This window comes from Ciconia boyciana, chromosome 21 (assembly GCF_034638445.1).
Source record: "Ciconia boyciana chromosome 21, ASM3463844v1, whole genome shotgun sequence".
Lineage (NCBI taxonomy): Eukaryota > Metazoa > Chordata > Aves > Ciconiiformes > Ciconiidae > Ciconia > Ciconia boyciana.
This window is the reverse complement of record NC_132954.1, coordinates 3,420,304-3,479,524: the sequence shown is the minus strand read 5'-3', so window position 1 is coordinate 3,479,524 and position 59,221 is coordinate 3,420,304. Positions and strand designations below refer to the sequence as shown.

The window sequence follows — 59,221 nt, the reverse complement described above, 5'->3', positions numbered from 1 at the left end:
GGAACGTGGGATGACATTTCCCCTGGGGACATGTCCCCTGTGGGACAGATGGACACATAGGGATGCCAAGAGCTCCATCGCGCAGTGTTTGGAGCCAGCCTCCCTCCGGTATCGCTCAGACACCTTTGCTGAACTGGACTGCAAAAAATATTGGTCCAAATCCCCCATCTCGGGCTTGTCCCACACAAATGTGCCCCTTCGCACCCCGGGGACAGCACGTGAGCCGCGGTCCTGTGCGCTGCCGGCGCGGTGCTGCCCGTCCTGCGCTCCTGGCACGCTGCTCGCCGCTGCACAAGGTCACGCTGATGTTTTATTCATCCCCCACAACCCACTATATTCTGTAATTGCAGCCACACGCATTTTGCAAGTATAAATAATTGCCTCGGAGGCTTATTAATGACTTTGGCGTGCTAACGAGCACCGAAGCCTGAAGCGCACTCTCAGGGGTGTCCGACCCTTCCCTGGGCTGCTGGGACCCCCAGAGACCGGGGGGTTAACACCCAAATCTGGGTGCAAACTGCCTTGAGCTCTGCCTGGGGAAAAATTCACACCTCAGCTCAAGATTAAAAAATTAACGATTGGTTAATCCGACACCTCCACCATCCTCCTCCGCTCCTGCCTGTCGGCTCATGCAGGCACGGGAGCAGCACCCTCATCCCCCGTCCACAGTCACCCACAGTCACCGTGACCTTACCTGCATCCCCGTCACATCTCGGCTGCCTCTGAACGGAGCCGCTGGGAGAGGCTGGTGGTGGCAAGGGACGGGCTCGGTGCCACGAGGCTCCGTCCCGCACCTCCTGCAGCCAAAGGTGCATCTCCCGGCTGGCCTTTCCCTGGAAAACCCTCCCGGCTGTCGGTGGAGGTGCTGCCCTGCATGAGACAGCCTTCAGCACCCAGACCCAGCCGGGGAGCTGCTCTGCCCTTAATTAAAGGTCTTTAATCACCAGGAAGGTGATGGATGAGCATCAAGCCACCGTTACATCCCAAGTTGGAGGCTGGTGGATTCAAGACATGCTGGAGCTGGCTGGGGGCTGTTGGTAGACCACGAGGCTCAAGCTGGGGGGGTGCAAACCAAGGCACAGGTCCCAACCCCCCTTCAGAAAGCAGTCTGTGCCGCAGAGACAGTTCACACCTTTATTGCTCTAGCTGGAGGGTTTTTCCCACTCCTCTCCCCCTCATCCCTTCTTTCCTGGGGACACAGTTCCCTCAAGCCAAGTCCACGTGTCACAGAGCGGAGGGACACGGTGACATCCCTCCGGCATCCTGCAACCACCCTATCTGTGTCCTCCCACTGTGTGCACTTAGGTGATGAAGAAGGTGTTTGGGGGTAAAACCTGGCCCCTTCCCACCCCTGGCCCCCAGGACAGTGGCAGAACCCCACATCCATGGGGCAACGTCCCTTCTGCCCCCAAATCTTCCAAGTTCAGCTTTCCCCCAGGGAAGGGCAAAGCTGCCCAGGTCAGACCAGTCTCCCTTTCCAGGGATGTGTCCATGCTCAGTGGACTCCCAGCGCACCCCAAGCAAAGGGCAGGTATTTACAGGGAGGAACTGCTCGAATTCACCGGGGTCTTCCTGAGCAAACCCACCTGTCGCCGGAGCCTGGCTCCCCGGGATGTTCGAGGGAGCCCAGTGCAAGGAAACAGGGAGCCGGGATGCGGGGACCGGTGCCGCCCCGCCACCCCCCCTCCCCACCCCGGCTGCCCGATGTGGCCATCACAGCATCCCGTCTCGCATCGCGTCCCCTCCAGCCGCATCGCCGGGCGCCGTCAGCAGAACTGCAGGAGATGCAGAGCCGGGAGCAGGTGGTGAGCCCTCACCCAGCCCCCCGGCACCGTTTCGGGGGTCTCTGCCACCCACCCTGGGTGGGGAAGGGTTGGGGCACGCGGAGCCCCCCCCGCCGGGCACAGACCTTCCAGCGGTTCCCGCATTCGTTGCACAGCACGAATGTCGTCATGGGCTCGTCGGCGCTGCGCGTCTGGACCTGGGAAGGAGCGGGCGGCCGGGTCAGCGGAGACCCCTCTGGCGTCCCCCAAATCAGGGTCCTCTGGGGACAAGGGGGAGCCCCAGGGGCTTTGCAGGGCTGACCTGGTTGTACGTGCAATTCTTCTTCTTGCACTTGCCGCACTGGAAGAGGTCGGTGACGGTGCCGCCCGTCTTGGCCATCTGGTGCTCCCGGATGGCCTCCTGGGTCATGGCGTTCCTCAGCTCCTTCAGCTCATCGCTGGCCATCTCCTGCCACCAGCATCAGCCCGGCAGGGTCAGCGCTGCCGTGGCTCTGCCCCGGGGCTCGCAGCCAAGCCAGCACAGGGTGCAAGCCACCGTGGTCCATCGCCCTCCCCATCCTCTCCAGGACCAGGACTGATCCTGCTCTCTGTGCTTGCTGGAGGGCTCAGGCCCACCCAGATGAAAAAAATCACCCCAGCCTCAAACTGAAACTCTCGAGGGTCCCTACCTGGCTCCCCGTGGAGGGAGCTGGGCTCCCAGGAGCCTGATTTGGGGACCCCGGTTGAGGAGAAGGAATGGGGACCCTCAAGCCTGACTCCTGCCAGTGTGACATCCCACACCCAGCTCTGCGAAGGGCTGGGGGGCTGCAGGGCTCTGGGGGGACCAGGCAGTGCCCCCTGCTTTCTCCTTGTGCCTGGTGCTCCCCGTGCCCCAGCAAGCACCAGGGTAGGATGGGGAGATGCTGGGACAAGCCCAGTGTGGACACCACCAAGCCAAGACCCAGCCAGCCCTTGGGCACCAAGACAGAGGTCTCACCCCCCCCAGGAGGCAGCATGGACGTGGTCGACAAGAGCTAGCCCCGTGCCCCCCACCCTGCTCCCCACCTCGGCAGTCATGCGGGCGATGAGGCTGGGCAGGATGGCCCCGCACAGCACGTTCCTCCGCAGGCTGGGGTTCTTGGGGTCCTTCAGGTTGCTGATCCTGCTCCGCACCCGGTTGCGATACTTCATGTCCGTGCTTTTCAGCTCCTGGAAGATATGTGGGGGTCCGTCAAGGAATCAAGGGGGCAAGGTGGGGGGATGCCAGCCCCGTGGGCACCCGCTGCTGCTCTGGGCTCGGTGGTGCCGATTGTCACCAGGGCCAGTGCCCGCGTGCACGTGGAGGTGGCCGATCTCAACCGGGCTTTGCTCCCTGGGGGACCACGTGTGGGGGATCTCCCCCTCCTTGGGTGCAGTAGGATGAAGCACAGCTTGGGATGTGGGGAGGAAAACAACTTTGCATTTCCCTGCTGTGACACCCAAAGGCTGTCGGGGCACAGGGACCGTCACCAAGCCCTGTGCTGGGATGTGAGTTCATGGTGCAGACTCAGCCCGCTCTCCTCCTCCCAAGCTGGCCAAAAAGCCGCCGGCTGCCTGCACGGATGCGGGCAGACAGGCTGAGGTGGCAGCTTCGGGGTCCTATGAGGGAAGTGCACCAAAAATCGAAGCGTACCCAGGAGGGGGATCCACCCTGGGGGCAGTCCCGGTCTCAGGGAGCTGCCAGGAGACCCCCCAAGCCTTGAGTTGGGGGTGAATGGAGGTGGCTCCATCCCTGCCAGCGTGCCACAGCCTGGGCACCGCGATGGACCGGGGCCGGCAAGAGAAACGGGCACCCACAGCGGGCTCAGAGGCATTGGCTGGGTTTGGGTTTTATTTCCCCAGGGACGAAGGCAGGTCCCTGAGCAGAGGGGTTTGGGGGGGACGCACAGACCCCCGGACTAAGGCAGGTGCCCGGAGGATGCTCTGCTCAGCATCAGCCTCTAACCGGGCTCTGGGCTCCCTCTGCAGGCAACGGGGACAGCAGAGCCCGTCACCCTCTGTCCTTGTCCCTGCCACCCTCTGTCCTTGTCCCCACCACCCTCCATCCTGTCCCCACCACCACTCTTGGGCCCACGTGTGTGTCCCCCAGCAGATGGAGCCTGGGGGCTCCCAGCTCCCCCAAAGGATATGGTCTTCGATCTCCGATGCCATCTTCTCGCAGTTGACACCGAACTCCTTGTAGTCGTCTAAAGGGCAGAGAGGCCGAGGGGTGAAACCAGCCGGGTCTCACCGGGCACCGAGAAACCCCGAAAAAAAAATCTCCCCTCTCCCCCTCAACTTGTCCCAGGCACCCCATCTCCAAAAAACCAATTTTTTACCCATCTTGAACCTTACAAAGACCCCATCCCCACATCCAACCCCTTATCGGAGACCCTACCAACCTCCTTTTCTTTCATTTTGGGGCTGAACACTGAGCTATGAGCTGCAGCTGCAGTTTGTTTGCAAGTCCAGGGTGAGTTTGCTGTCGCAGGGCTACAGGTGCCCCAGGATGCAGAGCCTTGCTTGTTATTGTAGGGTTGCTCCTATTAGGGCTGTCCCATACGAGAAACAGCCCAGTCTGGGCTCCAGCACCCCCCGGGCTCCAGCACCCCCCAGACCCGCTCACCGTCCATGCGGAGGGCGGCCGTCAGCATCTCGATGCACTTGTCCCGCACCGAGTCCCCCGTGAGGTAGCAGGGGGCCAGGAGGCAGGGGCCGGGCGAGAAGGGGGGGGTGGTGGGGGTCCGCGGCGTCTCCGGTTTGGCCTTGCTGCTGTTGGCTCTGCAGGGGCACACGGGGAGGACAGGCAGGCACCAGGGTCCTGGCACAGCCCCAGGGGACCTGCCGTGGGTCCTGCGGCAGCGGGATGGGTCTCTCCTACCTCTCCTCCTTGCTGTCGCTGGAGTTTCTCCAGGAGCCGGTGGGAGCTGGCGAGGGGCTGGTGCCCACAGAGGCTCTCCTGGGGGTGGCACGGGGGGACAGCGGGGATGACACCAGAGACAGGGCATGCAGGACAGGGGGCAGGGACCGGTGGCAGGACCTCACAGGCACCAGCACATCAATGTGAGCGCTCAGAAGCCAACAGGAATCTCCCCAGAGGAGGATTTGCTCCTCATGGGGAATGTCCCAGTGCCCGTGGCAGGATCAGGGCTCCCAGCCATCTCTACCCACCCCGGACGGGGGTCCCATGGTAAGAGCATCCCCGAAGGGCATCCCCGAAGCATCCCCAGGCTGCCCGGGGACACCCCCTCCCTACCTCTCCCCTGATGGTCTCTTTTGCAGGGAGGAAGAGGAGGAGATGGCCGAGGTGGTGGAGGACCTCGAGTCGGCAGAGTCTCTCCTGGCAGGACGAGCCCCGTGTCAGAGGGCAGCGATAGGGACCAGGCGTGGGTCCAAACCCCCATCCGCAGCCCGGCAAGGGGCTGGGGTCCGACCTCTCCCATCCCCGTCCAGCCCAGGCACCCACCTCTCTTTCTTGCCACCCGGAGGTGACTTCTTCGAGGACGCAGTGGGGCTCTGGCCGTCACTGGAGTCTCTTCACCGCAGAAGCCCAAAGGAAGGGAGAGATGCTCTCAGCGAGCCTGGCCCCAGCACACCCCGCTGTGACCTGGTGAGCCGCATCCTGCCTGCCCATCTGCACACCCCATCCCCAGCCAAGTCACCCCTGAGCCCCACCAGTGCCCAGGCTGCCGGCAAAGCCTCCCCCAGGCTGGCAGAGCCCGGCGCGAGGGTCGGTGTGCCCTTCGGCAGGTACCTCTCCGGGACGGAGTCGGCAGGGTGGCCCCGGGGGGTGGTGGCACGAGAGCCGGACTTGCTGGGCTTCCTAGGGACAGAGAGAGTGGGGCAGGGTCAGACGAGCACCGTCCAAACAGCCCTTGCCCGGGGAATAAATAGCTCCAGAGAAGGAAAAAGGAAAAAAAAAAAAGCCATTTCTCCCTCTGTTCTCCAAAAGCTGCCCTGGTGCTGCCATGGCTGCAGGCAGCTGCCCTTTGGTTCTCCGGCAGTGCTGGTGGCACCCGTGGACAGGCAGAGATGGATAAATCAAACAACTCGTAGGGAGCGAGCAGAGGGTGGGCTTGTATCGGCCCCACTGATGCCTTGGCCACGCGGCTGGTGCCCCCCGACAGCAGGCAGGAGCCCCCACCTCTCCTTGTGCTTCTCCCTGTGCTTCTCAGCCGGGCTCTTGGGATGCTTCGCCCCTTCGTTCGGGCAGCTGGGAAAATCCAGCCCCTTCTCCTTCTTCTCCTTCTCCCCGTCCATGTCCTTCTCCTTCTTCGGGGTGGTGGAGGACTCTGGGGGAAGCATTTGGGTGTCACAGGCACGGCCCAAACCAGCGCGGGGCACCTGGAGAGCTGCATCCCAGGGTGGGGGGATAGCTGGGGGGATGCTCAGCCCTTGTGGGGGGCACACACTGATTTACACCACTCCACCCCAGAGTGAAAACGAGCTCTTGGAAAATCCATCAAGTCCGTGCATCGCCTGGCAGGACTGGGTTACGGTGGCTGCGATGCATGGGAGCCTGCACGTCCCAGCTGGGGACTGATCCCACCCTGACCCCCCCTGGAAAGCATCAGGGGTTTGAGGTGCCAGAATGGCCCGGGAAGGGTTGGGGCTTGGGGGGGTTCCTGCCTCTCCCCGGCATCGCTCACCCAGCAGCCGCTTCCAGTTCTTGATGAGGATTTTGGCCGATGCCACCACCTCTTCGTCCGAGCAGTGTTTCCGCACCGAGTTGACGGCCACCCCAATCCGCGTGGTCTGGGGACGCACAGCAGGGACACGTCCTTAGGGATGTGCCGGCTGGCACGGGGTGGACAGGACAAACCACCCCACGGGATGTCCCCCCTGCCAGCAACTGCTGCCCCCCACCCAGACCCCCTCACCTGCAGCAGCTGGATAGTCATGGTGTAGCCGGTGAGGGACTTGAGCAGATCCAGTGCCCCTTCCTAGAGCGGGGAGAGGCCACGGGGGCCCTTGAGGAGCCAGAGAGAAATGGCGGGGGGGGCACGCCGCGGCAGCCCGCATCCCCCCTTCCCTCTCGCCGGCAGCAGGCAGCGCAGGGCAAGGCCCCCAAGGGGACACAAAGCAGCCCTGGGCAGGTCCCTGGGGAACGCCCGACCCTCCGCAGCGATGCACTCATAGAAAAACCCCCAAACCCAAATCCTCCTGGATCATCCCGGCGCGGGGTCACATCTCCTGGCTGGGAAGCAGGAGCTTCCCTTAAAGCTTGGGAAAACCCCTCCATAAGGAAACCCCGAGCTGCTGGGAGCTGGGGATGGCCAGGGGACACTTGAGTGTCCCCACGCAGGCGTGTGAGGGTCCATGGGACACGCACCTGCGGGGTTTCAGCCTGACCCGTGGGTGCACAGCGGCTGCAGGGCTAAACATAGCTCCGGCACGGAGCCCTCCTCCTCCTCCTCCTCCTCCTCCTTCTCCATAGTATTTTTAGAGCCGCAGAAGCAGACGCCAGCTCGCAGGTATCCCCCCCGCAGGGGACACAGCCCCACACCGGGCTGGACCCTCATCCCACCATGAGGGGCTGGATCAGGCCCTCCCGGTACGATGGGCGCAGGGGACGTCCCCGCGCTGCGGCCGGACCCTGACTGCGTCCCCTTCCCCGAAGCGCAGGCACGGGGGTGTGGAGCAGGGGGGCTGGGCAGGATCGGTCCCTTGGCCCCGGGGTAACTGGGGGGGAGCAGAGCCCCTGTGGCTCCCGTGGGGTCTGATTCGCTTCCAAGCGTTGGCATCCCAAAAAGCCACCGGATCTGGGCGGACGGCACCGCTGCACCCCCTACCCGGGAGCCCGCACCTCGTGGGGGCAAAGGCCGGCGGAAAGAGTCAAATATTAACTTTAAGGGCCGGGCTCAACTCTGCTCGCCACGCGTAACCAGATCACCAGGATCCCCGGATGGACCCTCACCTGCCGCAAAGGGTGGCAGGGCCAGATCCAGGCTCCCCCCGGCACGCCATCGCCAAAGCCCCCCGGGAGCCATCGCCCGGCCCCCTGCCCTCCCTTTGCACGCTTGCACGCGCTCGTGCAACAGGCAGGGCTGGGGCTGGGGGATGTCGTGCCCCCCCCCCGGGGGAGTTTTCCCTTGCACGGAGCTCAGCCCGCGGCACTGGCCCCGGCCCCGATCGGGTGTTGGTGGCCGGGCCGGGGGCCAAGCACCTGTCGCCCACTTTTGCCCACGGTCCCGCGCCACCGAGGGTGCCCGGAGCTGCCGCCCCCGGGAGAGACCCCCCCCCCCACCCCCAGATCCCAACAGCCAGGAGCGACGGGGTGCAGGAGAGCCCCAAAGTGGAGGCAAAATAAAGCACCCCCGGGTGCTGGCTCCGACGTCCCGAGGCTGGGCTGGGGCAGCGCAGGCAGCACCCCAGGGTGCTGGTGGCACCTGTGGGTGCTCAGCACCCCCTGGACCCGCTCAGCCCCTCCGGGACCACCCTCCGGGAGGGGGGTGAAGAGCAAACCCCCCCTTTCCCTCCCTCCCCTGTCCCAAGCCACGCTGCAACGTCCAAACATGCATGCACACGCACGTAAACACGCACATGCGTAGAAACGCACACATGTGCAAATTTGCACGCGTGTGCACGCCCGCCCCGACGGGCTCAGCCGCCTTACCATGCTCTTCCTGGCCACCATCTTATCCAATTTCTTGGCAATCCGGACCAGCTCCTCAGCAGGCCCCATGCCGGCGGCTCGCTGCTTGCCGGGCTTCGGCAGCCGGTGGAGCAAAACCAAGCTGGCAGCAGGCAGAGCTCGGCGCTGCCAGCATGGGGGTTCGGGCAAGGGTGGGAGGGCAGCTGGGTGCAAAGCAGCGGCCGGGGTAGAAAGGAGCAGAGAGGGGAGGAAAAAAAGGGGAAAAGAAAGGGAAGGGAAGGGAGAGAAAGCAGAAAGGAGGTGGGGCTGTCCCGGCCAGTTATAAACTCCTGCCAGGCAGGCGAAATAGCACGGGGGAGGGCTAAATATAGCCAAGCGCGCCGGGCAGGGCCACGACTGCCGGAGCTGGGGGGAGGCGCGTGGCGGGGTGCACCGGGACGCACGCCCGTCCCCACCGGAGGGGAGCCCGGGGGGCCGAGGGGCTGCCTGCCATGGGGCTGGAGCCCGGTGTTGGCAGGGAGAGGGCCTGGGAGGTGGCTTTGCCACCAGGATGGCTCAGGCAGGGATTCCCAAGAGGCCCGGGCGCGATGCAGCGCGGTGCGAGCTCTGCAGGCGCAGGGGTTGCTCTTCCCAAAGCCGGTGTCCTGCAGCAGCGAGTTCCCTGGGGGAACAAGCTGCGATGACAAATGACACCCCAACACCTCCCGTGGCCTTTTAAGCCCGGCAGGCGCTAAGGCTGCACCGGCATTTGCTCTACCGAGCAGCCGGTGCACGGCCTGCCAGCCCGCGGTGGGTGCCAGGAGCCCCCCAAGCACCGGCAGGATGGGCAGCAGCGGGGGGCACCACGGCGGGGATGCAGCCCCCAGGCTCGAGTGGCTCAAGGGGTTGGGAGGGGTGGGTGACGGCAAGCGTGCCACCCCCACTTGTCCCTGCTCCACCACCCAACAGCCGTAGGGCGAGCACCGCGCTCTGTGCCAGGCTGGATCCATCCCGGCACGCAGGGAAGATGCCCGTGCCCCAGCCCAGCCCCACGTGGCACGGGATGGGTGAATGCAACGCCGGGGAGCACAGGAAAGCCAGGGCTCGATGGCAGCTTGGCTGCCCAAAACCCAACCTGGTGCCCCCCCCCAAAGCAGCGCTCCCCCCCACGACACCCCCAAAGCCCAGGGTCACGTCCCCGATGGGCACTGGCAGGTCATGGAGACCCCCACCAGCATCACCCGGGGTGGGGAGTGCCAGCCTCGGGGCAGGGGCTGCAGCCCCCCGACATGCACCCAGGTGCTTACAAAACCGACGGCTTTATTAGAAACCAGAGACAGAAAACATTAAAAAAAAAAAAAAAGACCATTTTTTGAGATGAAACAATTTGACGCACAAATGAGAAGGGGGAGAGGGTAAATTGGGGGGGTATGGAGGCAGGTGGCTCCCGAGGGACACCGGCACGGGAGGACATTGGTCCCAGAAAAAGCTGCAAAATCCCCTCAAAGAGACCCCCGGGGCTGGGGCGGTGATCCAGCACCCACCCCAGGCAGGGGACATGGGGCAGGGGCTCTGCGGGACCACCTGAACCCTCCCTACATCCGGGAACGGCATTTCGCTAGCAGTTTTGGGGAGGCTTTGAAGCATCCCCAAGCCCCACCAGCCCAGGCAGCTCCCAGAGCCTGGGGGGGGGGCGGGGGGGGCAGGATGGGGTCAGAGACCCTCCAGCCCCCCCAGACGAGGGCACTAAGCCCTTTCTTCTTCCCTGCCCATCCCAAATGCTTCACAGCTGGGGTAGAGGAGAAAGTGGGGGGTACAGGGCTGCTCCCCAGCCCCGCTTCCCCCAGGCCGGGGTGGGGGGAGGTCCACGGCCCCCCAGCGGAGGAGGGTGGGGGGCACCAAGCACAGACCCCCATCCCCGAGGCCTTGCAGACAGGGGAGAAGAAAGCCCCGGGGATGGGCAGAGCGCACGGGTGGGATGGGGGAGCAGTGGGAACAGGGGACACCAGGGGCCAACACAGAAACCTCAGCCCACCACTGCAGTGAGCTTGTCCGTTCTCTGCCCTACCCACAGGGCGGGCGGCAGCCCCTCAGCTCCCTGCAGCCGCCATCCATGGACGGTCTTCCCAATGCGGGGGTCTCCAAGCCCCCTCGGAGGGCAGCGTCCAGCCGGGCTGGATGGTCCCATGCCACAGTCCGGGGCACACGTCCCTCGTGGCCCAGTTCTGCCGAGCCCCTGGGGCTGGGGCTGTGCCTGAGCCCTTGCCGGCCGGTGGGGAGCTGCCTTGGGTCCTGGCTGAAGGGACAGGGACAAAAGGGGCCCCCGCCACCCAGTCAGTCTTGCAAGAGGTGGACGAAGCTGGCTGGGAAGACACCAGTGCGGGAGCCATCACCCTCAATGAAGCCAACCTGGGGGTGCAGAGGGGGGGAGGTCAGGGGGGCATGGGAGTCCCATCTCGGGCAGGGGAAAGCTTTTGGGGCTGATACCCCAATTCCCAGAGGGATTTAGAGAGGTAAAGCTGTGTGACATGTCAGTGGGAGCCTCCCCAGCCCTCCTCCATGCACAGATGGGGCGGGGGGCACCCATCCATGCCCCCCGTGAACACCCAGCCTCCTCCAGAAGGGGACTGGCAGGGGGAAGGGACAAGGCTTGGGACCCCAGCACCTGTCCGTGCCACGCTGACACTCACCCAGCTCTGCTCGTCCTCCTCCCGCGTCACCACGATCACCTCTCCCTTGGAGAAGGTCAGCTCCCGCGCTTTGTCCCCCTTGCAGTCGGCCACCGCCTTCACCCGCTTCTGCCTCCCCTTGGCCTGCAAAGGGGTGGGAGAGGGGGTGACAGACTTCCCCAAGGCCACCCCCAAGGCGGGTGCAGGGATGTGACACCCCTGATCCCTCCATCTGCCACCCCAGGATAAGGGGAGCTGGCATGCTTGGGGATGCAGAGGGTGACCCCCCCCCCATCGCAGCCCCTCTCTGAGACCCCCCTGAGTCGTGGCACCTACCGGAGCAAATCTCCTGGGCATGGGCACGGGGGGCACCTTGCTCAGCGCAGGGTCCTCAGGGCCACTGGGGCTCTGGGGGGACACGGCTGACCCCGCTTTGCCCACCATGCCGCTGATGCGCCGGTACGAGCGGGTGCTCTCTGAGCTGCCGGGGACAGCGGGGACAGCGTCACCCCCTCTCTGCTGGTGCCTTCCCCCCGTCCCCCTTCCCGCGAGGTCTCAGTGGGGTCAGGGCTTCCCCATGGGGACCCAAGGGACCCGGGGTCCCACCCACAGCCCCCTGGCTGCTGATGGAGAAGGGCCCTAGCACCCATCCTCCCTCAAACAAGCCCATCCCACCACAATTTCCAAAAAGAGGGAAAAAAATACACTTGGTAACTTGCAGGGGGTCCTGGTCTTGGTGTCACCCCTAAATAATCTGTGTCACTTTCTCCAGGGACAACCCAGCACCCCTGTGATTGCCCTTGTCCCCTCCTGTGCCCCACAACCAGCATTGGGGACTCCAGGTCAGGGTGGGGACCCCTTTGCTCCATGACCCCCAGGGACAATTTGGGGTTCCCCATGCCTGGGGGGGACCCAGCAGGGGTTGAAGCCAACCTGCCAGCACCATGCAATGATCCCCCCACACCCAGTGCACCCCCAGGCTGGGGTGGGGGGGTTGCGTGTCCCTACCCGAACTTGACGGGGGGGATGTCGGGGGCCGTGCTGCCTGGCGGGGGCTGCCCGGGTGGGGGGCTCAGCTCCGGCCCCCGCCGGCTGCTGCTGCTCTCCGTCTCTGAGCGGGTCTCCCAGTACGCTGCCCGCCGGCTCTCGGTGGGGCTGCGGGTGCCGGGGGCCGGGGGGCTGGCAGTGCCGTCCAGGGCACCCACGCTGCCGGTGGAGGGGAGGCTGCGCGGTGCCGGAGCCTCCACCGGCCCGGGGAAGTGCGGCTCCGATGCCTGCCGGGGCAGCTCGGGGCGCTCTGGGGGGACACACGCGATAAGGACAATAATCCTGATGTCGGGGTGAAGGGACAGCCCCACCGTGGGTCACCCCCCCCCCCCGACTCACCGGTAGGGCTGTGGCCGGGTTTGGGGCGGCAGCCGCCCCGCGTGGGGTTTTTGAGGGGCAGCGGCGGGGGGATCTCCTCGCTGTGGGCCCGGCGGGGTGCAGGGCGCGAGGGCACCAGGATGCTCTCGTAGGTCTTGTTGGTGATGTCCATCCCCATGCAGCTCCAGCGGGTCTGGGGGCAGGCGGGCGGGGGGCTGGCAGCCAGCGGCGACGTGCCCTTGAAGGAGCGCTGGAGGGGGCTCACCTGCGGGCAGACGCCTGGCTCCAGGGCTGCCCTGCCACTGCCAGCCCCCCCCCCCCAGGGGCTGCACCCCCCCAGCCCCCTCGCCGGGGACGTGGGGTGTCCCCCTGCACCGTCTGGCGGGTACCTTCTCCTCCAGCTCGTCCTCGCTGTCGTAGGGGAACTCCTGGGGGGGCTCCCAGTCGTAGTCGACGTGGATCTGCAGGGAGAGCTTCCCTGCCTGCGCCTGCTCCAGCTGCCGGACGGGGCAGGTCAGAGGGGTCTCAGGAAGGGGGGGACAGGTCCCAGGAGCCCCCTGCTTCCATGCCAGCCCGCCCCCAGCCCGAGCATCTCCCCCGTCCCACCTACCAGCTCTTCACACTCGACGTGCTTGAGCCTCCTGGCCACGTCCAAAGCCGTCTCGCCCGCTGCGTTCACTGCCCGAGGGACGAAAGGGGCCGGATCCAGGTTACAGCCTTGCTGCTCCGCTCCCACTGGAGACCCTCCAAGCAAAGGGCCCCCCCAAAGCCCCCCTTCCCAGCCCCGTACCCGTCGCGAAGGTGGCTTTGCCCTTCAGGAGCAGCTTGAGGCAGTTGGGCTGGTTGTAGAGCGCACCGTAGTGCAAAGCCGTGTTCCCGTCCTGCGTCACCCGGTCCAGCGTCCCCCTGTGCAAAGCCACCAGCCAGAAAGTCAAGGCTCAAGAGCAGACGAGCATCCGTCCCCGCGCTCGTGCACGCCCCTCCCGTGGGGGAGCAGGCAGGGGAGCAGGCAGGGGAGCTGGCAGGGGACATCGCGAGCACCCGGGGACGCACCCGTTCTGGATGATGAAGTCCACCAGAGGAAGGGATGATCTGTCGGCATGGCGCACGGCCATGTGCAGCGCCAGCTCGCCCAGGTCCTGCCACGAGATGGAGGGGAGAGGACAGCTAAACCTGAGGATGCTCATCTCCCGTGAGATGGAGGGGAGAGGAGAGCTGGACCCAAGGATGCTTCATCTCCTCCAAAAGGCCGGGAAAACCCTGAGTGTGGGCACCCAGAGGGGGAAAATCCATTTACGCTGCCAAGCAGAGCGAGCGCGGTGGCCACGGAGGTGCAGGGCTCACCTGGCCCTCGGGGCTGGCCAGGGGCTTGGCCAGATCGTGCCCCTCGGCGAAGGCCTGGAGCAGGGCCAGGAGGTCGCGGGCACGAATGGCTTCCCAGAGGCGGTGGGGGTCGTCACGGCCGCTTTTCTGCACGTAGCGTCGCTCCATGTACTTGGCCACGATGTACTCCTTGCGGGCAGCCCTGCGGGAAGGGCGGCGTGGCATCGGCTCGGACGGGCACGGAGACCAGACCTTGCCCATCCCTGCCACAGCCAGAGGCACCCTGGGCTCCTGCCTCCTCCTGAAGCCTCGGGATTGGGGGGAAACCTCCAAAAATGTGCAGCTCCCCACCAAAATCCTGGCGATGTCACCAGGATACCCAAATCTCCCATCCCCGGGTTGTCTCAGAGCCGATAGGCAGCAGCACGAGGACAAGGACAGACCACGCACCGTGCACTCCTCCTCCTCCTCCCAGCCCACCCCGAGCCCCCTGGCCAGTGGCTGACTCACATATCGCTGCCAGCCGAGGGCTTGGGGCAGTCCTGCGCGGGCAGCGTGGCCTCCATGATCTCGTTGAAGCGGGTGTTCCCAACGCTGACGGCCAGCTGTGGCGAGAGAGGGACGCGGGGAGACGAGCCCTCCTGGCCACGCTTGCCCTGCCCCAGGCAGATCCCCATCCCCATCCCCATCCCGGAGGCAGGGGGAAGGAATCCACTGGATCCACCCAGGACCTTCCCAGAGCAGCATCTCCCCCGGGGATGATGCTCTTTCATGGCAGGGGAAGTCTGTTTTAAAAGGGAGCAAATCCTAGGGGGCTGCCAGCATCCCCCCACCTTTAGCAAGCGGCTTTGCGGAGCCCCCCCGCTCGCCCAGACCACCGTGCTGGGGGCTGCAAACTGCCGCTGGGGAAACTGAGGCACGTTTGCAAGCACTGGAGCAAACTGGGCATAGATGGGATGGAGGAGGAGGGATGAGCTCTGCATCCCAGGAGGTTTGGGAGCCGCAGAGGGTGATGCCCGGTGGCTGCAAGATCTCCGGGCTCGGGGAGCAGCTTACCAGCAGCTCGGAGGTGCTGAGGACGTCCAGGGTGAGGGACTGGATGCGGGAGTAATGCACGCCCAGCTCCCGATGGATGCCGGAGCACTCGATGCACGTCAGGATGCCCAGGTTGGTGGAGAGCCATGTGGGGTCTGCGGGCGGAGAAGCACGGGGCTCAGCATCACCATCCAGCCCCGCGGGATGCCGCAACCCCCCCCGGGTACCCAACCCGCACCCGCGGGAGGGGGGACACACACACCAAGCCGCGACCCACCTGGTGCCCCGCAGTCACAACACTGCTTGTTTCCCGGCATGTTCTTCACCTCGCTGATGACCAGCTTGGTGAGCTCCTGCACGCCGCCGTCCGGCCCGCCGCCCGCTGCCGCGCCGCTGCCGTTGGGCTCGCCCTTGAAGGCGTTACTCAGGGCTTCGTCCTTGCTGTTCTGCAGCACCGAGACCCACCTGGGCAGGGGGGAGACCCAGTCAGGAGGAGGAGGAGGAGGAGGAGCAGGGTCCAGCACCGCAAGGAGCGCGGACGGGCTGCGGCACTTACACAACACACTCCTGCTCATCCTCCGCTTGGAAGTGATACGTCCTGTTGTCTGCAGGGATGGGGAGAGGGGGGAGAAGGTGAGTGAGGGGATTCAGGGATGCCCAAGACCGCAGGAAGGGGCTGAAACTACACCAAAGGGGCTGCTTTGAAATAAAATTTAAAAAAATCACTGCACGCCACTCATCCATCACCCAAGCCCTGTCGAGACCTCTTTTTGTCTTGAGCTTGCTAGATCTCCTTGGGGAGGTCGGTCCTTCCTCCGTAAAGGCAGCCAGGGAGACGCCCAGAGCCAGATTAAAAGGGCAAAGGGTGCCTAGGTGCCGTGGCAGGGCTGGCGGAGGGCCAGCCGGCTGCTGGGAAAACCTGCTCGGGATGGTCTCCTCCAAAAAGGGAGTTCCCGTTCGCAGCTCAGACGCCTCCGGCTCCAACACACCCACCCCAGCCTCGGCATCCCGCTCCGGGCACTCACGTGTCACCAGGTCAAAGCATTTCTTCTCCTCGGCGTGGGGCCGCACTTGGCAGGTGAGGAGGTTCAGCTTGACGGGGGGACGGTTGATCTGCGGGGTGTGAGGACAAGAGGGAGGTTAAAGGACAGGGAAGGGGTGGGATGGGCATCGCCAAGCGCGTTCTTCCGACGGGACAACCACCCTCCCCAGACAGTCCCTCTGGGGATAACCAGGTGAGCCGGACCCTCTCTGACCCTTCGTAGGACAACAAGGCTCGGAGACGTCCCCGAGCCGCGTCCTGTGTCCCCGCTGCAGTTCTCAGCCTCCACCGCCAGGGGGCAGCACCCCACTCCCAAACCACCCCGGCCCCTTTGGCCTTGTCTGGAACATCAACGCCCAACTCGCTGGCCCAGCCAAACCCACCGTCCCCTCCCATTGACACCTCTCAAACATGGGGGACTCCATTTAGTACGTCCAGTCCCAGCTTGTACTAAATTTTAAGCCAGGCAAATTTGTGACCAGTTTGGGCAAAACGAAACCTGAAATCCAACGGACACCAACACTCAAAGGGTGACCTCAAGGGTAAGGGCTGCAGCCCCCCGCTGCTCCTCACCGTGCTGTGGGAGATGGTCAGACAGCCGTACTTCACGCCGCACTTCCTCTTCTGCCACACTTTGCGGATCCTGAGGAGGAGGAAGAGGAGGAATGAGGACATGTTGCACAGCCCTGATCACCCACATCCATCCGCCTCCCAGACCACCCACGGCAGCCCCTGGCAGAGGCCTGATGGGTTTCTGGATGTGGGGTTGTGCTTCCTGTAACTCACAGAGCACAAAACATCCCACTGAGTGGGCTGGCCACGGGCCGTGCTGGCCAACAGCATCACAGGTCTGGTAGCCCCAGCTCAGCAAAGCACATAATCACCCACTCAAAACCTGGTGCCCATCACCCAGAGGTCCACTGAGAAGGTGAAGACCTCCTCTCTGGGGCTCTGAGGATTTTATTTTTCACCCTAGATGATCCCACCAGGATCCTTTCTCCCTCCACGCCCAAGAAACAAGGAATTTCTTCCTCTCCCGTCGGCCGCACAGCTCACAGCTCTGCACAGTGAACTTGGCGCTGGGCGGCTGTTCCTGGAGACCCACATCCAAGGACACTACACCCACACAGCACCAGCCGCTGTGCCCAGCCAGCCACCCAGGAGAGCATCACAGGAGAAGCACCCTGGGCATCAGAGCCTACTGGGGGCCTTCACATAAGAAATGGGCCGATGACACCAAACCATCGCAGGGGAAGGTCCCCTGCACCACCTCCAACCTCCTCCTTCCCCAGCTGTAGTTGGAGACCCACCAACCCCTGACCACCAGCTCTCAGGTCTCCTCCAGCCTGGGGAAAAATCCCATTCTCCAAGCATTGATGGATGCTTAAGACCAGATGGGACCAACTGCACCCGAAGACCCATCTAACAATGACCAAAAACCTCACCCAAACACTTCCACCTCAGGATGTCCCAGCTCTGGGGCCTCCCATGAGGTGCTCATGGGTGCTCTGGTGCTCTCCCAGCCCACAGCAACACTGGGATGGAGCCGGGAGCTCTCTGGGCAAATAACACTCATCCTCACCCATCGCTCTTCTTGTACAGAAACCCCGACTTCTCCGTCCCATACTGCTTGTTCCCTTGGTGCTGGTGGATGCTGTAACCGCTGCCAGAGTTCTTCCTGCTCAGGTTTTCCTGAGCTCACCGGGGGAAAAAAAAAGCATTTAAAAAGCAAAGTGAGAGGTGCAGAGGTGGCTGCTGCCCCCAGGTGACCTCGTCCTTATGTGGGTGCAGTGCCCATTGGGATGCCAGAGACCCCCACCCCCTCCCAGCTTCTGAGCATCTCCCAGGTCTCCTGCTCTGCTCCCATCGATGTCCCCTTTGGTCCCCAGCTCCCCGTCCCCAAGCTAACCCCAGGGCACTCATCCCTCCTTAGCACGAGCACCCTCCTGACCCTCCTTCCCAGCTCTCCCTGCCCATCCCGGGGTCTCACCTCCTTGCTCTCCAGCTGCAGGATGCTGCGGAGGGAATCACGGGTCTGCATGAGCTGCTTCACCTCCTCCTCTTGCGCTTGGTGGAGCTGGAAAGGGAGGCAGCTGCCCTCACTGCTGCGCTGAATGCGGGTGTTCTCAGGGGCTGGCACAGGGCAGGTGGCATCTCAGGGGACACGTCCAAGCAACGTTGGATGGCAGGCTGGGGGACTTACCGCATGGAGGGACACAGCGAGCTTCTCAATGAAGGGGTAGAGGTTCTGGGCAGCCTTCCAGCCGTCTTGGAAGAAACTGGGCATTTATTTAATGTGATTAAGATGCAGATGGGGAGGATGGAGGAAAAAAAAGAGGTTTTTTTAGAGAAAACATGGCAGGAGACCATAGCAACCCCCCTGGGAAGCTGCTCTTGCTTTATGGTTCCCCTGCTACTGGCACCTGGAGAGACGCCACCAAAGGCCAAGCCCAGCCCATGGGGTCTGGATACCCCAAATATTTGGGGTGTTTGGGATGCAGGATTGGCCTCTTGTTCGATGCAAGCTCATCTCTTTGGGGACCAGCCCTGCTGGAAGCCAGATCCTGGGGGTCTCTGCGTCACAGCCCCAGTCAAGGTCACGTTCTTGGCCAATGCGACTGCCCCCTCCCTGCTTCAGTTTCCCCACTCGAGAGCTGGAGGAGATGACACGACACCCACACGCTGCTACTCCAGCCTCATGGAGTGACGGGAAAGGTGAGGGATTGTTAATCCTTGCTCCAAACACCCTCGTTATGAGCCCCACGGCTAGTGGCGGAGCTGCTCGGCTGAACTCATCCCTGGAAATCTATCCAGAAACCAAATCATCGGATACATCCCGAGCCAACCCCTTTCCCCCAGCCCCCACAGACACGTTTACAGCTCCTCAAGCCAACAAAGCACGTTTCAACTCCCCGGATGCAACCGGAGAGCGATGGGCTCTGCCCAACTCCTTCACCAACAGCCTTATGGAGCTGGGATGGGAGAACGTGCTCCCAGACCCATCTCCCAGGGGTGATGACTGACCCCAGGGATGAGCCTCCCCGACCCAGGCAGGACCTACTTGTGCTGAGCGTGGAAAAACTTGATGAGGCTCTGCAGGAAATCTGGTCCCTGCTTCATCTGAGACTCGCTGGCTTTCAGCAGGTACTGGAGGAGGAGAAGACACCCGGTTAGGTGATGGAGACGAGGACCGGCTGAAAATACCCCAGAGGAAAGAGCAAGAGCCTGCCCAGCCCTCGCTTCCCTTCCCCGTGCGGGGATGGTTAAAATGCTGGCTGGGTTTCAAGAAGCCGAGTCACGATGTTGGATTTGAAAGCAGCTCGCTGGGGACCACCCTCAGAAAACCTGGCTCTGGAAATCCTCCAAGCCCTGAAAAGTTCAAGGACCGAGGCAGGCCCCCGGGGTTTCCAGCCAAGCATGCTTCTCCCGCTGCTCATTACTTCTGGAGTTAATAAATAACCAAAACGCAAGGCAGCTCGCGAAGAGAAAAAAAAAAAAATAGCCCAAATGTTTTTTAAGACATGACCCCTTTGCTCCCAAAAAATCAGATTTCAAGCAGCGAGCGCCTGCGGCACACCGGCCCTGGAGGTCTGCAGTCCTCGTGGAGGTGTCCCGCAGGACGGGGGATTTCAGCTTGATACATCAAACCCATCCATCAGCTGCAGGCAGAAAAGAGCCGGAGCCTTGCTCACCCCGAGCAGAATAAGGGGGGGGAAGAGATTTCCCCTGCGAGCTCCTCTCCAGGCCGGCGCAGCTGCTGGAGGATGGTTTCAAGTGGGAGGCGAGGGGAGGGGAAGGCAGCCCTGAGCTCTGGGGGCTTTCCACGGTGGGGAAGCACCACAGTGGGATAGAGCCCCTGGGATGGAGCCCCCCGGTGCCCCGGGCACTCTGGGCACCCCTGCCCAGCGCGGGGCCACCTGGACTGGGGAGGGTGTTAAATTGCTCCGTGCGAGCTGGAGATGCAAAGACAACGTGGCATCCAACCCGCAGCTCTGGGGTGCCCGGCATCGACTGCGCTCCCTGAACAAAGTCCCAGCTGGAAAAGAGCACGTGTGCCCGGCTCCCGCAGGACCTCCCTGCCCTGCCACCCATGCCCCGGGGTGACGGTGGCAGGGGAGAGTCCCAGCCAGCGCCGGCTGAGACCCACCAGCAAAGGGATGCTCCCAGCACCGCCTGGGTCCGGGTACAGCTACATCCATCCACCCCGCGGCCCCTGGCGATGCGAGACGGCCCACGATGGGGAGATGCAACCGCCCCGCACATCACCCCTGGGGTGAAATTGGATCGTGCCCCCACCCCAGGAAGCAGCAAATACCATTCACCTGTAAACCTACACGCAACGCGCATCCCAGCCCTGGCCAGCCCCCTGGAAGAGCTGCCCCTTCCATCTCCAGGCAGGCTCCCTGGGAAAGCCGCCGCTCTCGTGCACGCTGGCACACACACGCACGGGCGCCCGCTCGCACGCAGCCGCTCTTCGCAGGGTTGCCGGCAGCGGCCCCTCCCCGGCCGGGCTGCAGCTCCCCCGTTTCCATGTGCCGTTATTTATTTCACAGTGGTGCTATTCAAGGCAGTGACTCATCTGGCCGGGTCCCAGCTCCCCGGCCCCGTGCCCAGCCCCGGCCCTGCTGCGGTGGGTGCAGCCTCCTTCCCGCAGCCCCTGTCCTTTGCCGGGGAAGGCATGGGGCTGCATGGGGCTCCAGTGCTGCTGCCTGGCTCTCGGGGATGCGGGAGACCCCTGGGACGACCCACTGGGGACTTGTCCCCCGCTCTGTGTCACTCTCCAGAGGTTTATGGGGCTGCTGGGATGTCTGGAGCTAGGACACCTGGGTCCCCTCCTCGCTGGGGGGTCTGGCATCGGGTCTCCCTCCTTCACCTATTCCCATCTCACCTCCTGAGCACGGACCCCCAGGACCGTCGGGGATCTGGGGCCACTTGTGAGCCCCCCCGACCAAAACCAAGAGCAGTTCTGAGAACAGGGCAAACCGCAAAGCCAACCTCAGGGATGTTATCCAAAAAGCTCACTTTTTGCCCCAAATGCCAGCCTCTGGCTTTACAGAAGAGGGGTAGGAGCGGGGCTGGGAGGATGTGGGTGCAAGCCCCGGGCGCCTCGCTGCAGGGCAACCCACAGGTGCCATTTGAAGCCGCATCCCGCAGGGACCCCACGTTGGGGATGGGGGGGTGCCTGAGCCAGGACCACGCAGGGACCCTATGGGACGGGGACAGCCGAGGGTCCTGCACTGCACCAACGCAGGGCTGCTTTGGTGGTGGGGACGGGGACAGGCTCTGACATCCACACGCAACTCTGAGCAGAGCGGTCCTCCGGTGTCCCCCCCGGGGCTGAAGGGTCCCCGTCCCCGCACCGGCACAGCCCCTACCTCACACATGTGGAGCTGGAAGAGCCGCCGCTCCTTCTGCATGTCCTCGGCCACCTCCGCCGCAGACGGCTCGGCCTGGATGACCCCCGCCAAGCGGGCTCGCTCCTTCTCCTTCTCCATTTTCCCCCTGTGGGATGGGACGGTGGGTTGGGGACAGCCCTGCTTCGAGGGGTGTCCCATGGGGCGGGCTATGGTGGGGATGGGATCAGGAGCAACATCTCCAGCCCCTCTAACTGGGAAAGACTGGACCGGAGCCCACCGAGAGCAAACCGGCACCGATCAGTGCCTGGCTGCAGCCCTGGGACAAAAACACCTTTGTGCGGAGCGGGATTAGGCGGATTTTGCCAGAGGCAGCGGGTTCCTTACACTTTGGTCTCGTAATCCTTCCAGGCCTTTTCGATCTGCTTCTTGGCGTCCTGCGGCAAAAGGAGAGAGGGGAGGGCAGCTGTCAGGGAAGGCGAAAGACCCGGTGGCACCAAAGCAGCATCCCGCGGATGCTGTGCCCTGCTCTGCTCCCTGGGGACAAGGGACATCCCCACTGGGTCTTCACCCCTTGCTCCAGTCCCTTCCAGCCCTCACTGCTGCCTTCCAGCCTCGGACATTTGCTCCTTCCTTCTCCCGGCCATGCGCACAAGCTGAGCCCCTAACGGGGGTCTTGCTGCAGTATGTCCCCAAATGGGTGACCTGCAGCCTCACAGCCGCGGGGACAGTGCTGGAGGGGACTCACCAGGCGGCCGTCCTTCAGCTGCCCCTTCAGCAGGCTGTCCAGGGGGAAGGAGATGATGTTATTCAGGTTTTGCACCTGCAAAGGGTAGAGATGGGGTTACCCCATGGGGGTCCCCACCTCAGGGCAGGTCGAGGAGCCAGAGCCCCAGTTCCTTCCCAGCGCTGGGGTTTTCCCCCCTCCCCAGCTCCATCGCTGCCCTGTGAAGGGTTAAAGAGGCTGGAAGCGGGCTGGATCCAGGCACAGGGCAGGCTGGGGCTTGTCAGAGCTGGCTGCAAGATGTCTGACGCGGGGCCCTTCCCACAAACCACATCACCGTCACGGCTGCCAAAACCAAAGCTGTTCCCCCCATCGCCACCCCGTCCCTGTCCCCGTCCCCCCACGGCACCCGCTGATCCCACCCGCCCCTCCATGGCCCCGTGATGCAAAGAGTCCGCCCCAATGTCAAAGGGGCTTCCCAAAACGTCCCCCTTTCCTGGGGTCTGGGGACAGCAACACGGCCACCGCCGTCCCCACCAGCACCGTGCAGGGGTCCGTGGTGGGGACGGGGGAGCCCGCTCCGGTCCTGGCACGCCTCCGTGCGCCCCGTGGGGCAGCACCCCATTTCAGCACTGTTAGAGCAGCTCCAGCACCCACGCGGGACCTCCCCACTGCACCCAGATTTCTTTTAAAGGCTCCCAAGGGTTTTGGTGCCCGGAGAAACCCAGCTCTAGGGCACGGGACCAGCCCCGAAGGAGGGGGGACAGGGCACCCCCCTTCTGACAGCTCCGGGGGGACTCCAGGAGGGGAAGCCTGGCTTTTCAGACGCAGCTGAGGGTCCCAGCACATAACCCTGCTCCGGGGAGAGCAGGGGGAACACGACAGTGGCAGTGGCTGTTCCTACGCTGGCAGCACATGGGGCGAGAGGCGGGGGACCAGCGCTGCCCTACCCGGGAACCGGTACAACTCCTCTGCCAGGATGGTTCCCGTAGAGCCCCCCGGAGCACGGGGGTCCGGCCGGGCTGGGACAGCGGGGAAGGGGAGGAGTGGGGAGGCCCGGACTGGGGTAACTGGGAGAGGAAGACGCCGAAATCTGAGATTCTTGCTGGGGGAAGGGCAGCAGAAATAAGTCTCCTCCTTAAGCAGAGCCGGGGCCAAAAACACCCTTTGGGGGGGTCGAAAGGGATCGGAGAGGGGACCAGCGGCAGGGGACCGCCAGGGCTTTGCTGGGCGTGCAGGGACCCAGCTCCCCCCGGGAACTGAGTTCTCCACCGGAGCCATTCCCGTGGTGGGGAAGGTGCTGCCGGCTCAGCTCGCAGCCGCCTCTGCCTGCCCGCCCGCTTCCCGCGCGGTGCGGCTCCCCAAGGCCCCGCTGCGCGGCTCGGCGTGGCTTTGATTTACTTCTTGGCAAGCGAGATCAGAGATGCAATTGATGTGAAAAAAAAAAAAAATTAAAAAAATAGAAAGAAAGGGAAAAAAGAAAATAGCAGCCCCAACCGCCCATTGAATCCCAGCGTCGGCGTCCCCGGCGGAGCTGGGTATGAGCTGTAAATCCAGCAACGGGGGTATCGGATGGTCTGGGAGCACCAGGAGCGTGTCCCCGAGCCTGGGATGGGCGCTGGGGATTGCCGGCTGCGGTGGAGGGCAGCTAAATTGCGAGGACGGGTGGCTGCACCGAGTGGTTTTTCCAAATCCAGATGGATCCTGGAGATTTTCCCTGGCTTGGCAATAGATGCAGAGAACAGCCTGAGGTTGCACCGGAGACGCCGTGAACCCAATGATCCCCCCCGGGTGGTAAAAGCTTCCCCCCAGTCAGGGCAGCGTGCCGGGGGAACGCGGGGTGGCTCACCAGGTTCTTGAAGAGCGCGGTGACCTCACGGGTGAAGACGGCCAGGTTGAGGAAGCCGGTGGAGAGCTCGTGGTTGTTCTGGGAGAGGTGGTTGTTGCCGAAGTTCTCCAGGGCTTCACTGTACTGCTCCTCGTTCTCCACGTGGGCTGCGTGGGGAGACACCGGTGAGGGACGTGGGGTGGCCCTGCAGCACCCCGTCCCTGGGAGATGGCCACATCATGAGGTCCCACCAGCACCCATCACCCATCTCCCCATCCCTCCGTAGCAGAGCTGGGCTGATCCTGCTGCAGGACAGCAGCGGTGTGCCCTAAACAACCTCCCTACGGTTCTTGATTTCCCTTTTTAAGCCAGTTTTGGGCACCTTATCATGTTGCCAGGCTGGCTGGTTGGCCAGCACCCACGGCCACCCAACTGTCCGGCTGCATCACCCCATGGACAGATGTGACGAGCGTTGGTGGAGGATGGCACCGTCACAGACCCCACCGGCCTGGTGGCCCAGGGATGCCCATCAGCTCTCGAAGCACAACTCACTGAGCCCGGAGACGTGAATGGCTTTCACATATTTCCTGATCCTCTGGAGTACGGCTTGGTCCCCATCCAGGCTCTGCGAAAGCAAAGAAAGAAAACAAACCGAGCTCGTTAACCCTGCCAAGCACGGCCGCCGCTCCCCCCGGCCCAGCTGGCCCTTGGAAAGGCGGCTGCTCTGCCATGCAGATGTGCGGGGCAGCGGCCAAGCTCCCGGGGCTGGGAGAGGAGCCGGAGGCATCCCAGGGACGCCGGAGCCACAGCATCCAGCCGGTCCCCTGCCAGGCCTGCGGTCCCCGTGGCTTTTGCTACCAGGCAGGGCTTTGGCTGCCCCCGGAGAGGCGGGTTCGAGCAAGAGGGTAGCAGGGGGTGAGAGGCTCGGCCAGCACACCCAGAGCCTCTTTGGATCCGAGCAGCTTCCAGCAACCATGGAAAATGCCTCCCTGGCTCTCGCGGGGGCTGTTTCAACCAAGGAGGGGATGAAGCATCACGTAGCACGAGTACACCAGCCCATCCCCACCACCCCAGCATGCGTCCCCACAGCTCGGGGCCAGGCGCGGTGGCAGAGACCTGCGAGGGTGCCCAGCTCCCCGCAGGGGTCCACGGCAGAGCCAAAAACGGGACCCACCTCCCACCAATGCCTGACAGGGACCTCAATCACATAAATCCCGCAACCGGGGACGCAGCTTTCCGCACGCCCCCCCCCCCAGCTCGTGCAGGGTCCTGGCCATGGCCCCCAGCACCACCGACCTCCCCGCAGCCCCCGCCGGCCACATCCTGCGCTTGCTCAGAGCGGTCCCCATCCCCAGCCTGGTCCCCCCGTTCTCGCTTCATCCCTCCCTACCCGGGCAGCCCCCATTTGCCCCCTCCAAGCATCAGGGCAAACTCAACCCCAACACCAACCCAATGCAGCGCGGCCCACAGAGCATCGTAGCCGAACACATGCCAGCCCCAGCCATCAGGAAAGGGTTAAGGGCGGCTTGGCTGCAGGTACCAGAGGCATGATAACAGGCTGGAAATATTTAGAGGGCGTGAACAGCAAGAAGGGTGAGGGATGAAACCGCGGAGGAATTACAATAAAGAGGCTCTCTCTCTCTCGCTCGGCTCTCGCCGAAGGTTTTCGGGCTGATGTCAAGGCCGATTTCCTGACAGCGGGGTCAGCCTGCCTTCGGCGCCGCTCTCCTCGTTGGACGAGATGCTGCGGACAAACTTTGGCCAAGATGAGCCGGCTGGGAGGGGACCGGGGCCGAGGCAGGAACCAAACCCCCCGCCCAGAGGGGTCTTGCAATGCATCTACAATGTGGAGGGTGTTGGGGTGCCCCAAAGCCCCCCATGCACCCTCCCTGCACCAAATCTGGGTGCCCCAGGCTCTCTGGAGCCACAGGCTGGGGCAGAGGCATCCCCTGCCCCAGGGCGGGGATGCCAGGGCTGGACACTTGGATTCCCCAGGCTCACAAACCTGGCGTAGCCTCGGGAAGGGGAAACTGAGGCAGCATGAGACGCATCACCGCGCAAGTGGGGGAAGAAGCTGCTCCGAGTGCCCAGGACGGGGCAGCCCACCCCGGTCCCAGCTCACAGCTGCAGGAGGGTGAACACAGGGACCGCGGACAACCTGGGGACAGTCACGGGGGCTTTTGGGAAGGTGTCCACAAGCCAGTCGGTGGAGATGGGGCAAGCAGAGCCAAGCACCGGGGTGATAAATGCAGAGGAAACCACTCCACAGTGCTGCCCCGGCTGTGGGCATTGCTGGCATCCCCGATGTACCGGGCCAGCTGCCGGGGACACGGGCCTTGGCTGCACGGGGACAGCCCTCTGGAGCGGGGGGGCAGCGATGTCTGGAGCCCCCCGCAGCACCCATCACCCCTGATGAGGGGTCCCGGTCGGGGGAAGCTGAGGACATGGGCGCAGCGGGGACGGGAGCACGAGGGATTCCCCGTGGGGATGGAGGAAGAGACAGATCCGCACCTGCACTGCGGCCACCCGGGCTCGCAGCCTGGGGGCCCCGAGCAGCCACCGCCACCCCCCGCCCAGCGCCGGCAGGATGCTCAATGGGGGCCATTCTTCTGCCTCCCCCCCACCGCCGGCTCGTGCCGCCCGGCGAAGGAGCCGCCGTGGGTACCAGGGGCTGCGGTGGCAGCGCTGCCGGGCCGGGAGCAGGATGTGGCGCTGCCCTGGGTGCAAAGGGCAGCACGTGGCAGGGACACGATATTATTTACACGGTGACGGGGTGGGCTGGGAGCCCGGCTGCCAACTCTGCCATGGAACGCACCAGCCCGGAGGTGCCCGGTCCCGTGTGACATGCACACAGCACCCAGCCCCAACCACCAAGGGCTGGATCCGACCTTCCAGCCCACTCCAGAGACCTCGGGTTCTGCCTCTGCAGCAGCCCCAAGGACGCTGAAGTCACATGAGCCCCCTGGGAGGGGAGAGCCCTCTTTAATCCCAGGAGGGAAACTGAGGCACGGAACAGCTCCAGCCAACACCAGTATGTTTCCTCGATGGCGAGCACCAGCCTCTGGCCCTTGCCCCGCTCACCCGTGTCGCTCCTGTCCCCCCGATTTGGGATCAGCTCCCAGATGGGTGCATGCGGCCATGCCTCAAAGGCAGCAGTGCCCCGTCTTGGGGACCCGGTGGGACATGGTCACCCCTTCCCACCCAGCAGCAAGGCCGGGAACCCTCGCTCCCTCCTGCTCGCCAAGCCACCGGCCGGGATCTGGGGTGGTAACGGGGAAGCCCAACACTCGGTTTGGTCGCAGAGAGTCTCTCCTGCTCCCCAGCCCCCCCCAAAGCTGCTGCTGTTTATTTCCCTCGCCTGACGCTATCACCCCATCAGGGCTCAGAGGGCGGCGTGGGGCTGGGGCTTGTTTGGTTGGATTTCCCTCTTCCCCTCGCGCTGGAGCACGGGGATGCTGAAGGCCTGGCAGCGGTTCAGCCCCCACGGGGGTTCTCCGCAGCCTCCGGTGGGATGAGGGGGCTCAGCCCCGTGCCCCCCATGGCACGCACGACGGCAGTCACAACTCCCAGCTCTCAGCCATGCTCGCTGGAGCTTTACTAAGCAAACCCCGCAGAGACCCCCGCCATTCCTGAGGGACGCGTCTCCCCCCATCCCCGTCCCCCTTCACCGCAGCCTCTCTGAGCAGCCAAACTAAATTCCTGCTGCTTCCTCCTGGCTGGAGCTGCCTCCCGCTTCCCGGCTGAGAGGAAGATCCACGGCCGCGGCCAGCATGTGCTGGTGGGGACCAAGATGCTCCACAGTGCGTCCCCAGATTTCCAGCCCGGGGACGCCCGTCCCGCTTGCCCGGGGATCCCGGCAGCCCCAGCACCTGGGGCCCCACGCTCCCCGCCAGCCCTGGCTCTCCTTCAAAGCCATTCCTTCGCTAAGAGGAGTTGGCAAAAGCCACGGGACCAGCTGGAAACCGCCTTTATTCCAGGCGGGAGAAGGGGGACGAAGGCACCCCGCCACCTCCGCCCTCCCCGCAAATGCTGCCGGGGATTTCAGGGGGAGGCTAAAAACACTGCCCTGGCTTTAATCGTGGGGGGACCCCCCCAGGGACACCGCAGCGCATCAGGGCTGGCTCCAGCGTAGGAGCTCGATAGTGGCCGGAGCCGTGGGGCTGATGCTCTGCCCGGCCCCGGGGGGACGCCCTGGCCCCGGGTGGCACCTAGAGACAAAACCTTTAAAGGAGAGTTTTGCCCATTTCTGCAAGCCTTGACCCCAAAAAAGCGCACGCCGGGGCTGCTGGGAGGATGCAAAGGGCCACCCTGACCCCAGGGTCCCAAAGCGCCCGCTTAGGGTGACTGGCAGGGCAAGCCAGGCCGTGCGGGCCTCCTCCCGGGGGGCTCGGGGCGAAGGGGGGACCCCAAGAAATAGCAGCCCAAGGAAGGGAGGTGCCCCCCAGGGCGGGCACTGGGTGCTGAACCGGCACCTATGGGTGCCAGGAGCTGCCCCGGCACGGGGTGCGAGGGGGTGTTCCCCGGCGGGGAGCGCAGCCCGACCCCCCCCAGCCCCGCTCACCTCCTCCAGAGCCCCCACCGCCCCCCGGCACTTCTGCATCTTGGAGGCGAAGGCGGCGGCGGCCGGGGAGCTGAGGTCCTCGCCGGTCACGGCCAGGAACTCGGCCACGCTGAGCTGCTCGGGCATGGTGCGGGCGGCGCCGGGAGCGCACCGGGAGCGCACCGGGAGCGCACCGGGAGCTCCCCTGCGGAGCGCCCCGGGGGTGCCGGAGAGGCCCGGCTCAGCACCCCATGCCCAGCACCGGGACCGCCGCGCCGGGGAGTTTCTCCCTCCGCCCGCCCGCTCGCTCGCTCCCTCCCCGCCGCCGTCACGTGGGCGGCCCCGCCCGCCCGCCCGTTAAAGGCGAAACGCTCCGGTGCCCCCTCCCCGAAACCTCCACTCCCCCCGCCCCCCTCCCCCGTGACCCCCACCCCGGACACTGGGAGCTTGGGGGGGGGGGTGGGTCGCGGGGTGCGGCGGCGAGAGGAAGGGAAAACCCCGGGGTCTCGCTGGATCCGCACCCCCGGCATCGCCCCGGCACCCCAGCACCCACCTCGCCCAGGGACGGGCTGGCGAGCACCCAGAGATGGGTGACAACGCACCGGGAGAAAGAGCAGCACCCTTCCACCCCGGCACGATGGGAGATGGAGGGGAGCAGGGGAGGCCGGGAGCGAGGTCTCACCCCAAGCCCAGCTTGGGCACAGAAGTAGCGCAGGGGTGGCTTGGGATTAAACCCAGTGCCCCCAGAGCACTGGTTTAACTGGAGGCCGCCCCCACCCTGCCCTTCCTCGGACCCAGAGGGGGCAATCCCTCTTAGGGCAGGGAGCGATTCCGGAGCCCTCGGCCCTTCCCAGGGGGTTCATCGTCCCAGCGGAGGGGACCTCTGCAGCCACCCGTCCCCTCGCCTCGTCCCGGCCCTCGCAGGTCCCAGGAGCTGGATTTTGGTGCCCCGTTCCCTGGTTATTTGCTCTTCCCGGAGGATGGGGGAGCCCGGACACCCCGCGGGCAGGCACCGAGGCCGGGCACACGCTGAGCACGTCCCGCCATGAGGATGGGGCTGGTGGCAAGAAGGGGACAAAAAGCCTCAGCCGTGCTCTGCGGGGCTGGTTTGCCATGAGAGAGGACGACATGGGTGCAAGGTTGCTTTGCAGATGCCCCCACACCCCTTGCTCCTGCCCCCCGCACCAAGCACCCCTCACCCAGGGTAGATCGGGGGGTGACAGACCCCCCGTCCCCTTTACTGAGCCTGGAGCGGGGCTCAGTAAAACTCAGGTTTGTGCCCAACCAGACAGAGCTGGTCCAAGCCCTGCTCTAATCCCGTGTTACTGGGGCGCTGGGGGGGACAGGGACACGGGAAGAGCCGTTGCAGGCCATAGGGTGAACAGTTGCACTTTCAAGATTCAATCCTTCAGGCACCGGCAAGCAGAGGTGCCACGGTTTGGTCTTGGGGTGCAGTCTGCCCACCCCAATTTGGGGGGGGCAGCACCCACTGAGGTCCCGGGACATCTCCCTCGGCAGGGCTCTGGCAGACACAGGGTTAAGAGGCTGCAGGCCAGGCAGGACGGGAACAGGAGGAATTTGGGGGGTCCCGATGGGTAAGAGCCCCCCCAGCAGACAGGCACCTCCGAGGCCTCCTTTGGGGACACGGGGGAGGGGGACACTGGTCTCAGCAGAGCAGCCATAGGGGCAGCCCAGGGCAGGGGCTCACAGCAGCGTGGGCTGGGCTTGACCCCCCCCCTCCAAACCCTGCAGCCCCCCCGGGCAGGGCCGAGCCCCCCCAGACACCCCGCTTCTCCCCGGTGTACCGCGGGGTCCCTCCAGGCGCGGGGCTGGGGACAGCCCCTTTGCTGGGGTGGCCCTGCCACCTCCTGGCCGGCCTGGGGACTGCGGGGGGGGCGACACGGCCCGAGGACACCCCCCAGCTGCCCCGGGACACGCAGCCCCACGGGGGATGGGGACACGACCGTGGCTGCAGCGCTCTGTGCCCCTCACCCGGCTTACCTGGCCCGGGGCTCTCCTCCTCCTCCTCCTCTTCTTCCTCCACCCCGCCAGACAAGTGATGCAATGCCAACGTGTGCCACGACCCCAGGTACCACCGGCCATCACCAGGGACCACCAGACATCACTGGGTACCACTGACCATCACTGGGGACCACCGGCCATCACCGGGGACCACTGGCCATCACCGGGGACCACCAGACATCACTGGGTACCACTGACCATCGCCAGGGACCACCGGCCATCACCGGGGACCACTGGCCATCACCAGGGACCACCAGACATCACTGGGTACCACTGACCATCACTGGGGACCACCGGCCATCACCGGGGACCACTGGCCATCACCAGGGACCACCAGACATCACTGGGTCCCACTGACCATCACCAGGGACCACTGACCATCACCGGGTACCACCGGCCATCAGCAGGTACCACTGGCCATCACCAGGTTCCCCGGACATCACTGAGTACCACCAACCATCACCGGGGACCACCGGCCATCACCAGGTACCACTGGCCATCACTAGGTACCACTGGCCATCACCGGCTACCACCGGACACCACCGTGCCACCAGCACCGTTGGCATCACCAGGTCACGGCACGACTTGGCAGGGGCGGGTGACCTGGGGCAGCACCCTGGGGAAGGACCCTCCATGGGCACGGCCCCACCAGGGCCTCACTCTGCAGCCTCCAAACCTGCCCTCAAATCCGGGTGCACAAGCCCGTCCCAGCCCCGGAACCCGCAGGGACCCAGCCCCTGGCCCCGGGGCTTTTCCCACGCTCCTGGTTCAAGGGGCTCAAGCTGGGGCACAGGCTCGTCCCGGCCGGATTTGGGCTGGAAATCACTGATCCGCAGCAGGTCAGACCCGTTTCCCACACTCCAGCCACAGCTTCATCTCAACCCCCTTCTCCACCAGCTCCTCCGCAGCAGGCTGGCCAGTTAAAAGGCCCCAAAAGAGGCTTTTTTACACTGAAAACAGCAGCAAAACCAGCCCAACACCTCCCTCCTCCCAAACCACCCCCACGCTTTGCTGCTTACCGGAAAACAACCCCTTATAACTCCAAAGTTTGATTTTATTTCATCCCCTCCCGAGCAGAAAACATCAAGTGCCACAAGTTTTTCCACGCCAAAACACACTCTCACCCACGCCGCCTCCAAGCCAAACCGCAGAACAAACCCAAGGAAGAACAACTTAAATACACTCGCTTAAAAATCAAAATACCAACCCAACCCTCGCGAGCGCCGCGCCGAAAGGGGGGTCCTATATAAATACAGTGCAATAATTACATATATTTCACAATGGCACCATAAAAAGCCGTACCCAGCCCCGTGTGCGGGGGCTCGCCCCACGCTGCTTCCCAAGCCCCTCTCTGCAGGTGACGCTCCAGCCACCGGTTGATAGCATCCCTCCTCCCAGTACACCAGTTTCGATACCCACAGCACCAATAGCTCCGAGAGGCTGGAGGGAGCTGGTACAGACTGGGGGAGAGGGGCTGCAGCCCCCCGGGAAATACGGCTCTCTGTCCTGGCCAGGGATTTGCAGGAGCCGCTGATTTTGGAGGCTGCGGGCGCAGTGCCCACATGTGAGCTTCAGCCTCTCTTCGCCCAAAGGTGACTTCAGCTTTGCTGCCTGATTATTTTTTTTAAGGATATTCCAGCTGCGGCAGGGGGAAACGCCGCTCGAAACCACCCGTCATGACCCTGAAGAACCAGTCTAACTGGGGAGCAACTGGAGTGGTCCCAAAACACGACACTCCCCCAACACAGCCTATTCTGGGCAGGGGTTTCTCTGCCACCCAGGGGTGCCCCTAACCCACCCCGTGCACCCAAAGGCACCCCCAGTCCGCCAGCAGCCCCGGGGCGGTGGGGGGTTATGGCAGGGAGCATCGGCGCTGGCACCCCGTGGTTTTACAGCCAGCGCTGGGAAGGGACCTGGCTGGATCCTTCCCAGGAGCTTACGGCTCCCCGGGGTGCTCCCAGGGCCCAGCGAGGTGACAAACACAGCCCCGCGGTGACAACCAACCCAAGAGAATGAGGAGAAGCCACCCAGGACGGCCGACACGAGCCCCCCACCACCACCCTCAGAAAACCCCACACTCCCCTACCCACCCCACACTTTCCAGCCACCCTGCAGAGACCCCACACACTTGGGACACAAGTGACCGGAGGGGACAAAGGCAACGGGGAGGGGGGTGCTCAGTGCTTCAGCAGGTCCCCCAGGTCATACGCCTCGAAGAGGTCACTGACACCCTCACCCTCCAGCCCCCAGAGATAGTCGTCCTGTTCCAGGGGGGGCGAGAAGGTGACGAAGGGTCCCGAGTCCAGGTGGGAGGGGGCACAAGGCAGCTGGTCCTCCGTCTGCTGCAGGAGGTGCGGGGGCGAGCCCAGGAGCCCGGCCTCCACCTCCAGCAGCGAGCTGGGACCTCCTGGGACGGTGAGAGGCAGAGATGGGGGTGAGGAGGGGGTTCCCGTGCCCCCCCAGCTCTGGAGGACGGCGTGGGGCGGCTGTGGGGCTGGCCCGGGGCTGTTCGGCAGGGAAGGGGGTACGGCGTGGTCCTGTGGGGAGGTGGCGGCGGAGGGGACGCCGTGGTCCTTGGTGGGGCTCTCCTCCACGATCTCCTCCGGGCAGAGGTAGACCTCGATGGGGCCGTTGGTGCTCTTCAGGTAGAGCTGGAGGTTGTCCTGGGGGGGGCAGAGCAAGGCTCAGGGGGGCACCCAGAAGGGCACCCATATCCCACCCCGCTGCCCCCAACCCATGTGGGGTCCGGGCAGGGCATTGCAACCCCTAAAGGACCAGCTCAGGGTCAAACAGCCCCACGGAGACACCCCAAAACCACCCAGGGCCACGCCGGGCTGCACCCTTGGGATGCCCCAGATGAACCCATCAGGGATGGTGCAGATTCAGCAGCACCCACAGCAGCACCTGCACCCCGGCCCCAACCCTGCTGCAAGCGGGCGAACGGCTCCCGGCCCCGCTGCCGGCCCCGCACGCACCTCGCTGAAGTCCGGCACCTCCAGCTGCGTCTCCGGGGGAGCTTTCACGGCGATCACCGTCTGCTCCTGGAAGTTGCTGATGGCACGGAGGTCCTGGTAGGTGACGTACGCCAGCGTGGACGGGGACGAGGTATAGGAAAAAGAGGGGCTGCGAGCGGGACGGCTCAACCCCCCCGTCCCGGCAGCTGCCTCCGAACATCCCCCCCAGCCCTGGGGAAGCCAACTGAAGGAGAAGGAACTCAGACGGGTCCCCAAGACCCTGTCCCCTGTCCCCAAGACCTTGTCCTCCCTCCTCATCTCCCCCAGCAAGGATATCTCTGGTTGGCTTCGTCCTCAGCCAGCTGCCGGAGCTGCAGGGCACAGTCCTGCAGGAGCTGGTCCAGCGTCCTCTCCGTCCTGGCCAGCTCGGCCAGCTCCCCCCGCAGCGCCTGCTGCTTCGCCGTCACCGCCGCGTCCTCAAAGATCCCCGTCCCCCTGCCAGCGGAGATGGCACCTGAGTGACAGCACACCCTACATGTCCCCGAGCCACCTGTCCCCCACCCTGCCCCGTCCCCATGTCCCATCTCCATCCCCCAGGATCACTTACATCCACTGGATGTTGTTCTTGGACTTCTTGCGGATGAGCTGGATGCCCTCCAGCACGTTGGTGATGTCGTAGATGCGACGTTTCTGGACCTCCAGCACCTCGGCCGCCCGGTTGAGATCCACGACGCCGTCGGGCGATTCGCTCAGCAAACGGATGAACTTTTTGGTGAGCAGCCCCAGCGAGGTGTCGTAGCGAGTCTTCTCCCCAGGAGACTTGGGGGCTGTGGGGAAACAAGAGACCCGCCCCCCCCCCCCGTCCTCTCCTTAGCGTGGGACGTGGGATGGAGGTGACACGGGGCTGGACGTGCTGGGGACATTAAACACTGTACGATCCCTAACCTGGTGGAAAAATAACCCAGAAATAACCCCCCCCAGGGAGTTTTCTGCCAGCACAGTGAGTTGAACCGGCTCAAAGAGCTGCCGAGCAGCAGCCAGGAGGGGCTGAGGAGCGGGCGCTGCTCCCACGGTGCCACCTTGGGCCACTTCGGGTGGTGTTAGAGGGGACATCGCAGCAGCTCTAAGAGGGGAGAGAAACGAGGTCTGTCCCCCTCCCAGCTCCCCCCGACCCTGTCTCGCCCAGCACCACTTACTCCTGGGGCTGGGGACCTGCACCAGCGTCCTGCCCTTCCCCTTGGGCGTGCGAAATTCGGGGCCCTCCAGGTCCAGCTTCCTCTTGGCCTGGAGCAGGAGAGAAAACCCCGCGTTGGGGCCGAGCCAGACACCCCCCTGAGCCCCCCAGACCCCCCCTCGGGGCATCGGCCGAGCCCTGGGTGCCACAGCCCAGGGTGGGGGGGATCTTGCAAGAGGCTCATCCGGTTGCAAAACCCCTTCTGGGAAGGGCTCCCACAGCACCCAGCAGGGCGAGGGGCTGCCAGGAGAGCTGGGTGGGGAGGAGATGGGGGGGGTCCCGGCACCCCCCATGGCTTCCTGCCCGCTTCCGCCGCAGAACCCCAGCCCACCCCGGTGCTCCCCTGGCAGCCTCGGGGAACCCACCGGGATTTCCCCTCGCCCCCAGCTCCTGGCACGGCTCCACAGGGCTGAGCCCTGGGAACGCGGCAGCTCGGAGGCCGGATCCTCACCCTCCCACCCTGCCAGCTGGCTCGTTGGGGTGCGGGGTTTCACCCCCCAGCCCCCAGCCACGGTTGGAGGCAGCCGAGGGCACCCAGCTGCCACTGGCACACCTGGGACCAGCCGGGCTCAGCCCTCCCTGGGGACCCGTGGGTGCCCCGGACACGTGCACCCAGCTGGAGAGAAACTGGGGTGAGGTGGGGTGAGGCGGGGTGGGTGCTGGGTCCTGGGAGTGGGGACACCTCCCCGCACATGCTGTCCCCTCGCCAGGGCAAGCAGCTCCTTGAAACGGCCCCCAAGGGACCCCCACCCAGCATCACTGGGGGAGAAGAGACCCAGGGAAGGGGTGGGGGGTGCAGCAGAGCAGATGCAGAGAGAAGCTGGGGGGGTGTCACCAAACCACCCCCCCAATGGCTGCAAATCCCCCAGCATCCCCCCATAGCCCCAAATATGAGCAGGGGGATCTTGGGGGGACAGCAGAAAGCAGCCCCCCAGCCCCATCCCGTCCCCCCCGCAGTACCTGCTCCCAGGCCGGGCTGTCCCACAAGGTCCCCCCCAGCACGTCCCGCATGGTGCCCAGGTCCCCGTGCCGACTCAGCGCGGCTCCGACGGCTGCTCCCTGGGGAGTGCACCCCACTTTGCGGGGAAGGGTTGGGCGTCTCGGTGGTTCCCACCGGAGGGGGCCGGCGGGAGAGGTGCCGGGGGCTGTTTTCCACCCCCCCAGGGAGCCAGGTTGGTCCCGAGCTCCTGTGGGAATCTGTTCCCTCCCTCCCTTTCCCGAGCAGGTTTTTCCCAGCGAACGCGCCTCCATCCCCAGCCCTGCGCCCCCGGATCTGCCCCCGAGCTGCCGGCACCCCAACGGTTAACGCCGAGCACATGGGAAACACCTGCCCCGGATCAGACCCCAACGCATCTGCCAGCACGATTTGGGACGGGGGGGGGGGGACGGGGGGGCATCATCTGGGGGCCCCCTTCTGCTGGCACCCAAACCCTTGCTTCTCTGGCCACCAGTGGCTGTGAGCACCCGTGTGTCCCCCATTGTTGATGGGGGGGGGTCAGCTGCACCCCATCTGCCCAAGCAATGGGGAAACTGAGGCACGGGAGCAACACAGGGCAGGTCCTGGTGTCCCCAGACACCTCCGACCCCTCATGGCCGCCAAGGTGGTCTCCCCTCCCCGTGCACAGGAGGGGACAAAGGGACACCCTCTGCCCCCCCCCCCCCCCCCGTGCAGTTCGGGGTGGGGGGGGCTCGGTGGCCTCGGGCAGGGACACACCAGCGAGGGACAATGGACAAGGGGGTCCCTCCTGTGTCCCAGCTGCTGCCCCCCGCCCGGGCAGGATTAGGCACACGACAGCTGAGCGGGGCACGGCGAGGGGCTCCCAGCACCCTGCCAGGGCTGGGGCGATGGGGGCAGGCACCAAATTCCAAGACCCCCCCAGGGCACTGCGGGACACCCCCCCCCCCACCCATTCGCCAGCCCTCAGCCACTGCTTCCCGCGGTCGGGGGGGACACGCACACCAGCTACACCCCGATATGATGCTGAGGGTGGGAAAGGAGGTTCGACCCCGCCCTGGGTGAGGGCAGCAGCCTTTGGGGGGGGCGGGAGGGGGGGGGGCCGGGCCCCCTGCCAGCTCTGCCTGCCAAGCAGCCCTGGGCCTAGCCCTGGTGCCAGGGGCTACACCCTGTGCCCAGCCCAAGCATCAGAGCAGCCCTCTCCCCCGGGGGGCCGTGGCGGGCTGCTCCTGCCAACGCTTCCTTTCAACAGCACCCGCTGCCTTCTCCGGGCTTGCCCGGGCCCTGCCCGGCCCTTCTGGCCCCCCCCAGGGTGTGGGAACGCAGCGCCCGGGGGTCACGGGGCACCCCGGGATCGTGCCACCGCACCGGGGATGCTGCTCATGCCAAGGGACTGCTGGATCAGGCCCCCCAGATGCACCCCCCTCTGTCTTTGGGATGGCTGAGGGCTAGCGGGGCACAGAGAGGGGGACAGCGGGATGCAGAACCCCCAGATTTGGGGGCTCAGGGGGGCTGAAAGCCCCATTGGGGAGGGAGGGAGGGAGGAAAGGGGAAGGAGGCTGACCCCAGCCCTGGCCCCGGGACGGGGAGACCACCCTGCGCTGGGGAGGAAGGCTGTACCCCCACCCTGGGTACTGGTCCAAGATGCAGCCGGCATCTCCATCCCCTCCGACAGCCTCATCCCAGCACAGACGGAGGGGGAAGGCCTGGCCGGAGACGTTCCCCAGCAGAGAGGAGCTGGAGGCTGCAAAAGCTGGAGCCGGAAAAAGCCCCTCCGAGGGCAACAGGACAGCCACCACCTTCCCACCCCCCCAGCTCCCTGCACCCCAAAAAATCCCCCCTCCTGCCTGTGCAGAAAAACCCTTGATGGGATCAAAGCGGGACGGGACCACGCAGCAGAAACTGGGGTGCTGCCGAGCAGTTCTCCGGCCGGGGAAGGGCTCCAGCCCAGCACCCACAGGAGCTGCCACCCTGCTGCCGCCCCGGGTGCTCTTTGCACGGGCGGCTCAGCCCTGCCAGCTCACACCGAAACCGCGGAGGATTCTGAATGCCCTTGTCCCGGCGTGGAGGAGGCAGGGAGAGCCCGGATCCCAGGGCAGATGTGGCGCTCTCTCCAGGGCTCCTTCACAGCCCTGAGTCCCTATAGAGATCCCATGGCCCCTATAGAGATCCCATATAGCCAGGAGCAAGGCAAATACTCAGGGTGGGATTGACACGGGCTAAAACCGCTCCGAAATATGCATTTTTCATGGGGGAAAACACATTTAACTACTCCAGGACCCTCAAATCAGAGACTAAGGGAAATCTGAGACTTTTTTGGACCATGAGAGACAACCCATCCCACTCTCCGGCGGCTGGACACGGGGTGATGGGCTCCCTCCAGCTGGACCAGTGACCCCTGATCATTTATATGGCACAAATCCCGCAAGCAGGTGGGAGCGGCCGCAATTGCCCTGCTCTGGAATTGGGAGGAAACGCTCATTATCTGATTGCCCTGGATCTGCACACAAAGGTTGTGCCCATAAACAGGGTGGGGGGAGCCCCAGGTGCCGGGGCCGTGAGCGTCACACCGGGGTTGGAAATGGGATCTCCAGTGCCGGGAATGGGATCACGGCATCAGGGAATGGGATGGAGACAGAGGGGAACGCCGCTTGCAAGCCACCAAGGGGGCTGCAGGAGCATTTCATGTCCCCAAGTGTCACACGAGCTCCCCCCCAGACCCCGTTCAGGGGACAGCCACGGGCAGGAGCACCCTGAGCATCTCCTGGCGTGGGTGATGATGATGGTGGTGATGCCAAAAAGGCCGTTACCCCCAAACCTCTTGTCCCCAAGTGTCACTGGGGGACAAGCACTTCATGTCCCCAAGTGTCACATGAGCCCCCCCCAGACCCCGTTTAGGGGACAGCCACAGGCAGGAGCACTCTGAGCATCTCTTGGCATGGGTGATGATGATGATGGTGGTGATGCCAAAGAGGCCGTTAGCCCAAAACCAGCTCCGCAGCGATGCACGGAAACGGGGCTCTGAGTTTGGGGGGTGTTTTTAGGGGAGGGGGCAGCAGCGTGGGTGTCTCCTTAAACAACAGCCCCCGGCAGCGCAGGATGCGGCATCTCACGTGGTTCAGAGACAAAGCGGCCAGGGAGGAGACAGGTGGTCCCAGAGCCCCCCGGGACGGGGCTCGCAACAGCCCCAGCCAGCCCCGCAGCCCTGGCACGAAGCGGGGAGCAAAGACACCCCCTCTCCCCCAGTCGCGGCAATGTCCCCAGCTGGCACCGAGCATCAGGGACTGGGGAGAGGGGGGGAATAAATAAATAAATCAAGCCTTGAAAAAAAGAAATCGAAGTTAGCGGGGTCTGGGATCCCTCCCAGGACCCAGGGAGAACAGAGGCTCACAGTGAGGGCTGGACACGCGCCCGGGCTGGGGCAGGCAGGAATTAAATGCCAGCTGCCAGCGGGGCCGACCAGCCGGGGGCTCGGCGGGGGCCCTCCAGGAGGAGAACCGGGCTGGGCAGAGCTGCCCACGCACCCCGATGCCGGGCACGGGGCCAGCGCCCGACACGGGCCTCAGTTTCCCTGCTTAGGGCAGCGGGCGCTGGGCAGCCCTGACCCCGGGCTCGGTGACAGGGACCCAGCCAGTGCCAGCAACCCTCTCCCCGTGCCAACCTGCACAGCTCCCAGCATCAGGGTCTCTGGTTGAAAGCCTTGGGGTGTCCCATGGAGGAAGAGGATTACTTGAAATTCACACCCTCCGCAAAAAGAAAATTGCATTTTCAAGCCCCGCTGTAACCGCAGGCGGGAACCAAGCTCGGGCAGCGGCGCTGAGCCACTCCTGCCCCGTGTCCCCCCATCTCCCCAGGTGACGGGTCACCCCGGGGGTCACAGCCCCGAAGCGGGGAGAGCCAGCGGGCAGGGACGGTGCCCCCCACCCGCAGCTGGCAGGAGCCCTGCCTGCACCCAGCCCTCCCTTCCTTAAGAGAGCTTTGCAAAGGGCCTCAGCTCGGTGGCCGGGCTTTGAGGCAGGACCCGAACTGTTTGCAAGGCAGAGAGAGAAAAAACAAAAAGGCCGAAAAAGGCTGAAAAGCGGAAGCTGGGAGCCAGCTTTGCGGGCATGCAGGGGCAAAGGGAAGTTGAGAAACGTATGAGCCATTTCACTGTGACTTGATTTCAAACCTTACCCTCCCCCACCCCAAAGAGACACCTGAGGGGGGTGCAGACCCCAATACAAGCTGCAGAATTTGGAAGGGGAGGGTGCCCTCCGTCCTGGGGTCACCCACCCCTTGCTCCCCACCCTACACGGAGCCCCCAGAACCCCCGTCCCACCAAAGCGATGCCCAAGGAGGGGATGGGGTGCAGACACCTTACCGGCAGCCGTCCCACCGAGGCCGAGCGGAGGGTCCTGAGCTGGGGGCCCTGGGGGGTGCCGTACAGACACCCCCCCCGGGGAGCGGGGAGGCTGACAGCCGCCGGCGTGTAGACCTGGGTGAAGCAGCCGGCAGATAACGGGGGGCTGCCCAGGCTGGAAGCCCCCCGCTCAGAGGAGCCCATCACCGACATGACCTTCTTCGGGTGGTGGTGGGGAGGGGGGGGCGGGAGGGCGGTGCCCCCCCTCCCCGGGGCGGGGGACACTCCCCTGGGGAGCCGCAGCATTGCAAAGTCCTTTCCGAGAAGCCCGGGCCGGGGGAGGGGGCAGAAGCACCCCGCAGCAAGGGGAGGGGGGGTCACAATCTCAGCGGCGGCATTTTTGGGGAGCAGGGCGGGGGGGCCGCCGGGCGCTGGCACCCGTCGGTCTCCAAACCCCCCGAAAAACCTGCAGAGAAGCAACGCGGCGCCGGCGCCACCAAAATCGGGCGGAAAAGGCGCCTTTGGCCCCAAAAATCGCCCGCGCTCGGGCCGGATGGGGCCGGGGCAGCCCGGAGCGCGGCCCCGCCTCGGCCCGGTGCCCCCCGCACCCGGCTCCGCTCCTGCCCGATCGTGCCCGGCCCCGATCGCTCCTTTTCTTTTTTTCTTTTTTTTTTTCGGTTGGATTTTTTTTTTTTTTTTTTAAGCGCCAAACGCCGTCCCGCGAAATTCGGATTTCCCGCGGAAAACGCCGCACGCTGATTGGCTGCCGCCGCCGCCGCTCCGCCCCCCTCCTTCCCCCCCGCAGCCAGAGGCGCCGCGGAGGGCGGGGCCTTAAAGGGGCCGCACGGCGGCGGGCGGGCGGGGAGAGGCGGGGCCTGCATGCAAAGCAGGGGGCGTGGCCTCTTTGGCACCACCTGCTCCGGGGAGGGGGGGGCCTGGGCTGGGAGGGGTCCCTGGGGCTGGGCTGGGGACCGGGACTGATTTTTCATCAATTCTTTCTTTATTAAAGGACTCCGCCAACGCGGTGGGTTCCAGCCTGGGGGCTGCGCCCCCCCATCCCCGTTGCCCCCCCATCCCTATCCCCAGCTGCAGCGAGCCGGGGTGCGGGGGGGGTTGCATCTCTTTGGGAGACAAAACATTTTGGGGTCCGCCAGCCAGAGGCTGTCTGGCAGCATCCCCCCCCCGCGGGCAGGGAGCGGGCAGGGGTCGGTGCTGTTTGGGGGTGCAGGGACCTCAGAGGGACTCGGCGTGAGCAGATTTGGCCCCTGGTTCACTCACACCAGTTCACCCAATCCGCCCACCCACTGGCCCCGGTCCCGGCCATCGGCCACCCGCCACGTGTCCCTGGGGGGCACCAGGTCTGCCTGGCAAAGGGGAGGGAGAAAGAGGACGTGACGGGCTCCCCATTCGGCCCACAAGGTATTTCAGGGTGCAGCCGTGGCAGAAAGCACCGAGGCAGTGGCGAATCCCTGGGTGAGGGCAACTCCGAGACTTACTTGGACCAGTAAAAGGCCACCACAGCCACCGAGCTGAGCCACAGCTTAATCCTGCTGAGGCCACCGAGCCACAGCGGTTGGTTTCTCTCCATCACCTGGTTCCTCTCCATCACCTGGCAACTTCATCTCCAGGTCTGGGGTGGGGATGTTCAGGTGCAGAGATGGACTTTCTTGAAAAGAAGCCTCCTGGCAGACAGACAGACAGACAGGCGGACACACACACCAGCACCATGGCCTCTGCTGTGGATGAGGATGGACACCAGACCTCCAGACTCCAACTCAGCTTGGGGGCGACACCCAAAATTTTGCCAGGAGCCTCCAATCCAGGACAGACATTTGCCTCCCACCGTGCAAGGGCTTTGAGGCAGAACAAGAAGCCTGGCAGCAGTAAAGCCACCGCGCGGCTGGGCACCGTGTCCCTCTGCCAGGAGCACGGCTGAGCCTGGCAGCTCAACCCACCCAGACCTTCATCTTCCCCCCTACGGGGAGAAGGCAACTGCTGTCTCCATTTCAGCGCACAAAGACAACGCTGTGCCAGGCAGGGTGGATAAATCGGTGTCGCTTGGCTGCCTTGGGCTGGCTTCAGCTGGGTTACCCTTGGGACGGGGAACGGGGACACTGGGGTACGGGGAGGGCCCAGGTTCTGGGGGCTTGGGCTGGTAGGTTCTGCCCCTACCTCCTCCAGTTTGGACAAAGCGGAGATGGTGTCCCCACACATCATCAGTGTGACCTTGCTGCGGTATGGGCTGTCCAAGAAGGTGATGTAGAAAAGCTTCTGCGGAATCAGCTCGTGCTCTTGTGCCACATTGACCTCGATGGCCCTCACCTCCTCAACTGTGCTGGGAGGCACAGCCAAGGCAGGGGTTAGGACCATCTTTGCCCCCCAGTACCTAATAGCTGCTCAATAAGCCTTCTCCAGGCCTTCCAGCCATGGCTTTCCACCAGCAAAGTCCTCTCCCATGCCAGAAGCCACAGGCTGATATCTCCCTCTGACACCAATGCCTCCAGATGGGTGACAGCCACCAGCTTCCACCGCCCAACCCAAAAGGGACAGCTCTCTCTGGAGACGTTTTGCCGCAGCTGTGTATAAATGGGCTGATTCCACCCCATCCACCCTACGACCAAGCCAGCAAAGAGGAGGGAGGTTTGCAGCAGGTCCTACACGTTGAGCTCCTCACGCAGCTGTTTGTACTCTCTGATGTTCTCCTTGCTGCTTTCCAAGAGGCGTTGGACTTCATGCAAGATCTCCTCGCTCAGCTTGCCCAACTTGCTGTAGGTGAACAGGTTCTGGGAGATGTTCATGGAGATCCCGTCCCCCATCACCTTCGGGCTGAGCTGGGGGTCCGTGTTGGCCACCCCACCATTTAGCTGAAAGGGTTAACACAGCGATGTGGCTATGTCCTCTCTTCCACCAGCTGCACACAAGGACCAACCCTCATCATCAAACAAGCCCAGCCCAGAGTCCAGCACTAAGGAGATGGAAATGCCGGACTTTAAATGCTGATGGTGGGTGCAAAGTGCAGATCTCTGCTACAACCAGCTTCAAACTGCTGGAAAATCTCCACTTCTGGCCTCCTCCCCTCCTCCCATTGATGGTTTTTGTAAGAAACACCCATTTTATCAAAATTCTCCTGGCTTTTGTCTGGGGAGGAAGAATCATGCAGCTCTTCTCCACCCAGGCCATCTCTACAGGGGACCACCAAAATGTGGCCCTTTCAGGGTGGGTTTGACAGATCCTTTCTGACCATCCTCGCCCACAGAGCCAGCCTGCCCTGGGTGCCTGGTCCTGGCTCTCCTCCAGGCTGGGCTCCTGCTCCCTCTGCTCCTCCTTGGTGTGGGTGAACAGGGATTTCCACAGGCTGGGTGTCACCACGGCCACCAGCAGCTTGGCACAGATGAAGGCCTCGCTCGTGATGAAGATGATGAAGTAAATGGCTGCCATCATCTTCAGCGTCTGCCCTTCTTCCCTGTTGGGGACAGGGGACCATCTGGTTGATGGTTGGTGGTGGCCACCTCCCCAACACAAGCCCCGGGGGGAGCCTCTCAGCATCGATGGGAAAGGAGCCCCCCGTGCACCCCACATCCCTCCCAGGGTGGGGAGACACAGCTGAGCCCCAGCCGTCCCCGAGCCCCCACCCCGTGGTGGGCTCACACCCTGCTGCATGCTCACTGGAAGGCCTCGTAGATGTCCAGCCAGCCGTCCAGCGTGATGCTGGTGAAGAGCAAGTACAGGGCCTTCCCCAGGTCACCAAAATGGGCCAGGACAGACTTGCCAAACAGGATGATGCCCAGTGCTGAGAAGATCTGCAATGGAGACAGTGATGGGGGTCCCGGCACCCAACCACACTGGGAGGGGTGCTCAGCATCCTCCAACCCCCAGCACTGGGGCTCCCTGGTGTGAGCAGGGTCCAGCCGAGCTCCTCAGCCTTGGTGCAGGGAGCTCAAAAGCCCCCTCCAGCATCCCAGAGCCTACCGGGGAGGTGGGATGGCCCAGCGTGGTGGGAAAGGACCATCCTGCTGCTGGCTCTGTGCCTGCTGTCCCCACAGTCCCTGAGGTGCCGTGGCCAGTGCTGGACCCTGTTGGCCAAGATGCTTCCCCAGGCCGATGCTCCCAGCCCAGGCGGGCATTTCCCGGCTGCTTACCAGCATGGAGATAAAGAGGATGGACATGATGTTGCAGAGGTCGGGGATGATCTTGAGGATGGCCTGAAGCATCCTGGCCAGCCCCTTGACCAGCCTGCAAGACCTGCAGCAGCCTCATCACCCTGGGGCAAGGCGAGAGCTCCCGTCACCGAGCTGACCATGCCAGGACGCCTTGGTCCCCTCCTGGCCTCTCCCATCAGGGTCTGGGGAGGGTCTGCACTGCCAGGGATGCTCCCCAAATCAGGGCAAAAAACCGAGGGTGAAGAGGAAGCGGTGACGTTGCCTTTCCCAGCGCAGATCCAGCATGTGGGATGGGGGCACCAGACCTTGGCCAAATCAACACAGGGACATCAGAGGCTTTGGGGTACGGCACCCCCTTCCCCCTCTCACCTCAGGATCTTCTGGACATTCAGCTTGGGGATCAGGGGCCCCACCATGAGGCGGACCACGAGGAGGAAGCTGAAGATGTTCCAGCCACCCTGCAGGCAGAGGAGCAGGGGGCTGAGGCTGCACTTGTGGACCCCAAATGAGGGCCCTTCCCCTAATGTTCCTCCCCCAGGAACAGCCACAGGGGAGGGGGTCCTGCAAGGGGTGCGAGTGCCCCATGGCTCTGCCCAGGAGGGCACAACTGGCCTGGTAGCAGGTGATGGGCCACCAGCTGAGCATAGGTGGCCAGCAGCCACGGCAGCCCCAATGCCAAACATCCCTGTGCCTGGGGTGGGAACACCGGAGGAGGTCCCAGTCCTTCCCGGGGGCCACTGGAGGAGGTCTCGGTCCCTCCCGGGGGAGTCATTGGAGCAGGTCCCTGTCCCTCCCGGGGGGACACCAGAGGACGTTCGGGTCCTTGCTGGGAGGACATTGGAGGAGGTCCCGGTCCTTGAGAGGGGGGCACCGGAGGAGGTCCCGATCCTTCCCGGGGGGCACCGGAGGAGGTCCCGATCCTTCCCGGGGGGGCACCGGAGGAGGTCCTAGTCGTTCCCGGGGGGACACAGGAGGAGGTCCCGATCCTTCCCGGGGGGCACCGGAGGAGGTCCCGGCCCCTCCCGGGGGACACCGGAGGCGGTCCCGGTCCTTGCGAGAGGGGGCACCGGAGGAGATCCCGATGCTTCCCCGGGGGGCACCGGAGGAGGTCCTAGTCCTTCCCGGGGGGACACAGGAGGAGGTCCCGATCCTTCCCGGGGGGCACCGGAGGAGGTCCCGGTCCTTGCGAGGGGGAGCACCGGAGGAGGTCCCGATGCTTCCCCGGGGGGCACCGGAGGCGGTCCCGGTCCTTGCGAGGGGGGGCACCGGAGGAGGTCCCGATGCTTCCCCGGGGGGCACCGGAGGAGGTCCTAGTCCTTCCCGGGGGACACAGGAGGAGGTCCCGATCCTTCCCGGGGGCACCGGAGGAGGTCCCTGGCCCCTCCCGGGGGCACCGGAGGCGGTCCCGGTCCTTGAGAGGGGGGCACCGGAGGAGGTCCCGATGCTCCCCCGGGGGGCACCGGAGGAGGTCCTAGTCCTTCCCGGGGGGACACAGGAGGAGGTCCCGATCCTTCCCGGGGGGCACCGGAGGAGGTCCCGGCCCCTCCCGGGGGGCACCGGAGGCGGTCCCGGTCCTTGCGAGGGGGGGCACCGGAGGAGGTCCCGATGCTTCCCCGGGGGGCACCGGAGGAGGTCCTAGTCCTTCCCGGGGGGACACAGGAGGAGGTCCCGATCCTTCCCGGGGGCACCGGAGGAGGTCCCCCTCCCGGGGGCACCGGAGGCGGTCCCGGTCCTTGAGAGGGGGGCACCGGAGGAGGTCCCGATGCTTCCCCGGGGGGCACCGGAGGAGGTCCTAGTCCTTCCCGGGGGGACACAGGAGGAGGTCCCGATCCTTCCCGGGGGGCACCGGAGGAGGTCCCGGCTCCCGGGGGCACCGGAGGCGGTCCCGGTCCTTGCGAGGGGGGGCACCGGAGGAGGTCCCGATGCTTCCCCGGGGGGCACCGGAGGAGGTCCTAGTCCTTCCCGGGGGGACACAGGAGGAGGTCCCGATCCTTCCCGGGGGGCACCGGAGGAGGTCCCGGCCCCTCCCGGGGGGCACCGGAGGCGGTCCCGGTCCTTGCGAGGGGGGGCACCGGAGGAGGTCCCGATGCTTCCCCGGGGGGCACCGGAGGAGGTCCCGGCCCCTCCCGGGGGTGCAGCCCGGCTGCCGGCAGCGCGGCGGGGCCGGCCGTGAGCCAGCCGGGCTCTTCCTCCTCTCCCCTGGAGACGGCAGCAGCGAGCCGCGGCTGCGGGGCCCGCCCCGCCCCGGCCCCCCGGCCCCCCCGGGCCCCCACAGCCGGGGGCGACGAGGGACGGTGGGAAGGAGCGGTGCAGGGAGGGATGGACACAGGGAAGGAGGGATGGAGGGAGGCAGGGATGAAGGGACACTGGAGCGTAAGGACAGAGGGATGGAAGGACGCGGGGACACAGGGACAGGGGGACGGAGGGACACAGGGACAGAGAGATGGAGGGACCCAGGGACACAGGCGGAGGGACAGAGGGATGGAGGGATGCAGGGACGGAGTGATGGAGGGACTCAGGGATGGAAGGATGCAGGGAGCGAGGGACGCAGGGAGGGAAACGGGGGGACGCAGAGATGGAGGGGTGAGGGACTCAGGGATGGAGGAACACAGGGACACAGGGACAGAGAGACGCTGAAGGCCTCCAGCCCGGCTCGCTGCAGCTCCCACCTCCCAGTACAGCCAGAAACCTCTGAGCCAGTTGAGCAGGACCTCAGTGACCAGGGCCACCAGCACAACGTTGGCTATGATACAGCTCAGCCAAACTGGAACTGGAGGGAGAAGAGAAGAAGGCAAGAGGGCCACTGGGCCCCGGGGCAGGACCGAGGGACACGTGGCAATGGCCCACCGGGAAACCAGCTGAGGTTGTCCCATCAGACTCATGTTGGGTGCAAAATACAAAGCCTTGTGGATTCTCTGGTGGCTAGTATGGATGAATTCACCACCCGGACATGAGCATGGTGACCCCCCTTCCCTGGCACGAAGCTCGCGGAGAAGGAGCCACATTGGGGCACCTCTCTGCCATCAAATGGGGCTTCGGGGTTTCATGGACCCATCCCGGAGGCAACAAAAGGGCCGGGCAAAAGGCGAGGGAGCGGGAAGGGGCAGCAGCAAGCAGTGGTGGGCACGGCTGGCACTCACGCTCCAGGACAGCATCGTGGGGTCTGGCTGGCGACCAACACCTCGTTGACGATGATGAACGCGGACAGGGTGAGCTTGACAGCAGGGTGGGCAAGCAAGCGGCTCATCCGCACCTTGGCCGTGTATTCCTTGTGGTCCCAGGAGTCCTGGATGGGGAGGCAGGGTGGGGAGCCCAGATGGGGTGTCCCCGCTGTCCCGGTGGGCTGCAGGTCTGGCACCCATCGCCCACCCCACCCCACCTCGCTGCACACCCTACCTCTCTGAAGTCAATGAGCAGCCACTGCGGCTTCGTGTCCGGCTCCCGCTGGTGGCAGGGAGGGGACAGCCGGTCAGACAGGCACTGGTGGCACCGCATCGGATCCGGCCCCCCCCAGACCCAGTTCCCCCCCCCAACTCCCCCCTCACCCTCCTGTGCAGAGAAGCCATGGCGGGCGCTGGCAGCAGCCCCGGGCACCCGCTGCAGCGTGACCTCACCGTTCCAAGCAGCAGAATGTGTGACATCACGCTTCTGTGCCCTGTGACATCACTGCTTCTCCCCAACAAGGGGGGGGATGGAAGGGCGAAAGGACCAGAGGAGCATTGTGGAGGCAGAGAGGTTAATGGGGACTCAGTTCCCCAAACTGGTCTGGCTCCAGTTTGAAACCAGAGGGACACTGGTGGCTTCAGCACCCCTGCACAGCCAGGGAAAGGTGAGGGGACAAGGGACACGTGCCAGCGCTCCCAGAGCCAGGCTGGGCCAGTAACACCATGGGCCTTCCCCAATTATCCCAGCAGCACCCTTCCTCTGTCCCAGTTTGCTTCCTGGAGCTGCAGCTGCTTCCCTCTATACAGATGGGGAAACTGAGGCACGGGGGAGCTCAGGGACCCAAAGGCCCCAAATTTTTGTGGATGGAGAACCAAGTTTCACTGCCGATTCTGCCCCACAACCAGGATGACCTTCCCTACATCACATCCAGCCCCCAAATGCTCCCCCATCACCCACCCCGTCCTCGCCCATGGCCAGGGCCACCCCCAGGAGAGCCTGTGGGTCGACCACCGTGTCCCCATGGGTGTCAGTGGTTCGGGTCTCTCTGGGTGATCGAGCCCGTCACAAAGCCCCATGCTCCAAATCCCCTCGTTAATTAAAACCCAGCAGTAATGAGCCTTCCTTTCTCTGCGCCAGCCTTTGCCTCCCTGCAGCCCCAACCCCGGCAAATTTTGGGGCTGCGTTCAGGTGCGTGGGGAGCCCCAGTCCTTCCGTGGGACAGAGCCCCGATGTCACCTGTGGGAAAGGGAAGGCGAGGGGCTGGCAGGAGCGTGCAGGGTGGCTGGCAGGACGCTGGGTGGTCTCCAGGGGAGTGGGGAGGGGGCTTTGCTTTCCCCACCTGCAAAATGAGGGGGGACAACCCAGTTTGTTCCTTGTTAAAGGAAGGGGGCAGGAATAGCCCCCCCCAATCCCATAGCACCCCCAGGAGCTCCAGCTAAGGATGAGCCCTCCTGGCCTGGCAATTAGGAGCCTCTGGGGTGGAGGGTGCCAGAGGAACTTTGGAGGGTGGTGGGGGAGGCTGGGGTTTTGTTCACCCTTTCCCCACGCTAGAAATCCCGAGCCTGCCTCAGTTTCCCCACTCAGTGCTGGCATGGGAACTGGAGCAGGGCAAGGCGTGAGCAGGGAGTCGAGGGCGCCGGGAACACCCTGTGCTGGGCAGGATGGGGCCAATGGGCTGCGTGGGACCGGTTTGGGTGCCATCCCCAGCAGAGCCCAAAATACACCGGCAGTCCTGACTCATCCCCACCCACGGAGCCAGGCCAGGCTCCGGCCCCTCGGCACCATCACTGGGGCCAGGAGGAGCTGGAGAGGCCGCGGGGTCCCCCCGGGGAGGGTGGGAGCTTCCAGGGCTGGGAGCAAACCCACGGCGCCTGGGGTGGAGGGCCAAGGTGCTGGGGGGGGCTGCGTGTTTGGGTGTGGGGTGCTGTGCGTGTGCATGCGTGCAGATGCGTGTCCCTCTTGGCTGGGTCGGGGTGTGCATGCATGTGCACGCGTGTGTGCATGTGAGTGTGCATGTGTGTGCATGCGTGTGCATGTGCGCATGTGTGTGTGCGTGCATGTGTGCGTGCGTGTGCCCCTGTTGAAGGGGTGCACGTGTGTGTTGCACCCCCGTTACAGCCCATGTGCATTAGTGCATATACATGTGTGCACACACGTGTCTCGGAGGAGCACACGTGCAGCTGGTGCCTTGTTGTGGGGGTGTGCACACGCGTGTCTGCCAGAGCGTGCATGTGTACACACGTGCGTACCCTCATCGGGGTACGGATGTCTGCATGTGTGCGCGAGCACGTGTGGGCGTGCAAGTGCACGCATGCACACGCAAATGCACGTGTGTACATAAGTGCACGCGCGTCTGCAAGCGCGCGCAGGCACGCGTGTGTCCGGAGGCACGCGTGCGAGCGCACGCAGGCACGCGCACACGCGTGCACCGAAGCGCGTGTGCGCACGCATGCTAAGCGCACGCACGGACCGCAGCCTGCCAGCGCCCACACGTGCACCCGCTCCCACGCGGGAACGCGCCCAGCCGTGCACGCCCGCCCAAGGCCACGCGTGTGAGCGCTGCATCCGTCCCGGCGAGGCGGCGGCCGGCTGGCGGGGAGCCGGGGAGCCGGGGGGGGGCCCAGGCCTTGGCCGGGGCAGGCAGCGGGAGGAGGAGGAGGGAAGTGCGGCTCAGACAGTGCGGCGCCAGCAAACACCTGCAAACAGCTCCGGGCACACAATGGCAAATACAGGTGGGGAACCGCGGCCTCCGTCAGCGCAGCCGATTGCATCAGACTCCCGCTCTTGCCAAGAGGCGAGCGAGCCGGCCTGGCCGGCCACCGGCACAGCGGCTGGGGGATGCTTGGCCTTCACCCCCTTGGGGTTATTTTTTTGGCTCTCCTCATCCTCTTTTTGCACCCACGAAATGTAGTTGGGGAGAGCAAAGCGAAGCCCGGTTTGCTCGGGGCGGGGGGCCGGGGGCATTTCTTGCACTGAATCTGCCCCGCAAGGTAAATCCCAGCCCCGGCGGGGCAACGGCAGCTATTTTTAGTTGTGTTTTTTCCCTTTTTCTTTCTTTCTTTTTTTTTTTTTTTTAAACAGGGTTTCCAAGGAAAGCATCGGCATCACACCACTGCCCAGGCTGGGGGTCCAGGCAAGGTTTGTGCCCCCCCCGGCCATCCCCGGGGCCTGGGAACGGCAGGGCGGCTGTTCCAGGAAAGGCGCTGGGATCCATCCACCATGGGGGAGGAGGCGATAGCCCTGGGAGGCTTCTCGGGAGCCAACGCCAAACCCTCACCCTGCCAAACCCCGGGCTCCCACTGCGGCCCCCAGCCCCGGCCGCAGGAATCCCCTGCCCTGACACCCCAGCAAGGGGATGTGGACAGGGGGCCACCTCCGCTGCCCCAGGCTGGGACCCCCCTTCCACCTCCCCGGTGCTGTTTCCATCCCAAAAGCCCAGCAGGACTAGTTTCTCGCACCCCACCAGTGCCCATCCCCACTGCTCCCAGTAGCAAACTGGGCTCATTAACTGCTCCCATGGGTCCAGGATCTCCACCGCCACCATCCCAGCCGGGGGACCCATGGCCAGTTGGAGTGCTCACGCTGCGGGGAGCCCCATTTTGCAGCTACCGAGACCCATCCTCGTCCTCTGGCTCATTCCCAGGGTGCTTTTCCCACCCATCCCAATTAAGTCCCTTTGGCACATCAGCACTGGCGCAGCTGGAGGACCACAACACCGGGGTGAGCGTGGGGACGCTCGCCCACCGAGCTAAAAGCCAGTGGAGATGGCACAAGCCTATTTTTAGCCATTCCTGTAACATCAACTCGGTTCCCAGAAGCGGTGGTTTCCAGCTGGACACCCTCACCTGCCTCCCGCCGTTCCGGGACAGCCCCGTGTCACCCTGTCCCACCCCATCTGTGGGTGCCAGAGGGTAACCTGTCCTTGGGGAGCCTGGGGACAGCAAGCTGGGAGGAGGGAGGGATGTTCCCAGGAGTTCGTGATCCCGTTGGACCGGCTGTTGCTTTTCGGATGCCCCACGCACTGCTTCTCCCTGTGGGAATGCCCACGGACAAGGGGTGCTTGGTGGGTGCCAGCTGCACCCCGAGCTCACGTTGGCCATTGTGGGGATGGAGGCTGAAGCCCGTGCACGTTTGCATCACCCTGTCCCCAAGACCCCTTCTGCCACCTTCCTCCTCCTCCTCCCATCTTGCGGCCCCTGCCCCAGCTCACCTGGATGCTGCAGCACCCCAGGGACACGCCAATGCCACGGGGCAAGCACCCACGCTGCGCCTGGCCGAACCCACAGCCACAAAGCCGAAGCCCAGCCGAGGGGATGGAGGAAATGGTGCTACAGGTGGGGGATTCGAACCCCGGGGAGAGCAGCCAGGCCTGACCCGACTGCAGGCAGGCCAGCTCCTTCCCCGGGGAGCAGGATTCGGCCCAGCTGCGCTCAGCCACAGGGCTCCGCAGCTGAGCGGGCCAGAGGGCTGCATCTGCTCCGGGGCCCAAGGGAAACCACAGCATGAATCCAAAGGGAGGGAAAGGCATTTCTGCCCCCAATGCCCCTTCCCCAGGGTGCTGCCCCCCCCCCCCCGCCCCCGGGGGGCTGCAGGCCAGATGCCACCTGGGGAACTGCAAGGCTCCCAGCAGTCCCAGTTAGAGCCAGGGCAGCTGCAGCCCAGAAACTCCCCTTCCCCTTGGGGGGGGGATCCTGGGGGAGCAAGCAGCATCACCCCTTCCAGCCCCAGCAGCTCAAAGCCAGCCCCAAGGCACGGGGCAGCCCTTTTTTTTTTCTTCCAAGGCAGGGAGCAGAAACCCCTGGAAAAAGCATCTTTTTCCCCCCTCCCAGGGCTCCAGCTACACCTCCAGATAGTCCCCGGGGCTCGGCCGTGTCTTCACTCCTTCCATATCAGATAAGCCAGAGCAGCACCCAAAATAGCTGGCAGACACCTCTGCCGGGAGACGGCAGCCTAGGGTTAATTCCTCCCATACCTGAGCTGACATTTCAAAGCTATTAAACAATTAATGAGATTCCTACTGTAACCCTAGAAGTTACAATCGACGAGAGGGTTCGGGGGCTCCCACTCCCGGGGTGCTGCTCTCCCACCCATGGGTGCACCCCATCTCCCTCCAGCCCAGGGATGGAGGAAAAACCATTAAAAACGCCTTTTTTTTTCCGTTTTATTATGTAAAAATGGTAACTTTTATAAAAAGTTTATAAAGCAAGTACAAGGCATGTTCGCAGAAATTCACCTTCCTGCACAAAAGGTACAAAACGTTATACTCTAGTATAGAGCTCCACAATACACGAGGCCGCGGCCCCAGAGAGTTTGGTTCATACTCGAGGATGTCCCCCCCCTCCCCAAAACCCCCTCATTTCCCCCCCCTCCCCGCCCCCCATCCCATTCAACACCTTTACAAAAAGGACTCGCTGCTATAATCCAAAAATATACAGACAACCGCCTCTTCATCAGTCTATCGTGAAAAAAGAATCTCATTTGAAGTTCGGGCTCCAAAGTCCTGCTAAAGCCGGGGTGCTGCGCCCCACGCGGGGGGGTGGGGGGGGGGATGCTGGCTGGGGAGGGATGGGGGGGTCGGGACCAGCCCTCCCCGCCGGCCGGGCCCGGGCCCGGGGGAGGCGATGCCGGGGCCGGTAGGTCGCAGACAGCCCGGCGCCACGGAGGAAGCTGCTATTTACCTCCGGCTGATAACGAACCAGGAACCGCCACTCGCTGCCTGTTTGCTAATTGGCACCGGGAGGAGAGAGAAGAAAGGGGGAGGAAGGAGAAAAGGTGGGGGAGAGAAAAAAATAGATATAATTAGTGTTGTGGGAACTCTGGGTTTGGGGAGGGGATTTAGGGGTCGCCCGAAGGGGGGGGGGGGGGGGGGGGCCGGGGTGCATCGGGGCCGGTGTTGGTCCCCCCTGGGGACGGTGATGCTGGGGGGGGGGCTGGGGGACACTCACCTGATGGAGGAGCCGTTAGTGACACAAACTTCTCTCGTCTTTGGAGCAGAGTTCGGAGGCGAGCTCGGCCGCCTGCGGAGAGCGGGGACAGGGCTCAGGGTCACCCCGGGCTGTCCCCAGCCTTCCCCCTCCTCACCGCGCCAGGACCGACCCCCCCAGCCATCCGAGACGGTCCATCGCCCCCAGCCCAACACGTCCCCGTCCCGTCCCCCCCATCCCCCCAGCCCAAAGCAGCCCTTACCTTCAGGGAGAGCAGGGTGGCCTCGGAGGAGGGGTCGCGGCCCTTGGCCCCCTCCTCCAGCACGATCTGGAGGTCGAAGATGTAGTCGATGACATGCTGGAGGATCTCCACCTGGCTCACCTTGCTGCCTTGCGGGATCCCCGGCACCAGCTCCCGCAATTTGGAATAGCAATCGTTCATATCGTAGAGCAAGTTCATGGGCTCCTCCAAGGCCGGGCTCTTGTTGTTGCTCCCCCGGGCGATGGCCAGGCTCTGCTCCGAGAGGCAGCAGACGGCCTCGTAGCAGCTCCGGACGGACCGCACCGGGCTGATGGCTTTCATGGCGGGGCTAGAGGGGATGCAGGGGGAGGGGGGGGGGGGAATGCCTGGGTGCCGCGACAGCGGGGGCTCTGCTAGCACCTCCCAGCACCGGGACCACCAAAGCTGGGACCACCGAGCCCTGGCACCGCCGCCCCTGCCACCCCCGACCCCTCGGACCTGCCCGGCGCTCTGGGGAGGGGACAGCCCCGCGCCGCCCCTTATATCGGCAGCCCCGCGGGGCCCCGCCCCTGCATGCAAATGCGGCGGGAGCCCCACCCTTTTTTATGTAAATGAAGCCTTAAACCCCACCCCTGCATCTAAATGAAGCGACGGACACAACCCCCCCTACACCCCCCCCCCCCCGCAAAGTGACCCGCGGTGGCCCCGCGGGAGGGGGGACACCACCACGCAGGTTCTGACCCCCACCCCACAACCAGACCCCAAAACCACCCCTTGGCGGGGGATTCCCCCCCCAAACCCCATGGACACCCCAACCCCAGCCCCTTCATCCTGCCCCCCCACAGTGAGTCCCCCCTATTTTGAGGCAGGACGATGGGGTTTTTCACACCCCCCCCCGGGTTTTACGGGGCGATCTCGTAAGGAAATTAGTGCCGCCCTGTTCCTCAATCCGCTTCTCATCTGACCTCCAGACTTTCTGGCGTCAGGAATTATCTTGTGACCAGCAGAAAAAAATTAATTGCGGTAAAACTGAGGTTACGATGGAGAAACCAGATTTAGGTCAGCGACTGCGAGAGGCCTGGAGTTGGTTGGGGTTTTTTTTTTTTTTGGAGAGGGGGGAAAAGGAGATTTATAGGCAAGGGGGGTTATTTCAGTAGAAGTAATGGGGGGGGGATGAAGGCAAACCCCCCGAACCATCGCTGCCTCAAAAAGCCCAAAGCCGGAGCAATCTGGGATGGCCGGTGCCCACGGGTGTCACCGCAGTGGGTGGTGGTGGCACATGGAGGGGACATGGAGGGGTCCCGGGGGGGTCCCGCTCCCGCAACACCCAGATTGTGAATCCCTGTTCCAATCAAGGAGCAATTCCCCCCCCCCCCAACTTGTTTTGGGGGAATTTCCAGAATTTCCATGGGCTTTGGTTATGGGGGGGTGAGCGCAGGAAGGGGATGTTACAGCCAAGAGGGTGGGGGGCACCCTGGGACCCTGCTAGGCCCGGGGGTCCCAGTTAATGGGGGGTGCGGGGGGGGGGGGGCAGAGGCACCTGGACCAAATTACGCCTGCCCACAGCAGCAATTTATTCCAGATCTGCCCAAATCCCAGTTCGGTGGCGCTGGGTTTTGTTTCCCTCCTTCGCACCCCCCCCCCCCGGGGGTCTGGGGGCCGCAGGCCGGGGGGCAGCCGCCCTCCCGCTTCTCCCGCAGCCCGGGGGCTGCTCGATGGCCCCCAGACCCCCCCTCAAAGCAGCAGCCAGCCATTTTGGGGGTTGGATTATTTTTTTGTCTTTTCTTTTCTCCTCCCCCCCCCCCCCCCCGAATTTCCTGGGGAATCGCCTCTGTCTGAAGGGCGGCAGCTTGGGAAGAGCCGTAATCACCCTCATTAACCTGCTCCGGGGCAACAACCAGGACCCCGCCCCGAGCAAATGAGAAAAATAACATTTTTTTGAAAATTTTAAAACATTTTAATTTATTTTTTTTTTAATTACAAAACTCTTTTCAAACCCCCAAAATGCTTTTTACCCCCTTACAGGACTCCCCCCATCCCCAAAGCACCACCGACCCCACTTATTCCCATGCCCGCTCCCCCCCCTCACCGCCCCCATTTCCGAGGGGGGGGGGGGGGGGCTGGAAGGCTGCTTGCGGGGGGGTTGGGGGGGTGGGTGGGTGAGCTTTTGTTTGCAGGGGGGTTTTGTTGGCGGCGGTTCCCACAGGCCCTGCCTGGGCGGCGGGACCCGCTGCCTTTGCCCAGCTGTGGCCCGGGCCCTCCAGCTGTGTTGATCTAACTCCCGGCCCCAGACAGCCTGGCGCCAGCCCTGTGCACGTCATGCATTCACACAGGGATGCGTGGCCAAGGCAACCTCCCCCCCCCTCAGCCCCCCCCAAATCACACCCCCCCGCCATGGCCACGCCGCCGGCCACGCCGCCAATCAGCGCCGCTTCGACGTTTTGGGGGGGCTCGGTTGCCATCCTGGGGTACCCCGAGCCTGCGAGCGAGATGGGAGCGCAGGGATGTTTCTGTTCTCCCAGCAGCCCAGCTTTGGGGCACATCCCGGGGGTCCCAAGGGGGCGGGGGGGGTCCCACGCTTTTGGGGTGCCACCCTGCCGCCGGCTCGGGGTTTGGGGTGTCCTCGCTCCGTGGCTGGGGGGGAGCGGGGGGGGCGGATTTCTTGGCGCGGAGGAGGGAAAAGGGGGGACGAAGGGAGCACGAATGCTCCGGAGTGCGATGATTTCATGGTGAAAAGGGCCCACACCGGGTGTTTTATTGAAAGAAAAAATAAAAAAAGGAGGCGAAGGAGCAGGAGCTGGGGTTTACCCGGCTCGCCGAGCCCCCCGAAACGATGCAAAGCCTCCCCACGTCCCCCGGGGGGGGGGTGTCTGTGTCCCCCCCCATACAGCTCACCCGTTGCTCCCCACAACCTTTCCCGGGGACAGGTCGTGAATCCCCTGGGATTTGCCTCAGCGCTGCAAATATCTGCGGAGGTCGCGCTTGGGGGGGTTCACAAGCAGCTGCCCCCCCCCCAAAAAAAAAAAAATCCACCCCTCGGGCTTGAGTTTGGTTTGATATATTTATTTTTTTTCCTTAAATAAGTCAGTACAGGTGGCAGGATGTGAAGGACGTAAAGCGGAGTGGAAAGGGCCGGATTCAGCCCGGCTGCTGCGGGGTGGGGAGGGTGAGCGTGGGGGTCCCAGCATTCCCGGGGGGGCAACGCCAGCATTTTTGGGTGAATTTCTTGTGTTTTGGAAGCCGGAGGCTGCCTGGAAGCGCTGGCTGCAGGGAAGTGATTTGGACGGGAGAGGGGAGGAACGGAGACGTGGCAGAGCGCCCAAGGCAGCTACAAAGGGAAGGGCTCTTCCCCAGGGGTCATCTGGATTCGCTTTCGGGATAGGGCTGGGGTATAAATCCCGTCTCCCTGGGATCTTCGGAGACCCTCGGGATCCTTCGGGAGCGAGGGAAGCTGGGGGACCCGGCCGGCCACGCTCCGACTCGGCACAACGTGGGAGCTGCTCAGAGTCATTGCTTTAATTCATTGATTTTTGGAGATGCTTCGAGCCAACCACCCAGCCTGGACACCCACATGGCACGGCACAGCATGGCATGGCACGGCATGGCACGGCACGGCACGGCACGGTGGCGATCCAAGGGAGTTTCAGTGCTGGAGAAGAAATCCAGCTGGATGCTCAAGGGGAAAAAGGGATTCTGGCTCCTTAAACCGCCTCTGAAATCTCCTTCCCACCTCGTCCCCGGGGCCGTATCCAGCGTGGGGCGGCAGCCCGGTGCCACGCTGGGCTGTGCCGCGCGGTGAGGTTTGGTAACCGCGCTCCTCCCCGGGGTGCCGGCTCTCCCAGCGCCCCAATTCGCGCTGGGGCCGAGTGCTCCTGGATGGGCATCGGGTCTGGGACGGGCAGGGGCAGGCAGGGACGGACATCGTGGTCCTGCTCTGGCTGTCAGTCACACGGAGGACGTGCCGAAAGACCCCAGCACGGTTTGGCAAACCCGGCCTCCCTTGGGGTCCCCGTGGCCACGGTGACAGCCCCATCCCGGGCTACGATGTCCCGGCCCAGATTTGGGGTGTTTTGGGATAAATGGGGATTATAAATTGGAGCTGCCAGACTTGGATGGACGTACATCAGCGACACGAGGCTGACGGCAGCACGTGCAGGCAGGGTGGCACGGGAAGGAGCCCGGCCCCGGCCACCTGCCTTGACCTGTGCCTCAGTTTACCTCTTCACCCACCGCAGGGACCTGCCGCAAGAGCCAGACAGCACCGGAGGCTCCGGTCTGCGCCGTGCAGGGGGCTGGATGTGCAGGGAAATGGGGGGAAAACTAGGAGGGACCAAGGAGCAGCACTGCTGGGAGTGGGCACCCAAAGAGGGGCAGCGAGCCCCCCCCCCGAGCCCTGTCACTAGGAGACTGGATCCGGCCCTGGGGAATGTGGAGCTGTTTGTGCAGGGGATTAGCCCCAGGGACCCCCCTCGGTGCCCGTGCCTGAGGCAGGGACTGAGCATCGCATCCCATCCCGCAGCCGCCCCGGGGGAGCCTGGCCCGATGCCCGAGCCTGCAGGCAGTGCCCAGCACTGCAGGCTGAAGGGCACTCCCTCCCTGCTGGTTATCATTAGGGGCCAGAGTGAACACAGGGAGGCATTACCTTGTTCCAGAGCACCCAGGGGAGGGAGAGGAGCACACACATCCCTCTGGAGGGGGCCCGTGACCCCAGCCTTGGCCAGCTGCCCAGCCTGATCAGTAGCCAGCAGCCATGCCTCGGTTGCTCCAGACCCCCTCCTCCCCTCCGAAGCCCAGCCAGGAGCAGAGCCGTGGCTCCGTCTCCGTCCCCCACAGCACCGGCAGGGCCAGAGGGAACCGCAGCTTCCTCCGGGGAAGCAGAGCCGCTTCTCCAGGGCAAACCCAGGGCACCCCCAGCCCCCCGGAAGGGAGAGGCCGGGAGACTGGGAGCATCCCCGGGTGTACCCGGCCGCGGGGGGAGGCAGCAGGGCCGGGGGTCCCGCAGGCCCGGGGGGCGTCGGGTGGGCGGCAGCGGCTGTTCCCAGCGCCGGGATTCCCCGCAGCTGCTTCCTGCCGCCCTATCTCACGGGCGCATCTGGGGGAGCCGGGAGCAGCCGCCCCCCCCCGGCGCTCCCTGCGCTGCCCCCCCCCGCCCCAGCTGCCGTTCTCACGGCCTCCCCCAAGGCCGGCCGGAGCCCCCTACCTCCCCCCCCCGCTTCCCCCCCAGGCCTGACACCGCAGCAGCCCCCCATGTCCCATCTGCACCCTTGGGGGGGGTCTTATCCCCTCCCCCCGACCCTTTGGGGCATCCTCACTGCTGGGGGGGGGTGGGTGCTGGAGCATCCCACCCCCATGTTACCCCAAGGCCGACTGTGGGGTAAGGACAGCTTGTGCCATGCGACCCCCCCCCCCACCCACACAGGCCCGGGGGGGGGATCCATGGGCACATTGGGGTGCCGCCAGCAGGGTGGGTGCCGAGGTGCTGTGGGTGTACCCACAATTTGGTGCTCAGCCCCCCCCTGCTCTGCCCCCTTCTCCCTCCACCCCCCCCCATTGCATCCAGCATTTCCCCTGCAAAAGGAGGAGGAGGAGGATGGGGCTGGGGGGGGCGCAAAGGCCGCAGGTGTGAGCATCCCTGCTCGCAGCCCCCGGCCGCCGCAGGTGTGGGGACACTGGTGACTCAGAGGAGCCCGGGCCCCGCTGCCACCACCACCGGGGTGGCAAGTGAGGCGCCTCCCGCCTCCCACGATATCCTCCCGGGGCCGGGGTGCGGCGGCGGGGGGGGCAGCGGGCACCCAAAGCCGGCACTGCCTTCACCGCAGCCCCCCCCGCCCAAAGGTGGGGTGCTCCAACCTGGGATGCTCCAGAGAGGGGAAACTGAGGCACGGAGAAGGGGAGCCCAGCCTGGGTTTCGTGGGGTTGGCAGGTCCCAGGAGGGGTTTTGCTGTTCCCCCCCAACCCCCCCAAATCCCTCCCTTTCTCAGCCCCCCAAATT

General features: G+C 64.6%; 5 protein-coding genes across 8 annotated transcripts; all 5 read right to left on the bottom strand.

The window, feature by feature from the left end:
- Nucleotides 1-1,157: 1,157 nt before the first annotated feature.
- On the bottom strand, nt 1,158-8,582 carry TCEA3 (transcription elongation factor A3). The gene is made up of 14 exons (XM_072885055.1): nt 8,398-8,582; nt 6,662-6,724; nt 6,431-6,536; nt 5,926-6,073; nt 5,536-5,604; nt 5,248-5,316; nt 5,038-5,121; nt 4,663-4,740; nt 4,408-4,562; nt 3,933-3,988; nt 2,829-2,984; nt 2,086-2,232; nt 1,910-1,981; nt 1,158-1,775 (listed from the first exon to the last, which is right to left on the bottom strand). Exons 1-14 carry the CDS (start codon nt 8,464-8,466, stop codon nt 1,767-1,769), a joined length of 1,281 nt encoding a protein of 426 aa, XP_072741156.1. The 5' UTR covers nt 8,467-8,582; the 3' UTR covers nt 1,158-1,766.
- Nucleotides 8,583-9,670: 1,088 nt separating this feature from the next.
- On the bottom strand, nt 9,671-28,543 carry ASAP3 (ArfGAP with SH3 domain, ankyrin repeat and PH domain 3). Of its 4 annotated transcripts, XM_072884915.1 has the most exons (26): nt 28,257-28,543; nt 24,248-24,320; nt 23,717-23,862; nt 21,892-21,966; nt 21,531-21,580; nt 21,165-21,291; nt 18,851-18,936; nt 17,993-18,068; nt 17,780-17,866; nt 17,372-17,481; nt 16,363-16,432; nt 15,773-15,860; nt 15,304-15,352; nt 15,025-15,212; nt 14,769-14,902; nt 14,223-14,317; nt 13,734-13,914; nt 13,443-13,528; nt 13,180-13,295; nt 13,000-13,067; nt 12,779-12,886; nt 12,411-12,654; nt 12,033-12,321; nt 11,361-11,505; nt 11,046-11,168; nt 9,671-10,764 (listed from the first exon to the last, which is right to left on the bottom strand). In XM_072884915.1, the coding sequence occupies exons 1-26, from the start codon at nt 28,380-28,382 to the stop codon at nt 10,690-10,692; spliced, it is 3,015 nt and encodes a 1,004-aa protein (XP_072741016.1). In that variant the 5' UTR covers nt 28,383-28,543; the 3' UTR covers nt 9,671-10,689. The 4 variants fall into 4 exon arrangements, 3 of the variants coding, with proteins under 3 accessions (XP_072741016.1, XP_072741017.1, XP_072741018.1); XR_012045958.1 differs by lacking the exon at nt 11,361-11,505; XM_072884916.1 differs by lacking the exon at nt 21,892-21,966.
- Nucleotides 28,544-31,302: 2,759 nt separating this feature from the next.
- Nucleotides 31,303-40,192, bottom strand: E2F2 (E2F transcription factor 2). Its single transcript, XM_072884932.1, has 6 exons — nt 39,761-40,192; nt 34,408-34,495; nt 33,819-34,038; nt 33,548-33,706; nt 33,233-33,347; nt 31,303-32,920 (listed from the first exon to the last, which is right to left on the bottom strand). Exons 1-6 carry the CDS (start codon nt 40,043-40,045, stop codon nt 32,435-32,437), a joined length of 1,353 nt encoding a protein of 450 aa, XP_072741033.1. The 5' UTR covers nt 40,046-40,192; the 3' UTR covers nt 31,303-32,434.
- An 821-nt stretch (nt 40,193-41,013) lies between these two features.
- On the bottom strand, nt 41,014-47,394 carry LOC140662246 (cation channel sperm-associated protein 4-like). Its single transcript, XM_072885482.1, has 10 exons — nt 47,296-47,394; nt 47,050-47,185; nt 46,569-46,669; nt 44,269-44,357; nt 43,879-43,972; nt 43,406-43,539; nt 43,016-43,202; nt 42,398-42,603; nt 41,912-42,074; nt 41,014-41,103 (listed from the first exon to the last, which is right to left on the bottom strand). The coding sequence occupies exons 1-10, from the start codon at nt 47,392-47,394 to the stop codon at nt 41,014-41,016; spliced, it is 1,299 nt and encodes a 432-aa protein (XP_072741583.1).
- A 4,819-nt stretch (nt 47,395-52,213) lies between these two features.
- Nucleotides 52,214-53,753, bottom strand: ID3 (inhibitor of DNA binding 3). The gene is made up of 3 exons (XM_072885006.1): nt 53,251-53,753; nt 53,010-53,081; nt 52,214-52,787 (listed from the first exon to the last, which is right to left on the bottom strand). The coding sequence occupies exons 1-2, from the start codon at nt 53,569-53,571 to the stop codon at nt 53,025-53,027; spliced, it is 378 nt and encodes a 125-aa protein (XP_072741107.1). The 5' UTR covers nt 53,572-53,753; the 3' UTR covers nt 52,214-52,787; nt 53,010-53,024.
- Between the last annotated feature and the right edge of the window lie 5,468 nt (nt 53,754-59,221).

Bases quoted from the DNA above. Each gene is read 5' to 3' on its own strand.
- ID3 (XM_072885006.1), bottom strand. From the start codon at position 53,571: ATGAAAGCCATCAGCCCGGTGCGGTCCGTCCGGAGCTGCTACGAGGCC. The intron at 53,082-53,250 runs GTAAGGGCTGCT...CGCTCTCCGCAG, and splicing joins CCACCCTGCTCTCCCTGAAG to GCGGCCGAGCTCGCCTCCGA.
- LOC140662246 (XM_072885482.1), bottom strand. From the start codon at position 47,394: ATGCGGTGCCACCAGTGCCTGTCTGACCGGCTGTCCCCTCCCTGCCAC. The intron at 44,358-46,568 runs GTGGGAGCTGCA...CTCTGCCTGCAG, and splicing joins GTTTCTGGCTGTACTGGGAG to GGTGGCTGGAACATCTTCAG. The intron at 43,540-43,878 runs GTAAGCAGCCGG...TCTCCATTGCAG, and splicing joins TCCTCTTTATCTCCATGCTG to ATCTTCTCAGCACTGGGCAT.
- TCEA3 (XM_072885055.1), bottom strand. From the start codon at position 8,466: ATGGGGCCTGCTGAGGAGCTGGTCCGGATTGCCAAGAAATTGGATAAG. The intron at 6,537-6,661 runs GTGAGGGGGTCT...GTGCGTCCCCAG, and splicing joins TGACTATCCAGCTGCTGCAG to ACCACGCGGATTGGGGTGGC. The intron at 1,982-2,085 runs GTCAGCCCTGCA...GCTCCTTCCCAG, and splicing joins AGAATTGCACGTACAACCAG to GTCCAGACGCGCAGCGCCGA.
- ASAP3 (XM_072884915.1), bottom strand. From the start codon at position 28,382: ATGCCCGAGCAGCTCAGCGTGGCCGAGTTCCTGGCCGTGACCGGCGAG. The intron at 24,321-28,256 runs GTGAGCGGGGCT...TTGCTTTCGCAG, and splicing joins CGGTGGGGGCTCTGGAGGAG to AGCCTGGATGGGGACCAAGC. The intron at 10,765-11,045 runs GTGAGTGTCAGC...CTGCACCCCCAG, and splicing joins AGGAGGACGAGCAGAGCTGG to GTTGGCTTCATTGAGGGTGA.
- E2F2 (XM_072884932.1), bottom strand. From the start codon at position 40,045: ATGCTGCGGCTCCCCAGGGGAGTGTCCCCCGCCCCGGGGAGGGGGGGC. The intron at 33,348-33,547 runs ATATCCTTGCTG...GTCCCCGTCCAC, and splicing joins GAGGACGAAGCCAACCAGAG to GCTGGCGTACGTCACCTACC. The intron at 32,921-33,232 runs GTGCGTGCGGGG...TGCCCCCCCCAG, and splicing joins AGGTGCCGGACTTCAGCGAG to GACAACCTCCAGCTCTACCT.